At 34.6% G+C, this 72089-nt stretch overlaps 1 protein-coding gene, 1 long non-coding RNA gene and 2 pseudogenes across 9 annotated transcripts; all 4 read right to left on the reverse strand.

Moving 5' to 3' along the window:
* Positions 1 to 7342: 7342 nt before the first annotated feature.
* Positions 7343 to 8783, reverse strand: LOC141665272 (zinc transporter 5-like; annotated as a pseudogene).
* A 21848-nt stretch (positions 8784 to 30631) lies between these two features.
* Positions 30632 to 34028, reverse strand: LOC141667821 (uncharacterized). Of its 4 annotated transcripts, XR_012552794.1 has the most exons (5): positions 33830 to 34028; positions 32245 to 32396; positions 31818 to 31976; positions 30998 to 31490; positions 30632 to 30924 (listed from the first exon to the last, which is right to left on the reverse strand). It is a non-coding gene; the product is annotated as an uncharacterized LOC141667821 (long non-coding RNA). The 4 variants fall into 4 exon arrangements; XR_012552795.1 differs by having other exon boundaries at positions 30632 to 31490; positions 32233 to 32396; positions 33830 to 34023; XR_012552793.1 differs by having other exon boundaries at positions 30632 to 31131; positions 33830 to 34016.
* Positions 34029 to 37534: 3506 nt separating this feature from the next.
* On the reverse strand, positions 37535 to 52171 carry LOC141665273 (tubulin gamma-3 chain-like; annotated as a pseudogene).
* On the reverse strand, positions 50298 to 59247 carry LOC141664362 (CMP-sialic acid transporter 1-like). 5 transcript variants are annotated; one of them, XR_012551994.1, is made up of 11 exons: positions 59103 to 59247; positions 58355 to 58438; positions 58053 to 58267; positions 57871 to 57949; positions 56729 to 56898; positions 55639 to 55825; positions 54350 to 54427; positions 53648 to 53825; positions 52090 to 52527; positions 51196 to 51303; positions 50298 to 50432 (listed from the first exon to the last, which is right to left on the reverse strand). XR_012551994.1 is itself a non-coding variant. In XM_074470297.1 (9 exons), exons 1-8 carry the CDS (start codon positions 59151 to 59153, stop codon positions 53682 to 53684), a joined length of 1008 nt encoding a protein of 335 aa, XP_074326398.1. In that variant the 5' UTR covers positions 59154 to 59247; the 3' UTR covers positions 52070 to 52520; positions 53648 to 53681. The 5 variants fall into 5 exon arrangements, 4 of the variants coding, with proteins under 4 accessions (XP_074326398.1, XP_074326397.1, XP_074326399.1 ...); XM_074470297.1 differs by lacking the exons at positions 50298 to 50432; positions 51196 to 51303 and having other exon boundaries at positions 52070 to 52520; XM_074470296.1 differs by lacking the exons at positions 50298 to 50432; positions 51196 to 51303 and having other exon boundaries at positions 52070 to 52527.
* Between the last annotated feature and the right edge of the window lie 12842 nt (positions 59248 to 72089).

Raw genomic sequence — 72089 nt, forward strand, 5'->3', positions numbered from 1 at the left:
TAATTTCAAGTTACTGACATGGGAAAGTAAGTTTACATATCTATTTCATTATATATATCCATGTTTGTAAACTTGTTTTGAAGCTAACTGATTACCATGTGTTACAAGTTATATGCTACTGGTAAGTAAGTTAGAGATTTTGATGCAATATATGAGTTGTTTGAATGTTTACATGCTATATGTTTATTCTGATGCAAATACTCATGATATTGATATTTATATTAGCGCACACACACACACATCTCAATACTGTTTCCACTCTGATCTAAGACCTTGTAATCTTATTTGTGTTTTATCATAACTCTTATTTATAGGTTTAGATCCTGCTTAAGATCCTATGCAACTAGATTGATTACTCTGATTATATTCTGTGTGATTGTATCATGTTTTCTGAGTAATTCTGTATGATTTTTGAGCTTCAGACCCTAGGCAACTCTGATAATAGATTCCTTGGTTACTCTGATTCTCTTTTTATACTAGAATAATTCTATTTATCTTGTGCTAGAATAAATATGCAGCATAACTAGTGATAGTTGTGATATGTTTATGTCAGGAGTTGTTTTAATTGGTCCAGTCTTGTGTTGACTAATCAATTGGTGCATACTTGTTGGATATACTCTTGGCATAATTTATTGACTTTATGACTTATGTGTTGATCCTGTATGTAACTATGATGATCTTGATATGCTTATACTCTATCCTGGATTTTAAATCTTGATATATTTCTTATACTCCGATTACCTTATGCAAGTCTTATAAGTTTGGAACAATGTTCACTCTCTTTCCTCTATAGTATTAATCTGTATTAGACTAACTTGAACTGTTTTGAGCTAATAAGATTTGATTGAGTAGTACTGTCAAAAGAATCACAAAACATGATCATCTGAGATATCCTTCATGAATCCATACTGTGATCAGTAAAGGTAATAGATCTATGGTTCTGAAATCACTCCGTTCTTAATCATTAAATTCTCTGATATTGTACTTCGGATGTTTGTGATCTTCAACACCCTCAGTGGTTTTAGGAACTGACTAAGAGCCTATCAAACCTCATAGGTTCTAGCCCAAGTCATTAGAATCAAACACTTCTCAAATAGTATTCCATTACCTTACTCTGATATATTCCCCATATTTTGCTCTGATTCACTTAATTTTCTTGATATATCAACTCAATGATCAGATAAAATTACCATTGGGTATTGGAGTTCTATTGAGAATGAGGGAGATAGTGCCAAGAAGCACCACATAAGGAAGGAAAGGTCAACCCTACAGCTCTGTCTCTCACAAAGAAGTGGAGTATTTATAACTTGAGACATCTGTAAGCCCATCTGTATTCTCTCAAAAGGATATGGAGCTGAAAAGGGAATATAAACAGTTACTAGGTGCATTCTCCCAACAGAATGTTATCTATTGAAAATTCGTCTGTCAGCCAGGGCATCTGTATGAGAGTCACTACCCCTTGATTAAAATATTTCCAATGCACATGTGAGATTCACACACATAAGGAAGGTATTAACGCAACAATCATTGTCAAACCATATCAAGGTCAATGGCAATAGGTTGAAATTCTGGATCATGTTCTGCTCTTTATCTCTGATATTGAATGAGAACATATGATCCTGGAAGTTGCTCGATTTAACTCTCAGATCCTAGTCTATAATATGTGAAATGATCTTGGACTCTGATCTTTTTGGTTAAGATCTTGGAGACTCTGATAAGTCCTCACAGACTTTAGAAGAAATATTTGATCCCTAATGGCATATCATTGATCATTGGTTATCTTCCCAGAATTCAACTCTGGAAATGATTTTGACTTAGTCAAAATAGCAACTTATAAATGAGGACTCAGATATCAACTGACGAGTTTATGAGGTATACTTCTTCATGGAAGTTGAGGGATATCGGAAATTCTGCCACTTAAAAGATTCCTAGTTTCCCCTCTCAGAAGGAACATTTCTGAATCTCTTGACTGAGAGTTTCCATCCTTGAAGGTGGAAGGCAACTTTTCTATGAAAAGGATTTTCTCACAGATTCACTTGGATGTTTGGAACTTTGAGTGAGTGACACACTGTGAGACTGAGTGACAAACACTTGAGTGTAGAGTGGAGTGAAACGCAATATGAGATCACTAAACAGAAATTACACACTTGCACCGTGAGAAATGGTTACCAAATAGTCTCTTCACTTAGTTGGTTGATCCTAAGGTTTTACTCAGAATATATTTTGAAGGATTACTCAACTAAGGGGGAGAGATTATAAAGAGATTATGAACTAATAGTCTTTCTATAACTAAGAAGAGGGATTTATAACTCTATTGTACTAAGGAAGGGATTATTCATCTTAGGGGGAGAGATTGTTGGGTTTCGTTTCTGGATTCCAAAATGTTTTCTATGTGCTTTATGGGAAAATCTGAAGATTGTTGAAGACAGTATTTGGAAGACGTATCTATCTGCAACTTTACATAAGGGATAGAAGAATATGTTCTCTGCTGAAGCTGAATGTTTATAGAAGATGCGGTAGATATAAGATAGTATTATTTCCAAGTCCAGGATTGGACGTTGAAAGCTGATTAGAGATTTTTGGATATGGTTAGTTGAGTTATCCTCCAAACTATTGCTTATCCATTAGTATTTGACCGTCAGGTGTAATAGTCAAATAGGGGGAGATTATTGAGTAAGATTGAAGCTGTATGTATAACTCAACAATACTGGTTTGGATAACTCAACATAGAACAAGAACTTTGAAATAATCTATGTTACACTAGGATCAATACAGATTGTTTATTGGCTATATGCATAAAAGGTTTTGTTAGCTGCAGTGAAGAAGACGTCAACAGTGATCTGTATGAAGTTCATTAATATGTTCAGGCATTGGAGGAATAAGGTTGGAGTCGTTCGAAGCAGTTATCGGAATCAGTGTGAAGACCTCAAAGATTCCTAGTGAAGTTGGTTATATTTGATAGAAGACTTAATAGTGGTTTGTACGGGTATAATCCTGAGAGCGGAACTAATCGTCTGTGAACCATACCCTTGCACAAGACGTTAGTGATCCGTGAAAGGAAACGGAGTATTATTTTTAAGAAATACTATTAAGTGGTTTTTGCACTCGAGAGGATTGGAAATATTGTGAAGTGTAGAGACACGGAGATTAGAAGGCCTGGAGATACAGAGGAGTACAGCCCGATGAGTTACAGGATTTATTTTTAATTAATGACTGATTGTGTATTAAATGGATAAATGAAAATGAACTCATTTATTTATTTAATTATCATATCAACAATTGATTGTAAATAAATAAATTAATATTTGATTTTCAATTTAAATAAATAAATGAAATCTAAGTTATTCATTTATTTATTTATTGTTAAAAATCAAGTGTTCATTTATTATCTAAAATGCAGCCGGATCATGCATGCATGTGCCATTGAACAAAAAAAATAAAATAACCAAATTAACAAAGTATGCAAAGCAGAACATGGCAGCTTCATTTTTCTTCATACATGTGTGTGTAGTGTAGTTGTATAATCAAAAGAAAAACAAATGCACTCAAGTTTGTTTATTTGAAGAACAAAGGAAATGGCAGGTTTGGTGGTTTATTTGCTTCCTTGCAAAGCACATGCGCGGGACCCACTCAGGTTGCAAGGTTAACATACACAGAAAATAAATCAATTGGCAGCCCTGTTATTTCCACTCGCGCATGGCGCGCACGACTTGCGACTCCCCTTACTGTGATTGTCCGCGTGTAGCTTAATCTCCTGGCGCTTGCTTTGCATTTGTCCGAAAGAGAATCACATGCAACATGTATTACTTTGTTTGTTCATTGTGAAAGAGAGTACTACTGTGGTCTCCAGTGGTTAACGAACAGAAAATATGCTAAGTGCATCACCTGTGGTCGCAAGAAACGACAGTGAGCAAAGAGGAGTACATGTCAAGTCGCAACTAATTATTTGACTTGGAAAAATCACAAGGACGAGGCTGAGCCGCAAGTAACTAAGTCGCAAGTAACAATTATACAAGGAATGCAACAGGTCGCAATTAACTTTTTGATTCTAAAATTTTCTAAGGCAAAGACTGCACAACCTAACATCCAAGCCGCAAGTAAGTTATGATTTGAACAAAAATATACAAGACTCCTGTTGTGTACCTGGTCGCAAGTAAATTCAGGTAAAGGTTTAAAAAGATCGCAAGTAAATATTTATGCAAGATGTGCAATTTTAATTGCTTGGTCCTGGTGCTGCCACGTGTACATCTTCTCTCTTCATCCTACCACTCTATATTATTAACAACAGCAAATTGAAATTGCATCTCCTCCATTTTCAACAGTGCAAAGCTCTTGCAAAAGATTTTTAATATTTTCTTAAAAACTTTATTTGATAAGGGGAGGTCATGTCCAATTTGTTCCACACCATTTAAAGCCTTACAAACTTGTAACACTCATTATTTAAAGCTTCTTTGATTGTATTTAATATCATTTGGTAAGAGCTTCAAATTCTTAGAGTGATAGATAGAACCCTAGATTGACAGTTATTATTTTTGGTTCTCTCTATATTTGTTGCTTTGAATCATTTATATTCGGAGTTGTAAGCAACCCTTTACGGTGTAATTTCTTAATAACAAGAATTATTCTGTTAATCTCCTTGTGTTTGTTTATTTCATTTTCGAGTTTTACTTTCCGGTGCAATTAATTTTAGAAAATGAAAAACACACATTCACCCCCCTCTGTATGTACCTTTTGGACCTAACATAATTTAAAATAAATTTCTATAATTATTATTTAATATTGATATTTTGATCTCGACCCGTGCGAAGCACGAGTTATCGACTAGTATTTCGAAAACCCAAAAATGGGTTGGTAAACCTTTAATATTAAAAATTGTTAAATAATGGTATAATCTTAAATTTTAAAAATATTAAATAAAAAGAAATATAAAAAATATAACATTAAGTGATGTTTCCGGAAACTTAAACAGTATACCGAAAGGAGCTCAAAATAAGAAAAAATATATGAAAACGCATAAAACATTACTTGAAGTGGCGTTTCTCTTTTAAAAAGTAAAAAAAGTAAACAAAACGCTACATCGTGTAGCGTTTTGGGTGGATTTCCAAATGTCACACAATGTAACTAGAGATGCACAAAAAGCCCATCGGGCCGAGTTTTATCTGGGCTTTAAAAAGCCCGGTTATTTTGAAAACGGATCGGGTCGGGCTTTTTTAGAAATCGGGTCGGGCCAGGCTTTCTAAGAAATATAAGACCCGTTTTAGGCCCGCGGGCGGGGCCGGATCGGGCCGAACCGGACTTTATCCGGGCTTTTTATTTATATATTAAAAAATATTTTAATATTTTATAACTCAAATTATGAGTAGTTTAAATACCGGAGAAAATATTAACTTAATATATCAGATAGAGTAGTTTAGACACTGAAATAAATAATTATTTTTTAATATGATATATAAACAATCATATATACCTTAATTACTTCTAATATTATAATATAATATTTTAAAAAATATAAAAAGTATTGTATATTTTCAAATTATATATAAAAAATCGGTTTTTAATCGGGTTTTTCAAAATGCCCGGGATTTTATCCGGGCTTTTTTAGATCTGGGCTTTTATCCGGGCTTTTTTAAATCGGGTTTTTATCCAGGATTTTCGAGTTTCGGGCCGGGCTGAATTTTTGAGAAAAAAGGAGGTCCATTTAAGGCCCGCGGGCCAGGCCGAACCTGGTCGGGCTTTTCTCTAGATCGGGCTTTTCGGGCTTTTTTCCGTATCGGATTTCGGGCTTCGGAATTTTTGAACATCTCTAGATGTAATGTGATCAAGTGACAATTTGGGGCATAATTTGCAGAAGTGATATTTTGGAACATTTTACACTCCAAAATAACATTTTGGTACATTTCTCAACTATTAATGAGTAAAAATTTTGGTGCAACTTGTAATTTTAATTTTTGAAAAGGGTTTCTAAAATTTACTTTAAAAAAATTATCTAAAATTATTATCATTTTATAGATAAAAGTTGAATAACATTTACATAATAATAAAATTAAACTTATGTATTTATAAAAAGAATCTTAATTTTATATTGAAAGTTAACATTAGATGATTCAGGATCCTTTGAGTCATTTTAATTTATCCATAGAAGGTTAAAATCCAAGGTCTAGACATGCGAGCAACTAGTAGTATAGATAGTCAAACGACTAAAAAACTGGTAGTCAGTCATAAAGGTTAATTAGAGAATTAGTATAAGAAATCAAAATTTAGGACACAAACAACTCTGAAATGATAATTCAGGTGAGCGGGGCGGAACCTTCCAACGCCGTACCTGAATATTATTGCAGTGGATGAGGTGCAGCTGCAGTGGGGTATCTGCAAAACAACACCGGAGGAGGGTTTGAGTCTCGCGGCGCCTCCGGTGTGAGAGTAAGAACTTGCTAGGGAAGATGAAGATAGACGGGAAATGAAGGTGGCTGTGTGTGTATACTTGTGTGTAAGAGAGGGTGTGTGTAAAAATGTGTCTAACCCCTAAATCCTTTTTCTTTGGGGTATTTATAGCCCAAAGGTAGGATTTAGGGGTTGGTACCTCTAGATCAGGGTCGTTCGTTGTTGAAGGCGGAGGATGTCTGGCTTGGACGGATCGCATACACGTGTTTAGATAAGACCACCTTTAGGATGCACCAAAGATATGCTGACACGTGTAATGCTTGTTTCAGGTGTTAGTTGTTGATAGTTGTCACCGTCACGTGCCCACGTGCCATTCCTTGGCGGGTTGTGGGGTATACATGTGCTCAGGGGATCCCCTCGGTTCTGCTCTAACTGGGTTGGATCCTAGCGGTGAGCTAATCCCGGTCCTGGGTTGGTCCTGAGTCTGAATCTATACACTTGATTATTTTGGATAAGGGGGTTTTAACCTTTCAACTGAGCTTACCTCATCCTAGGTCTGGGTTGGGCTATGACCCGGTTGATTCTACCCTATCATGAAAATGTTGGAATAAAACGGCTCATTTGTGTTCGTTTCACTGCTCTCGCACGCCCAGCAAGATACACCTCTGCACCAACTTGCTCTGCCCGCTTTTGCTTTGCCTTTTCATTATATTAATAAATTTGATCGACTCCCGGCAAGATTTTAAAAATCACTTTATCATATCATGAGAATCAAAAGAATAACTAAATTAAGGCTCCAAACGTGCGTCAGTGATTAGACAGTAGATAATGCAGGCGCATAAAGCATGTACAAGTTCACCCCTTTACAACACAAATTTTGCAGAACCAAAACACCTCCAAATGCAGGAAACCCTTGAACTAATCAGGGACAAACGCATCAAGACAATATGATTGTAAACTATACAATTATCACTATCTATCCGACAATAATAAGGAGACATAACATATTCAAGACTATGACGAAAGTATTCTGAGACCAGAACAATCAAATTAGATTATACTGATACTTACTCAAACTATAAAGCTAAAGTACAAGAATTTAAACAAAAACAAAAACAGAAATTGAACCCCCAAGTCACAAAAATGTCTAAGCCCATATGGCTAGAAGAGTCATACAACCGGCTCCAACAAGTAGGGAAACATTATCTCCTAACTGAAGGCTGCTTCTGTTGTTTTGCAATCTCGAACACTTGAATTCAGGAGCAAGAAGATCAACCAGTGCCATGTATATCAATATTCCTGCTGATGCTGCATTGAAAATCCCTTCCACGATCAAAGCAGTTGAACTGTTCTCGTCATATACATTCGTTACCGCCATGCCAATTCCAATTCCTACCGGCATTGTCAACGAGAATAACAGTGACCTTATTGCAACTGTCCACGACTTGAATTTGCCCTGCACATTACATCTATTATAGTTTATCAACAATTTCCTCACTCCTGCTTGACATGACTAACATTAATATATGAGTATTGATAATGAAAATAAAAAGATGAAGAGTAACCTGAGCAATGCATACGCCGAGACTTATGCCCTCAAAAAACTGATGAAAAGCCAAAGCAAAAACAAGAGGCCATATCGTTGTCGGATTCTGAGAAGCACCTAGTGATATTCCAATTATAATAGAGTGTATTACTATCCTAAGTTCCAGTACCTGCACACATTACCCCATCCACTATAATTTAATTAATGTAACATATATCATATACTTAGGCAATAGTAGAAAATATACGTACTTTTGCAACAACCCTATGATGAATAAGCTGTTGGGATAGATCCATAGACTCGTGCACGTGTCTGTGGCTATGAACATGCACATTATTATCCAGGCCTGTTTCTATATCACCATTCTCTCCACATTCTCTCCATCATTAGTTGCTGCTGCTGCTGCAGTGCTCTGTGATTTACTAGATTTACCAAAGAAAATAGTAGCATAACATTCGATCATTAAAGTTCCGATGGCTGAGATCATCGCGATGAATCTTGCAAACGGGAATTTCCCCCATGGATTTTGGTTCAAACAAGGAGACGTTAAACTTTACGTAGCATCAGGAAGAACGTGTACAAATCCAGTTGCTAAAATAACACCAGCAGCAAACGCCTTGATAATAAAGAAGGCATTCTTCTCCGCACTCAAAGCAGGGTAAATTTTTCCAAGTAATGGAAGACAAACTCCAATTCCTCCTACAACAAGAATTAAGACTATTGCTAGTATTTTGTACTTGAGAGCTTTACTTGCATCACGAACTTCGGTTTCGGACTCGCAAGTAGAGTCACCTAGTGTAATTTGAGGAAATATTACGAGCAAGAAAAGAAACAACAATACTAGTTTATGCGGCATGATGAGAATGTAAAGTATACAATATCACGAGAGATCATGATCACTGAGTTGAATATATATATATATAGGGGCTACTCCAATATAAACCAATTTAGAATGGAAACTAGAAACCAAATAATTTTAAAAAAAAAATTAACTCGAAATATAATACATATGATATGCAAATCGATCGTTGTGAGATGTAGAAAAATACAGTGAAATCGGATTTTAAAAAAAACTTATGATTTGACGGGAAAAATCAAATTAAAAACGGAGGAGAAAAGCTGAAATTGGGTGTGGGAGGGTGCAGGCTAGTTGGGTGGGGTAATTTAGGGGGACCATTAGATTAGGTAGATCTAATGGCTTAGATTAGTTCTAAGTTTCTATTTTAATTTTAGTTTTTATTTGATAATTCTCATATATATATATATATATATATAGTCCCAATCAATAGAGAACTTTTTATATAGAGAACTAGAGAGAACCATCATCTCAGTCGTCCATTATTTTATAAGTCAAGCTGCAGTGGCCTTTTTGTAATTATAAACAACTTTAAACCTAATTTGAAAATATTAAAACCATACCCCGACAACCGGACAACGGATATACATGACCAAATTTTACATACACAGACACACAATGACAGAGAGATTGTGAGTAATAGAGAAGGAATAAAAGATTCAACGCATAAAATCAGTAAGAAATCGGCGATTTGAGTTTGATAATCGAAAATTTCATCGAAAAGGGGTTCATAATTGATCTGTTTACTCTTTAATTCGTATATTTTAGGTCTTTGAGATGAAATAGATGTTTCTATGTTTAATTCTTTTTTCAGGTTGATTCCAAGTAGATATACATCTCAAATCGAACAAGTAAGTTTTTTTTGTTATACACTATATTTTAAGTTTCTAGAGTAGAATTTGAATTGTGTTTGTGCTTGTTTTATAGCTTCTGCGGTAAAAATATTAAAAAATGACATATATTCACAGTCCTGTCAATTTTTGTTCTATTTTTGTACACAGAGACATTGATTCTACAGTGAAATAAAAATTAGGTTTTTTTATTTTAATTCTATGGTACACGCATAAAATGTGTATTTATATCATTTGATTCTGTTGTAAAAGAATTTTTTAATTTTATAAATATTCTACAGTAGATTGAGATGTATATTTAACATATATGAACTAGACCTGACTTTTAATAACGTGTATTTGTTGTTTGTAAATATAGATTCTATAGGAGAATCAATTATAGTTTAAATTTTCAATTGAGAGAAGCTAGTTTATGTTTATGTATAAAATTAATAAACCCAATTTTGTGTTTAATAGTAGAAGCATTATTTCTCTTACCATTTATGACATTTTTTGTTATGTGTTATATAGTAGAAGCATAATTAATTAGGTTTTTTATTTTTTAGTTTTTTGGTGTATTGTAATGGTTCTACAGTAGATTATATATTCTTAATTTTTTAGCATTATTAGAAAAAAAATTGTAGTGTAACAGTTCCGTATTAGAATGTTTTAGAATTTCGTGTGTTCTTTGGTTTGTCGTGGAAGCATATATTGGATCTAATTATAGTATTTATGATATTTTGTTGTTATGGATTCTGTAGTAGAAAATATGGTTTTTTCACGAACAATTCTAATATCTAGCATATGATATTTTGCTTTTTCTTAAAAGAAGGTGTGAATTAGCTTGCAAGCGAGATCCATGTGCCATCACACGAGGGTGAACCTACTATGCTCCTTCACACCCAAACAATTATGGTTTCTGTTCCACTTTAACAGTCCTCATGCGCGCATTTGATATTGTCACAACACAGACACAGGTGTGCATATCTTAGTTTTGTGTTAACAGCAGGGAAGTTTGATCCTGACAAAATCCTCACTAACATGTTATTGTAATTATAAATGTTATTTTGTGCGGGGGAGTAATTTTTGGAGTTGTAAATAGCTAGTGTGCATATAGTTTATATCACATTTTATATGTGCTTATCCTAAATTTATATTATCTCACCTACCAGGTTGAACAACCTCTATGCCTCGAGTGTATGTTATCCGATAAGCTTGATAAAGAGCTTGAAGATGTGAACCAAAATACGAGGCATTCGTGCAAAGGTTATATATTTAATAATTTTAATATCACAACAATGCAAATAAAAAACATAGAAAAAAGTACAAGTTGTTAAAATATTTGAATAAATATAAAGTGATTGTCAAAGTTTATTGAGTAAGTCTCTCAAATCTTATCGAGGAAGACTTGTAAATCTTATTAAGGAAGACTTATAAAGCTTATTGAGGAAGTTTTGTAATACTTAATAAAGAAGATTTGAATAGCTTACTTAGTAAGCCTTGTAAACCAACTACTATAAATAGCTCATTTAGCTAATGAAATGAAACATAACTTTTCTCTCCATCTTTTATTCTCCTGTACTTCCTCTACATTAAACATAACTAATATTTTCAATTCAAGGTTTATAACACGTTATCAGCACGAGTCTCTGCCAACTAAAGCTTTATTCTCGAAAGAGCTACGACTTATTCTGACCCACGAGTCCCTATCAACTAAAACTATTTCATAAAAGAGGTACGTTTTCTTTTCCTCATTTTATTCTAAATATCACTACATATTTATGTTACTGATTGAAATCTATAAAGATGGCTATGCCGTCAAATAATACTATAAAGATGGCTCTGCCGTCAAGTAATACTACTATAAAGATGGCGCTGCCGTCAAGTAATAATCAAAAGTTTTCTGGCCGGCTATGCCGTCGTAACTTTTGTATAAAGTTATTATTTCAACTTTCCTGTTTAAATATTATGTGACATATTATATCTTATTTAAAATCTATTCAGAATGGCGAATCTTGCAAAATTAGAGTTTGTTGTAATAACCCCAATTTTGGAAATTTTTGAAACCCTTATGAATAGTGTTTTTGCTGAACGAGAAAACTTTTCATGCCACGCTATGTAGGGGTTCTGTTATTGATCTTATGGGATATTATTAGTACTCTATGAAGTATATAAGTGTATGTAAAGATCGTCAGAATCCAATTCCGAACACTTTGGTTTTTCCCGGAAAATCCACAATATACGGAGAGAATTGAGTATAAGGTAACAGGATAAAAAGGATTTAAATTAAAGGATTATAAAAGAGGATCATAGAAGGAATATAATATATTGAGAAAGGTTAAGGGAACCTAAGTAATAAGATCCCGGGTATGATCCTTCAAACGATAAAACGAGAACGAAAGTTAAGCGAACCGTATAGCAGATCAGCGGTCATTAGGCAAACGATTAGGAAGTTAATCAAAGGGATTAATGGGAATGATGTCATCCAACCAATAGAAAGAAGACAAGGAAGGAAGGATGACATCATGTGGATGAGATAAGCATGACATGGGAAGGAGGAGGTGTGGTGGCTTTGTAACCACACAAATCCAAGGGCAAGAAGGTAATTCACTAAATCAAAAACAAAACCAAATCAACCAACCAAAAATCAAGACAAGGCAAAACACAAAATTCTTCTTCTTCTTCATGAAGCTCTCGGGTTCTCTTCTTAAAAAATGGAAGTTCAAGCTCCTCCACTTATTATTTAGCAAGGTAATTATCCTAGCTTCTCCTAGTTAAGTTACATACTTCCTATAAGTTTAAGCTTTTAAATCCAAGCCAATCTTTTTCTATAAATCATCAAAGAAGATGGTGAATAGTGTTTTCAAGAACTAAAATTTGTGTTCTTGAAGTTTTGTTTAGATTAAGCTTGGATAAGGGCTTTAAAGATGATTCCAAGCCATCCCCTTGATTCTCCACTCTCCAAGGAAGGTATAATCTCTTAACCAAGCTTTGTTATTGAAAGTTAAGAGCATAAAATGAGTATTAGAGTTCATGAGAGGCTTGATGATTGTGTATGTAGAGATTAATGGGTTTTGGGTTGTTTTTGAAGTTGTAAATCTTGGTTGTTGATTAATGAACTTAAGTGTAGTTTAAATTCATGATAAAGAATAGTATAAATGGTTAATGTGGATTTGTTGGGATTGTTATGATGTGATAAGGATGGATGTTTGTTGTATGATGGATTGAGGTTGGATTTGGGGTTGATTTGGAATGGGTTTGAATGGTTTAAAAATTGGAAATCGCGTAAACATAGCCGTCGTAACGTCCGATTTTCTTTGGACTGTTTTTGTGCATAGCATTAGGACCCGAGAACCCCCTGCTAGATTGTGACCACTGCCATGTTTAGATAGCTCATGTTACGAGCTTCGTTTTGATATGTAGTTCGTTCGATTCCGATTTACGGTTTAGGAGAAACGACCGTTTCAAGTAACGGCGTTTCGCGAACGAAACTTTTTCCCTCGCCTTACTTTGAAATGTAGGTTAAAGACCAAAAAGGGTTAATTAATGCATGAAACATTTATGGTAAGTGTTTTAGGCAGTTGGTAAGTCACTCGCGAAGGAATCGCTTTAAAACTCGTAAAGGTTAAATTATTAAAAATGGTGGAGCCGAGGGTACCCGAGTGACTTAAGCAAATCAGTGAGCGCAAAACAAGCGTTAGAGTCTAAGTTAGTTAAAGTATAGATTTACAAGTGATTTTGGTTTAATTCCAACTTACTTGTTGTTTATAGGTTATCAGACTCGTCCCGAGCCTTTCTCACCCCCAAGTCGCTCAGGCAAGTATTCTATCCGATACACTGTTGTTGTGATGTAAATGTATGTTTATGCATTATCTTGTGATATTGCATGATTGTTATTTAGCAAATGTTGCGATATATTGTAGCATGTGATATGGTATATATGCATGCCTGTTTTATATTCTTGAGATATATATCTGTTGGTTTATCTGATAATACCTATGCTAAAGGATAGTTGTATCTTGCATATACCCTTAGTATAGGGACTCAAAGGTGAAAATATTTTCTAAAAACCGGGAGTCGAGGATCCCGAGTAATCTTGTATATATATGGATATGGATATATATATATATATTTATATATATATATTTGGTTATAGTTTTCCAAACTATTAATCGAATAAGGTTTATTCGATAACTTGAAACTTTATTTTATTATTGAATATTATTTCGAATAGTATTCGAGGGCTTATGACTCTTTTATATTATTTATTGAATATTATTTGAATATTCATTCGAGGGCTTATGACTCAGTTTATATTATTTAATGAATATTATTTGAATATTCATTTGAGGATCTATGACTCCGATTATTTGCTGAGGTATATTCTTTATTTTATTAAAGAATAAGGTGTCAATAATCAAACTTATTTTCGATTATTCAAATAAAGATAATACTTTCATATAAGTATATCTTTGGTTATTTAATACTCGTTTCAAGTATAAATTTAATACTTCTACTTCAATTATTTTTATAAAGATTATTCTTTATGGGAATATTATTTAATTAATAATATTCAGATATTTTCTAATATTCTGGGGACTGATTTACTTCATTAAATCAGTCTTACTCCAAACACTCTTTAAAGTGTTTTCGAGTCTTCAAAATGATTTTTAAAAGTCAGAGCGGATCCCAAAACTCATTTTTATATTTAAGATCTTCCTTTTTAAAGGGGATTTAAATACTCGCTCAAAAACCTGGGGAGTCCGGCTCGGTGGTGTGTTTTATATTCGCAACAAGGTTGCTGTCTTGGTAAAAGAGTTTTTTTGATTACTTACCCAATATTCGGGAAGTAAAATTCTTGGAACAAGTTAATCCATTAACAGGCATCGCCTGGGAAATATCGGTGAGTTTTCCTTTCCAACTAGATACGACTTCTTGGTGGAGCCGTATCAACAAGTTTCTACTTGGGGAAAGGGGGAAACGAGCTTTACGTTTCAGAGTCATGGATTTCATCTGAACTAGGAGTGGCGTAAGTGGTCGAGTAGCGCCGGCCCAGCCTTATTATATTGGCCCAAATGGCCTGGAAGTTCCGCTAAGGCGGTCCATTCCTTAGGAGTTCAGTGTTCGGTTGACAAGTAAATCCGACAGGTTCTCCTCTACATGTAGAAAATGGTGGGGTTGTACTACTACGACTGATCATCGTAAGTGGTCTTCCTGGCGCGGTAAACTCCCGTAATGAGTTCATCATCCATTTGGATAATTCTGCAACACTACCCGTAGCATTTCGATTGAAAGGCTACTAATGGGTGGTTGCCGAAGCATTGACAGGGTCAAACATTTTTATTGGTGTATCCATTGAATGAAGTATCTCGTAACTTCATCTCTTTTCAAAATATTTCAAAGATCAAATATTTTCAAGTTTTATTTGTGGTCTCATCTATGGGATGACCTCGTGAATTTTATTATACTTTGAACAGTGGTAGTTCAAGTAGCTTTATAAATGATATAAGTATAGTGAAGTATTTGGTAACTTCATCCCTTGTTTTAAAACTTATATCCAGTAAGTAATTACCTTACTCACGATAAAGATTCTAGTAAGTATCCATTTAGATACTTATATTATTGTTATCACTATGTATTATCTTGCGAGCTGTAAGGCTCACTCTTGCTTTATTTCTTCATCACACAACAACAGTTAGGAAGGATGGCCAGACTCCAGCAGACCCAGCGCAAGCGCGTGGGAAGCGTCCCTCGTCTTCCCGATGATGTCGTAGCTGCTATAGCTGCAGAGGTAGATCTATTGTAGATCAGACCATCTACTTTTGAGAATCAATTATGTATAATTATAACTTGTGGCAGATAATGGCAATTAACTGTAAATTTATCAAGTAATCGTTTTGGGTTGTAATAACTTTTAAATTGTGGATTCAAAGACTTGTACTTATTTGAATTTCATCTCTGAGACTATAACGGGTTGTGGTGTGTGTTAGTGTGGGGTCACAGCATAAGGTTGTTTATTATTAATTAAGTGAAGTGTTATTGTGGAAAGAAAGATCGTGACGACCCGGATCCCCGACCCCGGATCTGGGGGTGTTACAGAAATGGTATCAGAGCTAAGCGTTATAAACCTCAGAGATGATAGGACGTTAAGATAATAAGTTCACTAAGATAATAAGAACTCTTGCCAAGTTCATAGTCGGGCTACCTAACGTAGTACTGACAGTTAAAACCCTTATGGGAACCCTTATAAATATCGTGATAGGAGCGTAGTTCGTTATCGTATATGGTAGCGGGACTCCGAACCCTGAAGTTGAGGAACATCAACGCGATGATGTTTTATTAGTTATTGGAGATCAGATTGTGGATCCGATAGAGTGTCCTAATGCAGGACCGGATGATGTTGATATTGAGGATGTAGCGGTTGAGGATGTTGTCCTAGAAGGGATAGTTGCTGGGGAGGATCCCATGGAGGATCCTGACAGGATTGGATAAAGGACCACTGATGAATTGATGACCATGGTTTGGTCGACTACCAGAGGTAGGATTGGCCGGTCACTACCGGAGGTTCGTTCAAGTTGTAAAGATAGTAGCCCCTTTAACGCGGCTTACTCGTAAGACTGAGAAGTTCGAATGGACAGAGAAATGCGAGAACAGCTTTCAAGAACTGAAGCAGAGGTTGGTGATGGCCCCTATGCTGGCATTGCCGGATGGAAAAAGGAGATTCTGTGAAGTATAGTGACGCTTCGCACAAGGGCTTAGGGTGCGTGCTTATGCAGCACGGTAAGGTAATCGCGTACTTGTCAAGACAATTAAGGTAATATGAAATTCGATATCCCCGCTCATGAGCTTAGGCTCGTGGCAATAGTTTTACCCTAAGGATTGGAGGCACTACTTGTATGGAGAGAAGTGCGAGAATTACCTAAGCCATAAGTGCTCTAGTACATTTTCACGTAGAAAGAGCTCAACATGTGCCAGAGGAGGCAGTTAGAGCTAATCAAGAATGATGATTGGGAGATTCTTTATCATTCGGGGAAAGCCAATGTGGTGGCTGATGCCCTTAGTAAAAAGGAGAGACTCAAGATGATAATGTCTTTGGGAGAGTTTATAAGAGATTTTGGAAATAGTAGTGAAGGTAACCGGAGCCGGTACCGAAAAGCTGTTTGAGATAGCAATACAGCCGAAGTATTGGAAAAGAACATATTGTGCCAGTAAAAGTGATGAATGAAGGCAGAGAGCCAACAAATAGGTATGAGATTAATACCGAGAGTGATGATAAGGGAATAATGAGGTATTCCTATAGAATTTGGGTTCCAAAGGTTTAAGAGCTTAAAGATGAAATCTTAGATGAAAGCTAGTTTGAGGAATAAGATTTAGAGCAAACCCTGAACGTGATAGTCAGGGAGGTCGCCATCAAGATAGAAGGAACCCATGACATAATGGAGTGGAAAATGAGGATTTTAAATTAAAAGATGACCCCAATTATGGGGAGTAGGATGAAACATTTCATACTAAGGAAACAAAAAGTCGAGTAAGGAAAGGAGACCCGAGACGGTACTCCTATACGGAAATTCATGGACCTGTCTAAACAGAACTTATATTTTATTCCCAACCACCACCTTGAGGAAACAATGTGGTGTGAAATTCTTTCAGGACCTCTAAGTCGCTAAGCTCTCAGAGTTCCAAGGAACAAGGTGACCCAGTCAAGGCAAGAGCCTGGCTAAAGGAAATATATGAATCATTTGAGATTCTAAATGATTGACAAATCACAAAAGACTGTTTTTGTCACTGACCCTCCTAAGAGAGAGACCACCCGCTGGTGAAAGACCAAGAAAGGCACGGAGCCAGAGGTTAGAATAAACTGATTTAAGTTCAGTCAATTGTTTTCGGGAAAGTAATTCCCAAAGATAAGGAGATAGTGTAAAAGCTTTGGAGCTAGAACAAAAGTGGATGAGTATGATGAATTATGAATCTAAGTTGTAAAAGTTATCAAGATTCGTTCTGAGGACACGAATCCAAAATGACGGGATGTTTGAAATCAATGCTTATATTGTGATTGGTTTGTGAAATAATGATAAGAGAAAGGAAAAAAAAAAAAAAAAAAGGGGAAACTGAAGTGGAAAGGAATATAAAGGCAATAGAGTTTGAGGAATGATAAGGGAGTTGGGTATGAGGAAACCCTAAAGACTCATAGCAATAGAAATAGAAAAGTATGTAATCGTTAGGATGATGATGATCCACCATGAGCTAAAATTGATGGTTGAAGGCATAAGAGATACATATATTGTACCCCCTTTAAGTTGGGAGGATTCAAGGAAACCTTTAGATAGTTCGAAGGATAAATAATAAGACGCGGATAGACTAAGGAGACAAGAAAGTAAGAAAGTAGGAAAATTGGATGAAGGAAGTGACCTTCAATAATGTGAAATGTAAGACCGGTGGCTTGATACCCAGAAAGGGAGATGCCAGATATGAAAGATATCCCAACATTGAGGTGACTGTTGAGATAAACAACAAAAGTAAATAAGGAATTATTAAGAAGAAGTTCACGTTGAACACGACCAATATCTTCCAGAACATCCTTGTTATCGTTACCAAATTAGGCAAGACAAGCGGATAACCGTTGTTATCTTTTGGAGGCCATATGAATTGACCTCAATTTGAATAAGGATGCTATTATGAAGTTAGGTATAGACTATCGAGGTGGGAATGATGAATATGATAATCTATCAAGGAAATATGACTTGATTTATTCGTGGAAGGATGCAGGTACCTTTTAAAGGTGGAATTAAGAATAGAACATTGGTAACTTAAAATGAATCCTAGGGGACTGCATAAAGGTTGGCATGTCACCCTTAATAGGGACAGTATGAGTTTTGACAATATGATTGGGAAAGGGGTAAGGTAACAACAACCTTTAAGAATCAGTGGAGAAATTTTGCAGAAGCATATAGATAATGGTTCTAGTATTAGTAAATGGTATTTTGATATGCCCTGTATATAGGGAATACAGGAGGAACGATTGAAGGATAACCTTAGAGGTTTTATAAGGAAAAAGGTAATATTCAAAATTCTCAAGAATAGAAATGTGGATAAAGGAAATATGACGTAATTATAATGATGCCAAGTGGGGCACGTGTAAACCACGAGAAAGTATGGATCGAACCAGTAATGGTCGAAATTGTTCAGGGCAATTAGGACTTAAGAAAAAAAAAAAAAAATGTTCTAAGTATGATTGAGAGTCAGCCTTGTCAGTGATTAGCCTCTAAAGATTGAGGCAATAACTTACGGAAAATGGTGATTTTTTTTACTCATCAGATTTTAAGGAAAGCATTTTCACATAAGCTGTGATTGAAATAAGGTAGAAAATTTATTTGGAGATGGTTAAAGTGACATTGACTGTAAGAAAATTTTACTATCAGGAAAGGCCAAAGAGGTGGCCGACACTTTAAAGGTAAGAGGATAATTATAGGCACTTGTGCCAAAGGAATACAGTGATGATGGTTAAAACTGTGAAGGTTGTATTATGGTTTGGAAGATTGACATTCCTTCTGATGACTGTGCAATACCCAACCGTAATAGTAGTTAGTAAAGGTTTAATTCGTGTAATCGCCATGAACGGGCTATCTATCTTAGGAGGTCCTATCTTGGGATAAGCCAGGACCATGTTTCCAAAAGGACTAGACGAACCTTTGAGTTAAGTCTTCTATTGAAGGCATATGATTAAGAATGGTATTAACCTGCTATCGGTGCTTTGATTGAAATTCTTCTGCAATTTTATATGCTTCATGTCATGTATGTATGTCAGGATCAGGAGTGTACTCCATGAATCATGAATGGTGATTATGTTACCTCCTTAGAATGATTTGATACGACATGGATAGACTCCGTATGGTTAGCTATTAAGACTTCATGGAAAATGAATGACTACAGTAGGTCAGTGGTGGACCATAGTAAGGCAGCAATGATTCTGCGAGTAATGAGCTGATTACAACCGTGAGAGTTGTATTGAAACGGGTGTTGAGATTGAGTACCACTAATCGGGTCGTGGTAGTGTATAAGTTATCATTGATAGACTAATTAAGTAGAGTATCTACCTAGTGAATTATTATTCTTTCTTATCAATAGAGAGTCGTATTATTATACGAGGAAGGTTGCGGTGCAAGCATAGAATTCTAGTAAAGATGATGTCTAGAATGAGATCCCAGGTTCGATTTTCGATGTCGAGGGAGTTTCAAAGGTAATTGTGTATAAGCTCGAGGAGGGGCATGGGTCCATAGAATGATGGACGGGATAGCGAAAATATTTAGGCACGTGAAATACGATGCTATAATACTTGATGTTGATATAAATACATATATGTTTTGTTCTCCTATGACAAACCTCTATAGTTCAGAGGTAGATTCCAAGCCAGATATTTTGTGGCAGTATATTTTTTTCATATATACAATTCTCTTCAGTTCGTTCTTTTCTCTTCTTTTCATTTCATGTAAGCTGAGAAGAACAACCCTTCCAGGAAAGGGAGGTATTGCCGAATGACTATCTATCTTTGTGATAGAAGCCTAGTAGGATACCACATGTTGTTTAATTGCTTGTCAAGTACTAAAGGCTGGCCACCTTCTGTACTAACTACGCGATATAACAAGTGTTCATGATCATGGTGATCTCTCAACAAATTCCTTTACTTCTATTTGATTGATCAAATTTTGGAAAATAGAAATAACTGAAAAAGGAGTAATAAAGTGGTGGTAGTATGCGGAATGGAAACACATTCGTGATACTAAGGTTGACGTGGTTATTAAAAGGTTATAGAACGCTAACGAGCAAAAGTATAACTAGTATAATATTAGGAACGGAAGATAGTAGCGACTACGAACTGGGAAAAAGGATGGGTAGTGAGAAGCAAAAGCTCTAATGCTAAAAGCTATAATGAGAGTCTGTGCAATAGACTTGAAAGAAATTGGAATGATCACTTAATTCGGATTGAGTTATCTTACGACAATAGCTCATATGTCAGTATTGAGGTATCGCCTTATGAGATCCTTGAGGGAAGACAATGTCGATCTCCCTTATGTTAGGATGAAGTTGTAAAGCGCAAGATGCTCGGACCCGCAGTAGTCCAAAAGACCAAGGATATGATAGATCTAATCAGAGGACGGCTGGTAGTAGCCCAAGATGGACATGATAAGTATGTTGATTTGACACGAAAGGATAAAGAGTATGAAATAGGGGACCTAGTAATGTTATAGGTATCCCTTGGAGAGGATTGATGAGGTTCGGAAAGAAATGAAAGCTAAGTCCACGAATTGCTGGACCCTTGGATATATTAAGACGTATTGGGAGGATAGCATAGAAGCTAGCCCTAACCCCGAACATGTAGCAGGTCGTAACGTGTTTCACGTATCAATGTTAAGGAAGTGTAATTTAGATGCCAGATAAATAGAGGCATATGAGCGCATAGATATGCAACCCGACGTAACCTGTATGGAGCAACCAGGAAGGGTTATAGAGTGAAAAAGAACAAGTGCTTAGAAGAAGGATTATTAAACTAGGCAGAGTTTGGTGGTAGGACCACAATGTGGGAAAATTTACTTAAGAGTTAGAAGGTGCAATGCTAGGAAGGTATCCCTATTCATTTTCTATCTGATTCCGGGACGGAATCCTTTTAAGGAGGGGAGACTGTAATAACCCCAATTTTGGAAATTTTTGAAACCCTTATGAATAGTGTTTTTGCTGAACGAGAAAACTTTTCATGCCACGCTATGTAGGGGTTCTGTTATTGATCTTATGGGATATTATTAGTACTCTATGAAGTATATAAGTGTATGTAAAGATCGTCAGAATCCAATTCCGAACACTTTGGTTTTTCCCGGAAAATCCACAATATACGGAGAGAATTGAGTATAAGGTAACAGGATAAAAAGGATTTAAATTAAAGGATTATAAAAGAGGATCATAGAAGGAATATAATATATTGAGAAAGGTTAAGGGAACCTAAGTAATAAGATCCCGGGTATGATCCTTCAAACGATAAAACGAGAACGAAAGTTAAGCGAACCGTATAGCAGATCAGCGGTCATTAGGCAAACGATTAGGAAGTTAATCAAAGGGATTAATGGGAATGATGTCATCCAACCAATAGAAAGAAGACAAGGAAGGAAGGATGACATCATGTGGATGAGATAAGCATGACATGGGAAGGAGGAGGTGTGGTGGCTTTGTAACCACACAAATCCAAGGGCAAGAAGGTAATTCACTAAATCAAAAACAAAACCAAATCAACCAACCAAAAATCAAGACAAGGCAAAACACAAAATTCTTCTTCTTCTTCATGAAGCTCTCGGGTTCTCTTCTTAAAAAATGGAAGTTCAAGCTCCTCCACTTATTATTTAGCAAGGTAATTATCCTAGCTTCTCCTAGTTAAGTTACATACTTCCTATAAGTTTAAGCTTTTAAATCCAAGCCAATCTTTTTCTATAAATCATCAAAGAAGATGGTGAATAGTGTTTTCAAGAACTAAAATTTGTGTTCTTGAAGTTTTGTTTAGATTAAGCTTGGATAAGGGCTTTAAAGATGATTCCAAGCCATCCCCTTGATTCTCCACTCTCCAAGGAAGGTATAATCTCTTAACCAAGCTTTGTTATTGAAAGTTAAGAGCATAAAATGAGTATTAGAGTTCATGAGAGGCTTGATGATTGTGTATGTAGAGATTAATGGGTTTTGGGTTGTTTTTGAAGTTGTAAATCTTGGTTGTTGATTAATGAACTTAAGTGTAGTTTAAATTCATGATAAAGAATAGTATAAATGGTTAATGTGGATTTGTTGGGATTGTTATGATGTGATAAGGATGGATGTTTGTTGTATGATGGATTGAGGTTGGATTTGGGGTTGATTTGGAATGGGTTTGAATGGTTTAAAAATTGGAAATCGCGTAAACATAGCCGTCGTAACGTCCGATTTTCTTTGGACTGTTTTTGTGCATAGCATTAGGACCCGAGAACCCCCTGCTAGATTGTGACCACTGCCATGTTTAGATAGCTCATGTTACGAGCTTCGTTTTGATATGTAGTTCGTTCGATTCCGATTTACGGTTTAGGAGAAACGACCGTTTCAAGTAACGGCGTTTCGCGAACGAAACTTTTTCCCTCGCCTTACTTTGAAATGTAGGTTAAAGACCAAAAAGGGTTAATTAATGCATGAAACATTTATGGTAAGTGTTTTAGGCAGTTGGTAAGTCACTCGCGAAGGAATCGCTTTAAAACTCGTAAAGGTTAAATTATTAAAAATGGTGGAGCCGAGGGTACCCGAGTGACTTAAGCAAATCAGTGAGCGCAAAACAAGCGTTAGAGTCTAAGTTAGTTAAAGTATAGATTTACAAGTGATTTTGGTTTAATTCCAACTTACTTGTTGTTTATAGGTTATCAGACTCGTCCCGAGCCTTTCTCACCCCCAAGTCGCTCAGGCAAGTATTCTATCCGATACACTGTTGTTGTGATGTAAATGTATGTTTATGCATTATCTTGTGATATTGCATGATTGTTATTTAGCAAATGTTGCGATATATTGTAGCATGTGATATGGTATATATGCATGCCTGTTTTATATTCTTGAGATATATATCTGTTGGTTTATCTGATAATACCTATGCTAAAGGATAGTTGTATCTTGCATATACCCTTAGTATAGGGACTCAAAGGTGAAAATATTTTCTAAAAACCGGGAGTCGAGGATCCCGAGTAATCTTGTATATATATGGATATGGATATATATATATATATATTTATATATATATATTTGGTTATAGTTTTCCAAACTATTAATCGAATAAGGTTTATTCGATAACTTGAAACTTTATTTTATTATTGAATATTATTTCGAATAGTATTCGAGGGCTTATGACTCTTTTATATTATTTATTGAATATTATTTGAATATTCATTCGAGGGCTTATGACTCAGTTTATATTATTTAATGAATATTATTTGAATATTCATTTGAGGATCTATGACTCCGATTATTTGCTGAGGTATATTCTTTATTTTATTAAAGAATAAGGTGTCAATAATCAAACTTATTTTCGATTATTCAAATAAAGATAATACTTTCATATAAGTATATCTTTGGTTATTTAATACTCGTTTCAAGTATAAATTTAATACTTCTACTTCAATTATTTTTATAAAGATTATTCTTTATGGGAATATTATTTAATTAATAATATTCAGATATTTTCTAATATTCTGGGGACTGATTTACTTCATTAAATCAGTCTTACTCCAAACACTCTTTAAAGTGTTTTCGAGTCTTCAAAATGATTTTTAAAAGTCAGAGCGGATCCCAAAACTCATTTTTATATTTAAGATCTTCCTTTTTAAAGGGGATTTAAATACTCGCTCAAAAACCTGGGGAGTCCGGCTCGGTGGTGTGTTTTATATTCGCAACAAGGTTGCTGTCTTGGTAAAAGAGTTTTTTTGATTACTTACCCAATATTCGGGAAGTAAAATTCTTGGAACAAGTTAATCCATTAACAGGCATCGCCTGGGAAATATCGGTGAGTTTTCCTTTCCAACTAGATACGACTTCTTGGTGGAGCCGTATCAACAAGTTTCTACTTGGGGAAAGGGGGAAACGAGCTTTACGTTTCAGAGTCATGGATTTCATCTGAACTAGGAGTGGCGTAAGTGGTCGAGTAGCGCCGGCCCAGCCTTATTATATTGGCCCAAATGGCCTGGAAGTTCCGCTAAGGCGGTCCATTCCTTAGGAGTTCAGTGTTCGGTTGACAAGTAAATCCGACAGGTTCTCCTCTACATGTAGAAAATGGTGGGGTTGTACTACTACGACTGATCATCGTAAGTGGTCTTCCTGGCGCGGTAAACTCCCGTAATGAGTTCATCATCCATTTGGATAATTCTGCAACACTACCCGTAGCATTTCGATTGAAAGGCTACTAATGGGTGGTTGCCGAAGCATTGACAGGGTCAAACATTTTTATTGGTGTATCCATTGAATGAAGTATCTCGTAACTTCATCTCTTTTCAAAATATTTCAAAGATCAAATATTTTCAAGTTTTATTTGTGGTCTCATCTATGGGATGACCTCGTGAATTTTATTATACTTTGAACAGTGGTAGTTCAAGTAGCTTTATAAATGATATAAGTATAGTGAAGTATTTGGTAACTTCATCCCTTGTTTTAAAACTTATATCCAGTAAGTAATTACCTTACTCACGATAAAGATTCTAGTAAGTATCCATTTAGATACTTATATTATTGTTATCACTATGTATTATCTTGCGAGCTGTAAGGCTCACTCTTGCTTTATTTCTTCATCACACAACAACAGTTAGGAAGGATGGCCAGACTCCAGCAGACCCAGCGCAAGCGCGTGGGAAGCGTCCCTCGTCTTCCCGATGATGTCGTAGCTGCTATAGCTGCAGAGGTAGATCTATTGTAGATCAGACCATCTACTTTTGAGAATCAATTATGTATAATTATAACTTGTGGCAGATAATGGCAATTAACTGTAAATTTATCAAGTAATCGTTTTGGGTTGTAATAACTTTTAAATTGTGGATTCAAAGACTTGTACTTATTTGAATTTCATCTCTGAGACTATAACGGGTTGTGGTGTGTGTTAGTGTGGGGTCACAGCATAAGGTTGTTTATTATTAATTAAGTGAAGTGTTATTGTGGAAAGAAAGACCGTGACGACCCGGATCCCCGACCCCGGATCTGGGGGTGTTACATTTGTTGCCTTGGATGTTTCGGGGAATAATTATTTGTCATGGGTACTTGATGCGGAATTACACCTTAGTGCTAATGGCCTAAAAGATACTATTGACCCGGAAAAAATCTCAATTGTTGAACAAAATGAAAAAGCGATTATCTTTCTTAGGCATCACATCCACGAAGATCTAAAATCTGAATACCTCACTATCAAAAATCCACTCACCCTTTGGAATAATCTCAAGGATAGATTTGATCACCAGAAACTTGTTCACTTGCCATTTGCCTGATATGACTGGATTAATTTGAGGTTACAAGATTTCAAATCTGTAGTTGAATATAATTCTGCTCTTTTCAAGATAAGCTCAAAATTAATTTTATGTGGTGAAAATATTACTGATGCTGAAATGATTGAAAAGACCCTTTCAACCTTTCACTCCAACACTATGATCCTGGCTCAACAATATAGGGAGCGTAATTTTCAGAAATATGGCGAGCTGATATCTCTCCTTCTTGTGGCTGAAAAGAATAATGAGTTGCTACTGAAATCAGATATGTCCCACAGGCTCTGCCCAGTTATCTGAAGTACATAACACGTCATTCCTGAAGAATGAACGTGGGAAAGGGCATAGAGGAGGACGAGGTTATGGACGAAACCGTGGACGTGGAAATTTCCGTGGTCGGTTTCACAATCAATATCATTCTGGCCACCTGAAGTGGCAACGTGATGGTTATAACTCTGGCCACCAGAAATGGCAACGTGAAGTGCCAAATAAAAGAAAGGCACCCCAAGAAGGAGAGAACCGAGGCATCTGTCATAGGTGCGGATCTGAGGGGCACTGGCAACGTACTTGTCGCACACCCAAACATCTTGTTGATCTCTACGAGTCATCCAAAAAGAATAATGGAAAGAGAGTGGAAACCAACTTCGCTAATTATAATCTAGTTAATTAACCAGTCAATAAGGCCTCAAATGAAATAGACATTGATGCTAATCTTTATTATGGTTTAGACGACTAGACTTCATATGTTTTGTCTTGCTTTACTTATTTTCTTTATGTTTTACTTATTTCCATTATGTACTCATTTTATGTACTTGTTTCATGTTGTTGTTCTATGTACTCGGTGTGTTTTTAATAAAGATGTTTTTCGTTTATATATGTATAGAGATGGAAGATATATGCATTGTTGATTGCGCAACCACACACACTATTTTACAGAGTCAGAAATACTTCTCACAATTAACTAAAACCAACTCACATGTCTGGACGGTATCGGGTACATCAAATATAATAGAAGGTTTTGGGAAAGCTAGTTTTCTTCTACCAAACAAGACACACATACTCATACAAGAGGCTCTATACTCTAGCAAGTCAACTAGAAACCTACTGAGTTTTAAAGATATTCGTCTTAACGGGTTTCACGTTGAAACTACTAATGAGAATGAAAAAGAATACCTTCTCATCACCTCAAACACCGTTGACAATAAAAGGGTCCTAGAAAAATTCCACTCGGTTTCTTCAGGATTATATGTTACGAGTATACGAGTTCTTGAATCTCATAGTGTCAACATCCCCAAAGTCATAAACCCAAAACTACTTTCCCTTTGGCACGAAAGACTAGGTCATCCAGGAGTATCTATGATGCGTCGTATCGTTGAAAATTCTGTGGGACATCCTCTTAAAACTCAAAAGATAATATCTCAAGATGAACTTCATTGTTCAGCATGTTCCTTAGGAAAACTGATTGTCCAACCATCCCCAGTTAAGCTTCAAACCGAGTCCCCAAAATTCTTAGAAAGAATTCAAGGTGACATTTGTGGTCATATTCATCCATCGTTTAGCCCATTTAGGTACTTTATGGTTTTAATTGATGCGTCAACTAGATGGTCTCATGTATGTCTACTTACAACCCGAAATACAGCCTTTGCCAAATTACTTGCCCAAATAATTAAACTCCGAGCTCAATTTCCTGACCATCCCATTAAATCAATCCGACTAGATAATGCTGCTGAATTCACATCTGCAACTTTTAATGATTATTGTATGTCAGTAGGAATCTCAATCGAACACTCGGTGACTCACGTACATACACAAAATGGTTTAGCAGAATCCTTAATTAAAAGACTTCAACTTATTTCCCGTCCCTTACTCCTAAGGGCAAAGTTACCTATATTTGTTTGGGGTCATGCAATACTTCATGCTGCAAATATAATTAGAATAAGGCCTTCTGCTTACCACAAACAATCCCCTCAAGAATTAGTTCTTGGTCAAGTACCTAATATATCTCATTTAAAAGTATTTGGTTGTGCTGTGTATGTTCCTATATCACCACCACAAAGAAATAAAATGGGACCTCAAAGAAGAATTGGTATATATGTTGGTTTTGATTCTCCGTCTATTATACGGTATCTGGAACCATTAATTGGTGATGTTTTTACTGCTCGCTATGCTGATTGTCATTTTGATGAATCCATGTTCCCTAAATTAAGGGAAGATAATGATTTGCATAAATTAAATTCCGAAATATCATGGAATGCGTCAGGATTAAATTCTATTGATTCACATACTAATCAATGTGAATCTGAAGTTCAAAGAATTATTCATATGCAAAATATTGCTAATCAAATGTCGGATGCCTTTAGTGACTCTAGACATATTATAAGGTCACATATACCTGCTATTAATGCTCCGGCACGAGTTGAAATCCCTACTAAGAAATCAATTCCTGAAGAATTGATTGGTGATTCAAAGCCATGCCAGAAGCGTGGTAGACCTATTGGTGCAAAAGATATTGTACCACAAAAACGGAAATTGATTGGAATTGCCCCAGAAGTGGCAAAAATTTCTGAAAATACCCCAGAAGTGGTATTGCCTCGTGAAGAGGTTCAAGCCCCTGAAGTGGCTGTAACAAAACTCTCAGACGTGGGATTCCCTCTAGAAGAGAATGTTGCCCCAGAAGTGGCACATGCCCCAGAAGTGGCAAATGCTTCCATAGAAGCAAAGGTACCTGAAAATTATGAGATCTCAATGAATTATGTCCATAACGCGAAATTACTGGATCGTGGAAGTATTGAGGTTGATGATGTATATGCTTTTTCTGTGGCATCTGATATTATTATGAACTCCGATCCTGAACCACAAAGTGTGGAAGAGTGTCGACGCCGAGATGATTGGCCAAAATGGAAAATTGCGATTCAGGAAGAATTGCAATCCTTGCGCAAGAGAAATGTATTTGGACTTGCAGTCCAAACACCAGCTGGTGTAGTCCCTGTTGGGAATAGATAGGTGTTTGTACGAAAACGAAATGAGAGAAATGAAATTGTGAGATACAAGGCCCGGCTAGTAGCCCAGGGATTCTCTCAAAGACCTGGTTTTGATTACCAGGAAACATACTCTCCTGTGATGGATGGAGTTACTTTTCGTTTTCTAATGTGTATGGCTTGTATGGAAAAACTGGAAACACGTTTGATGGACGTTGTGACAGCATACCTATATGGATCACTTGATAGTGATATTTATATGAAAATTCCTGAAGGGTTAAATATTGAGGACACTAAGCCTCGACATTTATATTCTGTTAAATTACAACGATCATTGTATGGTTTGAAACAATCTGGTCGTATGTGGTACAACAGGCTTAGTGAATACTTATTGAATGATGGATATGTTAATAATCAAGTGTGTCCTTGTATTTTTATTAAACGATCATCAACTGGTTTTGTTATTATTGTTGTATATGTGGATGATTTGAATATTATCGGTACTACTGAAGATATTACTAATGCTGCTAACTATTTGAAAAATGAGTTTGAAATGAAAGATCTTGGAAGGACAAGATTTTGTTTAGGTATACAGGTGGAGCACTTATCTTCAGGAATATTTGTTCATCAATCAAACTACACTGAAAAGGTTCTTGATCGGTTCTACATGGACAAAGCTCATCCACTAACCACACCAATGGTTGTTTGATCAATCGAGGTTGAAAAGGATCCTTTCCGTCCTAGAAAACAAGATGAAGAGACTCTTGGACCTGAAGTTCCATATCTCAGTGCAATTGGCGCTCTCATGTATCTTGCAAACAACATACGGCCTGATATTGCATTTGTAGTGAACCTGTTGACAAGATTTAGTTCTGACCCTACTAAAAGGCATTGGGATGGAATAAAACATATATTCAGATATCTTCGAGGGACAATCGATCTTGGACTATTCTTCCCAAACAATTCAAGATCACGGCTAGTTGGATACGCAGATGCTAGATACATGTCAGATCCTCATTTTGGGCGATCACAAACAGGTTACCTATTTACATATTGTGATACTGCTATCTCTTGGAAGTCTACAAAACAGACTATGGCTGCAACTTCATCAAACTACGCAGAATTACTAGCAATTCATGAAGCAAGCAGAAAATGTATTTGGCTAAGGTCGGTCATTCAACATATTCGAGAATCATGTGGATTATCAAGTATTTCAGACAGTCCTGCTGTTCTATTCGAGGATAACTCGGCCTGCATCAAACAACTTAAGGAAGGATATATTAAAGGGGACCGAACAAAACACATATTGCCAAAATTCTTCTACACTCATGAACTTCAAGAGAATAGTGATATTAATGTTCAACAAATTCGCTCATGCGATAATCTGGCGGATATACTTACAAAGTCACTACCTACATAAACATTTGAGAAATTGAGAAATAATATGGGTATGTGGAGGTTAAAAAGTTTGCTACATCAAAATGTCAGAATGTGAAACATTTTATGCAGGGGGGGCTGTACTCTTTTTCCTTCGTCAAGGTTTTTATCCCACTGGGTTTTTTCTTGCAAGGTTTTAACGAGGCAGTCAATCTTTGCAATAACTCGCATTTGACAATCAAGGGGGAGTGTTAAAATATTTGAATAAATATAAAGTGATTGTCAAAGTGTATCAAGTAAGTCTCTCATATCTTATCGAGGAAGACATGTAAAACTTATCAAGGAAGACTTGTAAAGCTTATTGAGGAAGTTTTGTAATACTTAATAAAGAAGATTTGAATAGCTTACTTAGTAAGCCTTGTAAACCAACTACTATAAATAGCTCATTTAGCTAATGAAATGAAACATAACTTTTATCTACATCTTCTATTCTCCTGTACTTCCTCTACATTAAACATAACTAATATTTTCAATTCAAGGTTTATAACACAAGTATTAAGAGTGTACCGTAGAATCAATTTTTTTTGCTGAAAATTAAAAAAAAAACTAAATACTAATTTGGTTGTCCTGTGTAATCAAAAGAAAGAGAAGCAAAGTAACAAATCAACAAACAAAAGTTTGTTCACACTTATAACTAAGAGTATAAGTACATTGTGCACGGTCAGAAACTGAAATATGATGACTAGTTGACATAATTTATACTGTAACATAGGCGCAAAACAACCTAGTCATTTGATCAAACTCCCCGCTGGCATAAATTCTCTTACATTTTCTCGTACTCGTCTTCGTCCTTAATTTTCACTTTTATCTCGTCGTATTCCTCCTTTAGATGCTTGCTCTCTTCACATCCCCATCTCAATCCTCCTTGCTATAGACGTTGGCGGTGGTCCTAGCATCATTCACACTATTCATAATTTCATCTACAGATAGAGACAAGGATCGCCTTCTTGGTCTATGATTACCTATTGCCTATATGAAGTACTTGGTCTGCTGCAAAGGTACTCCACTATTCATAAAGTCATGCAATGCTGGTGAATGTGATCTATAATAACCAGATGCTTGAGGTTTTATAAGCATCTTGATCAGTTGCTCTGACCTGGAATTAGAAGGTTTGAAAAGTCTAAATTCATGTTCATACAGCAAACCTTCTAAATGATCTTTTGACATGAACACCTCAACACAAAATATTAAATACTTCATGTTCACATGGAATGGGCATGAAAGATGGAAAGTCCAAAAGATCATATAAAGGTGAAGAATACTAATTCAAATACTTGACGAGGCTCGATGATTGAAAAAAGATCATAGCAAAAGAAAGTCAGACTGCTGTTTAAGCATTTTGCCAAGCTTAGCCCCCTTTTGCCACGCTGGTGTACTTCTGTTAAAAGGCAATCATATAATTGCAGTGTACATCTGAGACACCTTCTTATAACTACATAGGAGGAATATCTTCACCTATTTCATGAAATAACAATACACCAATCAACATGGATAATCAACTAACTACACAAATAGCCAATCAAAGTTCTCTACACTCTTTTCTTTCAAACCTTTCTTTTGTTTGTTTGTTGCTTAAATGAGAAATTTTTATATTTTTTTAGTCTATATTTAATGGAGGAACAAGAAGTCCACCGTAACCATACAAATATAAGGGGGAAGGTGCACTATTTCGGTCCCTTTCCAATTCAGACGGACCGTCGCAAAGATATATCATAAAATCCTACACTAGAAGCTTTAAGAGAATAAAGATATAAAAATCAAGGCTGCCATTAACCGACATACATTATAGCTACAAACTAGTACCATCCCCTGATTAACGAGAAATCAACACCAAAACAGCTATGTAATTCGTGAGAACTATAAGCCTTTGTACTCTGGCCGGGTAATGTATTCAAATTTCCATTGTCTTCACAAACAGTCCATAAAATATGACTGGTGTGCCTGTCAATACAGATATTAAGAAGTTACAAGGTAAAATAAGCACTTTAACTTATACTACATGTAAGTACATGATGCCTGCATTCTATGAATTGTGATAATTTGGTAATAAAAAACCTATTCGTCTAAATAAAATATAAATTGAACAAACAATAGAAAATTAAACAGCTATATATGTTTTAACTGTAAAAAGAGCAGTAGCTTGATCCTGCAGACTGACAAGTGACCCCTATACTAGCAAGTCACTGCATAATGTAACCTGAGTATTTACCATACTGCGAGCCAAGCCTCCTCAAACAGTTGATAAACCAGGATAAACAGGTAGTTGACGACGCCCCCCAAAATCATCAAAATAGTTCACTAGGAAAATGTTTTGTTCAACCTCATCAACCAACTCTTGTTGTACCTTGAAAACATAGTTCACTTTAAAAAGACACTGTAATTAGATGCTGATAAAAAGTGGCGCGAGTTAAGAATGCTGATGCACAACAAACTAGGACTAGTTATTAATTAAATCATGTTAACACAGGAGACCAAATGACTGACAATTTACTTATTATTCAGTTAAATAGTCAATTTTAAATCAGGTTTTGGAAAAAAATTGCTTAGTTCTTACAACTTGCCCCTGTAATATGTGATTCTCTTTGGGTCCATAATTCATTTTTCTTTAAAACTTAACACTTGGTAAAAACTATAATTTACTAGTTCCTTTGAAAGCTTGTGACCTTGTGAGATATTTTCGTTTGCTAAACTCTGCATGTAAATTCAAATACCACTAAACCAACCTAACTATAAATACAGAAACAAGAGCAACCAAATACAAGCAAAAAATCCTAATCACCATTTGTAATCTAGTTAGAACTTGGAACAAAGTGATTAATCTAGTTCCCCACAGTGATTGCTCAATCAATAGTGGAATACAACCTTCTCTAACCAACAATTCTGTTCTTCATATTCCTATCAGACAATCAAAGCAATATCATCGTAACAAACTCTTTTACATTCATTGACCCCCTCCCCGATAACCTTAACCAAGACTGCAATCTTACATTCCTTCACTCATTCACTATTTTTTGTTTCCCTGCTCTCTACTCCAGCTAATCTACACAACACTACCATAGCCCTTTCCTGTAAACTTGGTTCTAATATAGAATTAAAATAAGTTAAAACTAATAATTGGATCTACTGTCTTGATTGTATTAAGTTCAATTTTGATTCTATTCTAGAACACAAAAAATACATAGGCTTATAAATAAAACATCAAAAATATATTACAGGACTTTTGTTTAAATTTCCATTGTAGAATCAAAAGGTGTACCTAAAAGTCTACAGTGAAATCAAAATTTCTGCAAGTAATTGCTAATTTGGTTCTATGGTAAAATAATATTAGATAAAATACTGAGTATAATATTGAGATTCTATAGTAGATTAAAAAAACTATAAGATAGTAAAATTTAGTGATTCAAATAATGTTTTGATAAACATATGACTTTAATTCTACTATGAAATCAAAAAATCTCCTTAAAGTTGGTTCTTTATGATTCTCGAATCAAAATGTTAACAACAAATTGACTCCAACATCAGATGATTTTGAAAATTGATGTACATATAACAAATCAAATGGATTGATTCTCATATTAAAAAAAACACTAAAAATGCTATAAAAAATATGAAGTTTATGTCTAAAGTAAAAACGTACCAATGCTGAACAAAATCTCAAGAATATTGGTGTTAATACATAAATTAACAATTTAATTCACTGAAGCGAACTTTGAATAAAGATAAAGAGAGAAACTTTATTAAGATATGAACTATAGAATCACAAACTTGAGCTGGATTCGAAGAAGATGACATACTTTTCGTTAAAATTGCTGAGATTGGGAGAGATACAATGAGAGAGATCGTCGAGAAGAGATAATTTTCGTTTGAATCACATAGAGAAGAGATACAGCGACATAGAATTTGCCACAGTGAGCTCGTCGTTGAGATATAGACGGTGAATTAAGTGCCTGTACACAACTTCTATACATACAACTCGCTTCTAGTTATATAAATTCTAAGTGCCAGACATATATTGACCGTCCGATATATTTTCAATCCCGTGGCTCAGATTAAGCAAGATGGTTCTCTACGGACCTCCATCTAGGTATGAGCATTCGGTCGGTTCAGTCAGAAATCGGGCTGAACTGAATTAACCGAAAACCGAATTTAAATTTTTTTTTTAACCAAACCGAACCGATTTAATATTTGGGCCGAACCGTAAACCGAACCGAATTAATTCGATTAATTCGGTCCGATTTTTCAAACCGAAATAATTTTGCAGATCAGGTTTTGTACATTGCAAGGAGCCAAACAACTTACAAATAAAAAGAAAATTAAAGCAAAAAATATTTAGAGAAGTTCAAATAAAAAAATCCAAATTACAAGCAGCAATACAAATTAAAACATTAACATCCTTGAGTTTACAAATTAAATATAATTTAGCTTTTTGCGATTAAAATCTAGAAAAATGAATAACTGATTCCTGATTAGTCATTAGCTGCTGCCTGCACTGCATCTGCAAGTCTGCAACCGTGGTGCTCCACTGCTCTGCTCCTAATTTCTCTGAAATCAACCAGACAAAAATATAGAGATATTTATTGAACTCTTTAGTTCCTTAAAAAATATATCTTATATTTCTAGTTCATACTATTTTAAGAATCAGAATCTACCAATTCATAGTTTTCAAACTGCAATAAGTGCTCGAGATAGAAATTTCACTAATATTGGGATTATATTAAATGCAGATGTGGATTGCAAAGGCAGAGTATGATGAATTTGGGTCATCAATTGTTCACAGGAAATGCTTCTAAGTCCTTGAAGCTAACAGAAGTGGTGGTTGCAGATGTGGAAAAGCTTCTGATAAAATCTTTAAAGCACTAGCTTATTTTCTGTTATTTTTCAGTTTTATATATTTCTGATCCACTTCGTCTTCTCCTCTACTTGTGTTTAACTTGGTTTTTTGATAGAGTTATGGAGGAAAATATTGTAGCCTTTTGAATGAGCAAGCATATTAACCAAATGGCAGACACATTACAGACCTAACCATAAGGTCTGAAATCTATTCCTACACTTTACACTTTAAGGAACTAAAGAGTTCAGTAAATGTGTTCAGTAAAATGTTACCATGTTTCTCATGAAACTTTTAATGATTAACATATCTAACTTATTCCAACACAATGAGAGCAAAAATGATTGAAGCAACAACAGTTATCATATAACCACAACAACACATTGGATACTCAAAGCATAATACATGGGGTCCAATTTCTAGGAACAGTTTAGTGACACCATCAGAAAGCATATGAACTAAAACAAGAAAGCAAACACTATGAGCAAACCACAGTATTCCTTACTGTATTTGCACCTGGCTTTTTTAGTACCATTTGTATCCGTAAATTTGTCGAAATGATCCCACACCATCGACCTTACTTTCATGGGCTGTCTTTTCCTTTTCGCAGATGTTGTTTGACTGTTCGGATCATTTGAATCTTTCATCTCAGTCTCAAAAGTTTGGGGGTGCGAGTCCGACATTATTCAGTCTTCCGAGCACAAATTCAACTGCAGCATATACAAATTACAAATAATTAAAACTCAGCAAGCATCAGCAATTCAGAAACAAGAAACAAAGTAGTGAATATTATTGAATACGACATTATTCAGTCTTCTCAGGTATATAAACAGAGTACAAAATAGCATAACATTTTTCAGAATCACAAATAATCAGGTGTATACTTAGTTTAACTTAATACCTTCTTTAACTTATTACCATTTACGCGTGTGTATATATCATATATATACACATAAATATTGAATATTGAATGAACAGAAATAAGATACGGTTGATAGTTGATACCTGGATACTTGGAGTTGGATTCTTAGAATGGAAATTGGAATCTTGGATTCTTTGGAATTGGAATTTAGAAGAAATTCGATTAGGATTTTGATTATTCAAGCGGCGACATAAGCAGCATCACAGACTTTTCACTTCGGTTTAGCCGTTTAGGGCTGAAGTCTGAAGACATTTACTGAAATATATTATATATAAAATATATTTAAAAAATATAGGTATATTTAGTTCGGTTAATTCAGTCAAAACGAATTAAAATTCTGATAAATCGAACCGAACCAATTTTAATTCGGTTAAAACCGAAAAACCGAAATAACCGGAATTTTTAAAAAATTTAAAACCAAACCGAACCGAAATGTACCGGTTCGGTTCGGTTTTTTGGTTTCGGTTCGGTTTTGCTCACCCCTACCTCCATCTAAGATGGTCCTCTCTAGAAGAATAGCCTATATATATATTATATACAGTCTCTCAGAGATGCGGAAGGACACGATAATCATAGGGAATAAAGGAGTTCCCACTAGAATCCTACTCAACTCCAACTTATGATCCGGGAGACTCACTGGGAAACAAATAATGTTACACTTTATCAATATTTTCCTAATGTTTACTAGCACTAGATTTTTAGAATTACACCAAATACCCTTTCTTCCTTTATTTTTTAGCTTTCAAATCATGTCTGTTTTTGTCATAAATTTTTTTGCTGGACTATCCATATTTACTCATGGGTGGATCCAAATACAAGTTTACACTGTAATTGTATGTAAACTACTTGGATCATCCATAACTTCAGGTTAACCCGATTTTATAAAACAAACAACATCACGTAATTTTAGTAACTTGTATTAACCTCTAAGCCACAATCACGTAAATTTGAAAATTTGAATTTGAGCAACTGCCCAAATCTAAATCGATCTCACCAATAATATTTCAAATCTTCATTTTTTTACTCAATTATGGAAACCATATTACCAACTGATTAATTGAAGATTTTTTTCAAACCGCCTTTCTGCATTAGTTCCGGTTTAACTGGAGATTCAGGCAATTCTCCATCTCAAACCGGTGCTATAATTAGATGAATCAAATATATTCAAGTTGCCACTACAAGAAAAATGCCCATAGACATCGGTTTTTGGCCGATGTCTATGTTGTTTGGCAACCGATGTTGATGTCGGTGATGTCTATTCTAGACATCGGCCATAACCCGATGTCTTTACTTAATTAGACATCATTTCTGGGAAAAAAAGTGATGTCCATGCATTATTTTTTACAAAAAAATGTTAGAAATAAATAATTTAATAAATAAATTACACCTATTACAACAAATTAAACATATAATGGGCTATGATTTTTTCCACATAGACATCGAATATTTTCATATAGGTGATGTAAAATCTGATATTAAACATCGATTTATTTAGTAAAAGGTGATGTCTATGTTGGCACTTAGACATCAGTTGTATCCCAAACAAAGTGATGTCTATGTTCCTTTTAGAGTTGAACATGTTAGTCTTTGACATCGGTTTTTTAGGAAAAAACAATGTATATCAACTTTTTTGACATCAGTTTTTCTTCACTAAAACTGATGTACAATTGCATTTGAGACATCAATATTTATATATTAAAAGTGATGTACAATTATTTTTTTGACATCAGTATTTATTCATTGAAAGTATTTAAATAATGAACTAACTAAACACTTATATTCAGCAACATAAATATCAAGTATTTAATTTTATTACAGAATCGTTCAAAACCAAACTATTGTTATATGTTTGCTAAGTGATCCCTGCTAACATAAATATCGAGAATAATTTCTTCAACCTCCCTCTGTACTGAGTTGATGCCTATCTTATCAAAAGGTGGAAAGGGAGATTCAACCTGCACGATAACAAAAGGGTAAGAGGAAACAGAAATTTATAAACTTTACAGCACTACAATCTAATTTTCCTAAAAGCAGTAAGTTTAAAAGACGTGAGTTGGGTGACAGTTAAGAGTTACTTTCCAAACAAAAAGTACCACTGAAATTTTATGCAGCTTGAGATTTCAGTATTATGATTATTGAATATCAAGTAAACCCTTCTAATGTACTGTTCTGTAGTGAGCTCTAATATAGTTCTGAAGTACATTACTTTATGATCTTTTATAATCATGTATAGTACACTACATTAAGAAAAAATCACAAACTTACAAGTTCAAAAAATGGAACATGATTTGAATCCTCACAATATTCACTCTTTTCGTATCAACTAATAAACATTCCTATAAACTTGTCTATTGACATGCTATCATTGTTATACCCAATTTACACTCACGAAGAAGATACAACCACCTACTTGTGAATAAAAAATCTAAAAATTACATGTTTTTAAAATCTATTAATGTTCTTTATATGTATAAAGATAGAAAATAACCGACTTTTATCAAAAAATATTGCAACAGTTAGTCATGAATGATAAACAAGGGGTAAGATCAATTTTTTTTCCAATACTGTGAATATATGATCCATTCAGAAGAGACTCATTACCTCAGTGTCATCTATCCTGAACCAACTGCCTTGCATATCTTCAGCATATTCTTTATGCTTCAAATGTAGAATTTCAATCACCTCATGCAGATTATTAGCCTCCTCTTTCATCATATTGTCAATCTTAGACAACTGCACAACAATATCTGCATACTCCAGATTGTAACAGAGCACATTGTCAATGTTAAATGGTTATAAAGAACAACAATATCTAAGATTGTAATAGAGCAGATAGCCGGAAAGCAATAAGAGGAGTTCCATAATCTAGCGAATAATAATAATAAGCGATGTTTATATATAGTATTACTTAATAATAGGCAAGTTTCCCGACCTTCTCCGGATGGCTTCCCATGCAAAACCTGCCTTATGCTTTCAACTTTGTCTCTTTCCACAACTCAATTCTAATATTCTACAAAGAAACATCTCCTCTGCAGGACATGATGGAACTGAACCTAAATTACAGATAAGATACAATTAATCAATGCATTTATGGGATCACCAGTATTATGCAAAGTAAACTAATATCGTTAAAAACCTCTCACACGTTATGCACGATCCAACATCTGTATTGTACTTTTTCCAGCCCCAACACGTGCGCCAAGAAAAATAAAATCATCAACCAACTACATCAGAAGAGCAAGGAAAATAGTTAAAATAATAATAACATAAATTATATAGTGACAGCAGAATAATGAGACATGCAAAAGATGAAGCAACCTGATTCCATTGTTGGTTCACTGTGATTAATATCTCATCATATGTGGACTGTTTGTCCTTAAGTTCTCTTATTCTGCCTTCAAGATTGTGCAACTCATGCTTCTGTACGTCTAACTGCTGAACAAGTTTCTGATTCTGATACTGGAGAACTGTTGCGTCAAAGATTCACAGTATTGGAAAAAAATTGACCTTACATTAAGTAGGTAATGTAATGCCCGGAGAAAGATGCATTAAGCATATCTATAGGTAATGTAATATCATCTGCTACAGTCATAAACGAAATCAAATCCAACATCTCTGGGAAAGTAATACACTTGTTTATCTTTCCATAATTTCCTCCCTGAGAAAGCAAAATCATGATTCTGAATAGACTATTAAAGAATAGAGAAACTCAATAAATTTAAACAGAAAGAAGCAATAGCTCTGCAACTAGACCAGTTAGTAGGGAATTTAAATAGAATGTTAGCCTTAATGGCTTCAAAATATATTTAGGCTACCATGTTGATTAAACAATGGATAAAGATAATAACTAAAATATTGAACTGCTCTTACCAAAAAAAAAATTGCCAATGGGTATCACTAAGGACACCTTAAATAGTAAGCTGCTTATATTACACGCTAAACCTACCAAACTGCTTTTTTTGGTGGACAAAAATCTGGATCTTTATGGCTAAACCTCAAACTCAACGTGTAGAACAAGGGATTTAAGGATCAGTACATGAGTATTTTAACGCTTGTTGCTTAGACAACAATTACCTGAAATCTCTTTAGGACTATCGTCAAGATATTTGGAGCTTCCTGTATTCAAATCTTATAAACAAACCCAAGTTTTTTACTGGAAGAGACAATATTAGTTGTCATTTACACACCATCTTCAATCGCTTAGCAGAGTGCACAAACCCCGGTATGACTTGCAACTCATCCAATTGCTTCACCAACAACATATAAATTGTTTAAAGTCAATACATATATGTAGTATATTACTAGAACTTTAAAAGGCAGAAAGCCAAAACTAATATACTAAGAGTAGCAGTAACTAACAAGTTATTATTTGGTTAGAAAAATCAAGCATACACTATATATCAGTTGCCGGAACAATCTTATGACTGGTCTAAATCTCAACACTCTTAACCATGAGGAGAGTTTTGGGACAATATTTATATTATTTATATAATGACAGTTAACAAGTTCGCAATTTAAAAAGATTATTACAGAAAATGCATAAATTACCATCATCATGAAATGCCTCTGAACTACATCAACCAGTTGCTCTTTGGTTGGGTTGGAGACTTCATCCGCCTAAAATACAAACCGCGTTATTACATATAAGTATACAATCAAAGGATATTCGACCAAGTTCAATAATCAAGTTCTTTATAAAAGCACAAGTTGGATAAAGTAAACACCTTAAGCAGCTGTAGAGTTTTTGGAATGATTCCAAACCCTTTCCATGAATAACGATTTTTGGTCTTCTTGGTAAGAAGCTGCATATCAATATCAAAATCAGAAAATTCCCCTAAACCAAATAATATAAATGGAAGAAAAGGCGAGGAACTATATATCTTACACCAATGCTTTCAAGAACATTAATAATACCATAGACCTTCGCTTCTCAACACCTAAAATTAAACCAATTACAAAAAAAATCAACACAATATTCATTACAATTCACATATAAACAAGAATTACACAATTCAACACACAAGACCTCTCCAATTAAAGTAAAAAATCAAAACAATTATTCTAAATTAATTTAATAAAAATTAAATCGAGAAATAAAATAAAGAAAGGGGGTATCAGGAAGAATACCTAGACGGGCAATAGCATCATCAAGAAACTATAATAAAATTTAAAAAAAAATAGATGCATATAGAATTAAATTAAGGATGTTGTGTATACAAAGGGAGGTGGGAGAGAGATTACTTTGAGCATAAGAGACCAAGAGATTTCTGTTTGCGGTAGTAATTGGATTCTCTGGATCCAGAAGGAAGTGAAGATGAATCTTTTGAATTCGATGAAACCAGCGCCATTTCACCACCTATATATCTATTCAAATTCATGAGAGAGAGAAGGGGAGAGAGAGGGATGGGAGAGAGAGATGGGAGAGGGTGAGAATTTTGGGATTGGGGGGAATGTAGAAGGGGGGAGAATTTTGGGATTGGGGGGAATGTAGAACTAAAATCTGAATGAAAATTTCACTAACGGGGGAAAGAAAAGGTGGGCGCGAATTTTATTTTTTTTGGTGAATTTTAGACATCGGTTTAATTATAACCGATGTCTACAAAGAACAAAGACATCACAAAAACACGGGGTGATGTCAATACTTTTTTTAACATCAGTGGCAAAGTTAACCGATGTCTAATGTGTGATGTCTATTGACATTCGTCGCTGCTATAATTTTTAATTATTTTGTATTGTAAGGTCGGAAGCAACTTTCGACCAGGATCGTGTTCCTCTTCTTCCGCTCAAACAGGTATGTCCTTAACTAGTTGTATAATTCTTATGCAGCGTAGTAGTTTTTCTAAGATTTAAAAAATTGAACAAGTAAGGAGAATCAGAATAGCATATTGACAGGGGACAATAGCAGGATTTAAACATAAACATGAACAGAGACCACTGTAGACGCCCTTTATATGTCAACGAGATCGCCCTTTGCTTGCCAACTAGAAGGAAGATCTCAACATTTCATACTTATCGCATTTAGCTTTGCTGATTACAAGAACCTATTTTTTTGCTCTATTACATGTTTTTGGATCTTCTGCAATTCAAAATAAATTATTTTTTTATTTTCCCATCCGTCCATTAATAAGTACACAAAGAAAAATCTCTCAAATTTAATTCAGTTTGTTGATTTATAGAATTACATATGTGGCTACCAATTATATTTGGGAATTTTATAATATAATTGTCTGGCATGTTATCTGTTTTGCCTAATCAATCATGATTTTTGAAAGATGCATGGCATTTTTGCATAGGCGACATGCTTCCAATTATAATTGTGATTCTAATTTGGTATAATTTAATGTTTAGTGGATGTCAATTAACAAAGAAAAAAGTATAATATTCCAAGGTACAAACGTGATGAATTACTAGCTGCTGGAAAGTTTGATGTCTCTGTCACCAGCTTCAAATTGGAAATTAAAGAGAAGAATACCCTGCGCCGCTTTAGTTGATGCTATATAATAATTGATGAAGCACACTGGATTAAAAATGAGAACTCACTTCATTCAAAAACCATGAGGCTCTTTAGCACTAATTATCGCTAATTATCGCCTTCTCATCACCAGAACTCCAATTCAGGTACTTTCATTAGTTTACATTATTCTTTTATGTCGTGATATTGGACTGGTTTTTATATTTTTGTCATGGATGTGACTTTTGAATGTCTGCCTTAGTACTAAAGGGTGATAATTTGTAGTTGGATTAAAGTTACCGCCCAAATTTTGGAGTTGCAAGAAATTTGACATCATATCATATATGTTATAATGTGAATCTTCTAGACATCTCATTTTAGAAGTTTGATATCATTTTATAAGAATTAATTGTATGCAACTACTATCATTTGCTGTAGATAAATTATGATATGCTATTCTGGTTTTTTTACTGTATCTTTTATGGTGCAGAATAATCTCCACGAACTCTGATCCCTATTGAACTTTCTCCTACATGATATTTTCAGCTCTGCGGCAACTTTTGATGAATGGTTTGCAATATCTGGTGATTTGATAAAGTGTTTGACGGTGAGGTCATGGATACAAATGAATCGAAACCTGTCATGGAAGTTGAAACTACCATGGAGTCAGATGTTCAGGAAATAACTTCAAACCCAAGTGTTTAAGGTGGACTAACAACAAACAAGGTTGGATATGATCTTTTTCGTATTAGTTGTGGGATTGATGGTGAGTTGTGGCAGCTTCTTGCCCATCATGACTATGCCTTGGCTAGGAATTTAGAGCAAGTTACAACTTGCAACAAAGAAAAAGTTTGTTAACGAAAAGAAACTATGCAATTACTTTTAATCTGTTACTCATGTGAAACACCGTGGCAATATATAAGTCTAAGCTGAAGGTGAGAGGACTTGGATCAGCAAGTCCCATTAGACTTATTTCCAAGGTATTTTAATCAAAAAGTTTAGCTCATGAATTACTGTTTTTACGAAGACACAAGTGGTTGATATCTATTACAAAGCCAAGTCTTTCATCATTATATTTAACGAACAACGGGGAAATTGATATTGTTAGCATAAATAACTGATGCTAGAATAAGTGCCCTGGTTGAGAAATTTTAAAATTCCTAATTTATCACTTAAAATGAATAAGTGATTTATAAGTGATAAGTAGATAACTTATGATGCACGGGATGATTATAATATTTGTAATTTTATTATTTTATTATAGTATATAAATAAATTATAAAAGATAATAATTATATATTATTGAGATTAATTAATTTAAAATATTTACGTAATATTTTTTATGTATTATATTATTGAAAAATTAAAAATTTAGATAGATAAAATGTTAAAAAGTCCTACTGCAATCTAAAGCACGTTTCGTTGCACGGATGAAAAGCCTATAGAAAAGTGGGAGTCTTGAATAACAATGGTTTATAACAATGGTTTATGTGGATGATTTGGTATTGTTTTTTTTAATTTTTTCTTGATTTATTATTTATTTTGTTATATTATTATTTAAATTATTAAAAATTAATTTTAGAAGTGTTTTATTCCCTGGTAAGAAAGAAGTTGCGTGCGATTAGAAATTATGTTAGATAATAATTCATAGTGTTTATAGTTATATTAGATACATGATTTAATTTTTTAAGCAAATCGTATTTATTTAAATTTTATTTTGGAAGGTGTTAACAAATTTTTTAGGATTATGTTAACCAACCGAACAAACGAAACCATGTTTTGCTTATAACAGTATAGTATAGATAAGTGTTTGGATAATATTATTTAAAAATCAGAATTTTTTTTATCTAAATAAACTAAAATAAATAATTTTTAAATATAATTATCTTAATTCATGAATTTTAAATTTAAATAATACTTACAAATATATATTTTAAAATTAAAGTTAATAAAAAATTAAAAATTAAAATAAGTTGAGAAAAATTACGTCATTGATCACATTCAGCTTATCAGCCTATAAGTTATAAATTTAACTTACAAGCATTATACCCGTATTACACTTATACCCGTATTACACATACTCTGTGATTATATTTGATTGTATTTGTTAAAATTAATTTTTAATAATTAATTTTACATAATATAACCAATTTATTAATTAAAATATTTAGATTAATTTTAATAAATATTCATATTCTAATATTATACACTTATACATATCATATTTGAATAATATTTAAGTAATCGTGCAATACATATACACACATATCTTATATTTGTATATTTATTTACATGTTTAGGATATTTGTCTCTTAGAGTTTTCAATAAAAACGTTAGTCTTGGATAAATAAATAAATAAATTTATTTATAAGAAATTTTTAAAGGTTACATTCATTGATAAGAGCTCTCGGAAGTAATGAGCATGTTATACTCGACGTTTCGTCGTACCATTAATCCATTGAGCAATAGTTAAATTCATTTAAAGGATAATAAAAAGTTACCGAAAAATGATTAAAAAATACCATTAATGGTTGGTACGTGGATAAATAAAAAATAGATGATAATGATAATAAATTGATGTAAATAATTAAGAAGTGATAAAGTAGATATAGAAAATGAAGAAGAGAGAATGAGTGGACGATAATTAAAAATGAAGAAGAGAGAGAATGAGTTTAGGGTAATATAATAACTGGAGAAGAGATAATAAGTGGAGTAATGGAGTGGAAAAATAAATGTGGAAATGACATGACCTTTACTATAATGAAAATTAACTTTGTTAAGGATTAACTAAGGGTATAGTTAGTAATTTGGATGGATGGATTACTTCAAGAATTAGATATATATTGATTAGATATATATTGATAAGCTGGATCATCAAATACTACTTACGGGTTTAATAAGCCTCTTAAACATAAGATATACTAACATCGATATTTTTTTTGGAAAAATGACTCATTAAGAAAATAAGGAGTTAAAAGAAATTTCAATAGCATAGTGTATTCTACTACATTCCAAATATTGTATGATTATATATACTACAATTACGAAATGAAATATTTTTGGCATATAAGTTTTAACAAACAAATGTTGCATTAATTTCTCTCTATTTTTTACAACAACATGCATTTTTATTTTTTTAAAATATTTTTAAACTTACGAAAAAACATTATTAACATATTTTTGTATATTGGAAGAGATTCCCGTGTGCGGAGCACGAGCAAAATTACTAGTTTCTTTTAATTTTGGAACTGATTATATATATTACAGAAATTTTTTCCTACACCCTCCGGAAGATTATAAATATTTCGAGGAATTTTTTATACTTAAATATTAGTGGCAAATAAACAATTATAAATATTTTACTTAAAAATTATTGGCAGTTTTGTTAATTCAGATTTGACCCGTCATATTTACAATTATCTGACATGTAACTGTTTTCCTGTCCCTAAACACAGCCAATCAGAACAACTATGAGTCTCCAAGTTACACCAATCACAACTATCAGACTACAAAAACTTGTGGCGGTAGAATTACATAAACATGTGATGCGGGTGCGACTACAACTATGTGTTATGCACATTTGAAGGTGGAGGCATTCACATAGTTTATATTGCTAAACTTGGATCCACGGATCCTTTCGCATTCCCTTCTCCAGGTAGGATGTGGTGCAACAAAATAAATAGGAAATCCCAAACAACTACTTACATATGTAGAGTTATAGAGGGGATCAGACAAGCAGATTATGTACCTCCATCCCCCATTTGATGTAATCAGGAGACTCACAAGCCTTGTACTCATCAACTAAGCTCTCAATGATGTCTCTGGATTCATCAAATTCTGAAAGATCATTGTCCTAGCCAAGTTTCACAACATGAGATATTACTGACGGGGAGGCCATTAACTGACAATTTATAACTCACGGGGAGGCAATACACTCAAGTGATAATTCCAGTTGCATACAAGAAAAGGAGGGGGGGGGGGGTTTATAATGCCTAGAGCAAATATTTTCTCTGCAAGAGTATTGCAGTGTTCGTTAACTATCAGAACACCGATGCAGACTAAAAGAAAATTAACAACAGTAATGAAGTAACTTACATCAAACAATGGGAAACTCCTGTATTTGTCAAGGAAGGCCTGCCTCTTTCTGAGTAGTGAATACTGATTCAAGCACTTGCTAAATAGATGACGGATACCAGTATAACTTGCTAGCATAAGGCCACTTACCTAAAAGATAAGAAAACAAGATTTTTGGATCATTTGTTTTTAACTTTAAACATTATTTGCAGTAGTACAGAAACAGTGGTGGAATCAGCGGCAACAGGCTGTATTTAGTCTATCATGCGGTAAGCATAGCAGTAGTAACAATCAAATGAAATAGTCAAAGAAGTTAGCTATATGCAAATAAGTTCTTACCCTATGGGCAGTTTGAACAGAAGGAGACTTTCTAGATAGAGCAACCTGCCAAAAGGAATGAAAAAACAACGCAAAGCTATTCACATTCTATATACTTCTATTTTAAGAAAAAGGTGAAAATTGTGGAAAGAGTATACGAAGAATGCCTGAATGCTTGCAGGTCCCCATTCAATAAAATTAACAAGCTTTCTCTCACGAATTCTTTGAAGACTATCATAAACCTGATTTTGGAACACAACAAGTGTTACAGGATTAAAATGCAGCTTTGTGAAACTTCTTAGCAAACATTCAGTGAGAGAACAAGTATAAGTCAACAATAGTGAGATCTCAAGGATACCCATACTTTCTAAGCAATCTTCAGACTTTATAGTTAAAGGGGAAACTTATAGCTGAGAAGCAACCATGCAGTAATCTTCAATTTAAATATATCATCATGTTACAACCTCATTTAACATTGTAAAATAAGATAGCCAACTTAAAAAAGTTGGCAAAACTATATGCCAGTAGACTGTTTCACATAAATCCTCTTCCATAGGCATACCTACATATAATGATTTAGAAAGCATCAAGTGCTAAACCCTCTTCCAAATTAAGAAGTTACAAAATAATAGAGATAGAGCTAATTCTTGTGGTACTGTAGCATAGATATAAAGATGGTTGCTGCTGGCACTTATGGGCCATTAACAACAATATGGCGATGTGGTGTAAGGTTTGCGCATGGCGCCCGCGACGTTTACATAAAAATATTAGTTGTATTTTATACATTACAATATAAATTAGTATATACTTAAAAGCACTGAATTGTACAACATTAAATGAAAATATCATTATTTATGAAGTCAAATATTAAACTACATAAGTACAACTCATATATCATAAGCAATTTAAGTCTTAAACTATTTGTAACAAACTAGGGCTTCTCTTATGTGTCACCTGCTTCATTTATGTAATACCCAGACAAACCAGGTCGGAATATATCAAGTCAATTTAAGATGGGCATCAGACGACTGTGTCAAATATGGCAACTTGTTCCGTAACAGCCAGACCAAGGATTAAACAAGCCTAAACCAACTGTGGCCCTACAATCCCGAGCTACTCCGTATATGCTTATTATACACACTTCAATGGGGGACTAGTTACAATATCTTACAATACACTAACATTGTTCAAATTCCACACACACGCCTAGAAGAACACCGCTTCTTCACAAGTTTCATAATAGGATTAGGATCTCTATGTTCATGAACTATTCCAGCAATAGAAATCTAGGCCTACATGTTTTGGTTTTTCATTTTTTTACTGATTTATGCAAGTCTATTGTAAACAAGAAGATGAGATATTAAAAAATAAAGTTTCTTAATAAGAGGGAGAACAAGGTTAAAAATATTCGACGAAGAATATATTGGAGCAAATTTAGATAAGAAGGAAAACAATTAGCTTAAGGCTCGATCCTAAAAATCTCTGATGTTTCTTCTAAAAATCTAATGCATATTGCTCCGTAAACACATCAACTAAAAATAGTCTAAGACAAGACACTTAAACAGCCGTGAATCCTGTGTCAGGACTAAGAAAAACTATATTGAGAATTCTTGCATAACTGCAGCTTAAGAAACATGTAAACACTAAATAAACATTACTATAATCACCTGAGTTGGATCGACTTCTCCCTGTATAATGTTTAATATAGATATGTACTTTGCCTGACTAGCTTCTTTTGTTCGGGCATTAGAGGAAACCATTATGTTCTTTGTCTGCAAAAGGGAACACTGTCATACTCTTAAGCTAGAAGCACTAAAAGCAATCAATTAATAATGTACATCTTGCCTGAAGAAGTTTTCTCATCACATCCAGAACAGTGGTTTTACGAATCATATTCGCCTGCAAAAAGCAGATTCCTTTAGTTAGGAATGTAGGCTGCAGCTTCGATATAAATGAATAAAAAATTGTTTATTCCGAGGACACACTTCTACTTTATCTAAAAGTAAATAGAACGAGCACGGTTGGATAGCTCAAGTGGTTAAAAGTTTATCCTTAGCAATGAATAGAAGGCTCACCCCCCCCCCCAAACAGATAATTTCTCCCTACCTCTTGTACTTTATAAATATCATGCACAATACCAAAGAAAGAAGCCGGTCAGGTCAATTTCATATTTTGTCTAACTTTGATTGAGTCAACCAACATCAACTTATGTTAGCCCCGTATAATATCTAGACAAAAGAACTTAATTTCCAAGTGTATCCAAGGTTATTTTCTGTGGAATCTGTCCCATCTCCCACCAGGTACTGTTAGACCAGGGTTCTTCCCTTCAAATTGAATCAATATTCCTCCATATTAATGAACTAAAATTTTACAGAGATTCTCACCAAATCCTAAATCTTAATGTTTGTGCTGTAATTTCATAAAAAACATCTCTTGCCAATTTTGATTTTGTTACCGAGACATCAAGACAAAATCTATAGATTTTGAACTGCACCGGACTAGATTTCTATGTCCTCTTTACGAAAACTTCACAGTTCACACTGACGGTTTGTGTTTAAGACTGAAAAATTGCATTTGCAAAACAAAATTGAAATTTTACCTGATGTTTTACTGTTAGAGGTGTATATCCTGTCATTAAAAAATGGCATCTTGGTGTTGGGATCAAAGAAGCAAGAAGACCAACTAAGTCTTTGTTCATGTATCCTGGATAACGCAAAGTGGTGGTGCTTGCTGACATTACAGTAGAGACTAAAGAGTTGGTCTGGGAAACGGAAGAATTTGCAATATGAAGGCGTTCCACGGCAATCCTATTAAGTGCAGTATTATCAAGAACAACTACACAATCAGCATTTAGTGTGAGCCGCTTGAGTGTCAAAAGGGAGTTGTATGGCTGGACAACCACATCACTTATCTCATTCTGGTTAGGAAACACGCTATATGTCTACCAGTTTCTTACTGTAGCGATCATTCAGAGTCTCCAACAGATACGAACCCATTCCTGGAATAGCAGGAACTATTAACAACCAGATATTGTGACGGTAAAATATCACGTATTAAAATTGCAATAAAACATATTAACGTATATGAAATAGGCTATCACAGATACGCGCTTGTATTGCTCATTCAGAAAACATTTTAATGAATTACTATAACAGACAACAGCTTAGCTTTTATTACTTTAAAAAAATTTATGTAATGTAAAAGGCAAGGAAGAACCAACCTGCTCACATATCTTACTTTGCAACTTTGTGAAGGAACCTAAGATCCATGCATAGGAAATTTAAATTTATTTGAATACGTAGATAAGTGTAAGTTGTCAAAACCTGAGCCTGCTCCCCCAGCAATTGAATGGCACAAAACAAAACTTTCAAGACTATCACTTCCATCTGCCTCTCTGTCAATCGTGTCCATTAAATCCTCTTCAACACTTTTACCCTGCACAAAGTTTAAACGCTGCATATAAATCTAAATAGTATAACGTGTACGCATCTCCATCAATACTAAGACATCTAATGTGAGGGATCAACTTCCAACTGAAAAGACCTCCAAGGTTGCATCACTTAAGTTTATAAAACTTTTGCTTATGAAAAAGTAAGTGTCAACCTGATTATAACCGCTAGCCCAATTATTGCCAGCACCACCTCCCTCTTTTGACATAAATAGATTCTCGTGATTAAATAGATTTCGGTAATCACCGGTTTGAATTCCATTGATCACCCTGCGCTCCAAATCCATAAGCAAAGCTCTTGGTATGTAGTGTTGATCATCAGCTTGATAAAAGAATACATCCTTTCTATCGCCTCCCTGAAACGTTTTCAATTTAGATCAAAAAAGTTAAAACCACACATTTACAACTTGTGAAGTAGAGTAAATGTTCAACAAATGAATTTCAATAAAAAATCCACTCACATAACTACATAAGTATCAAAATATATCCGTGTAAACAATAGCGCTTAAACCAAATGTCAACAGATCCCCTAGCATAGTACAAATAGTACCCCACTTAAAGGTTGACACACAACGGACTTGATTTGACTAGACTAGTTACCTAAAATTTAAAAAATGATGCTAATCTCAAAATCTATCAAGACAAAATAAAAGCAACTCCTCTACGCTTGCTCATATTATCTGATCTAATACTGTAGATTTAAATTTATTTAAACTAAACATACAACAAAACACAGTCCTTTCATTCTGATAATATAAGCTGGTTTTCATTTTAGCAAGTCCTAGAACAAGTAACCTCCTATCATCACGATTCATCACATTATCCTTAGTTCCCTATCAATAATCTGTAATAAACAAATACATTTCTCAAAAATTATATGACCGTTACTAACTAAAACTAAACGAAGAGCTTCGAAACTAAAAGCCACATTTAGACCCTAAACAAAGCAAATATTTGAACAGAATACAATTCATAAAAGATCATACCTAAACAATTACACAAATTAAATAGTATATATCGCCACATTTTCATGGAAGCTATTGGAATAAAATGAAATGAAAGTGAATTTGCTTATATACACATCTTCATATTGGATAGAAATCAAACAAGAATGAAAACCTGAGTAGCTAAATCTTCGAGAATGCCGTCTTTGTACTTTTCTCTTCCTAGGGGTTTCACCTTGCCCTTTCCCTTCAATGGCGCGGACTAGTGAAGTGTGCGAGTTCACTTTTGTTTTTCAAAAACAAAATGAGGTCAATCAAATCATTATTTCACGCACCGTTTTCAAACCACATCGGTCCAAGTCATCAGTAAAAAACATAAAAATCTATTTAAAACCGAACCACTATAATTTAGATGATTAAAATCCAAATCGATAATTAAAAACAGACAGAAAGTTAAAACTGTGTTGGTTGTTTGCTTTCTATTCCGACTTTAAAGAGAACATTGTTAAATCAGAAACCAGTTGATTTCATACATAACATTAGACGGCTAGATTTTTGGGACAGATTGGTAAATTGATCATCTGCTGTAACATTTCTCATTTCTTTTTTTTTCAATCAGTTTTTTAACCAAAACCAAACCAAGATTTTGAAATTGAAACCAAACGGTCGGTTCAGTTGTGGTTTCGGTTCTTAAAATTTAAAATCAGAGATTTTAGATTTCAGTTTCGGTTTTACTTAACCAAGCACAGCTGAAACGAACCATGCTTCCCAGTAATAACCACTCAAACTGTGTTGCAAAATTTGTGTGCGCACGAAGGCAAATTGATTAATCAATTTTTGTTAGGGGAAAAAAATGGCTCTCACTCTCAGAAGATTATAATAGATGAATGAAATTGGATAATGATGGAACAGATATATATTATTTCATTTCATGCAACCGTTGTATTCCTGCCTATATGACTTCTGAGTTCTGAGTATCATAATCCTCGTCCTTTTCTTTTTTATATATTTAAAATTGCATATTTATTCAAATTTAAACAAGCTTAAGAAAAAAAAGGTAAAAACATACAAACTGCTTCCAACAGCCAACATTAGTTTCATACATTGCATGCCATCACATAGCTAACCTGCAGATACAGAAGCAGCACCATCTCCGGATTAAACCGAATTGTTTTTTACAAGAGACATAGGATAATTGATTAACAAGACCAAAGAAAAGCTCCTATGGCAAACTTCCTCTTCTGATTAACATCACCTGAGACCGGCAAACCATACTGAGCCAGCAAACAACTAACTTTCCACTCCGGCATACTCTCGTACTCAGCTCTGCTGTACCTTGGGTAGTGCACTGGCATCTGAAAGTGTCCGCATTAGTCCTCCTTTGCTTGCTCATCATTCTCCAAACAATTGCCAGCACCAACACTTGGTGAATAATGATCCATGAATATCATTCCATCTCTACTAATCTCAAACATCTCTAGTTACCTTCTCTTGCTCTAACTGTTAACTGATTGTCAGTGATTTAGTAATGACCAGAGTAATCTATCAATGTATATTATATATAGTCATAAAAGTAGAGACACAGGGGATGTGTATGTACTAGAAGTGGCATAGTCCTAAAAGTGGCATTGTCAAGGCAGGTGTAGAATTAAAGTCTGAGAAAATGGCATATTAATGTAGACAAGTTTTGGTATTTTTGAACTAAAGGCTTAAAAGTTAAACCACTTATAGTACAAATGATACAGGCAAAGCAGATAATCCTTGAGGATATCACACATATGATAGCTTTCTCACAAGTCATAACTAATAATTATAATAGCATCTGTATCAAGATGAATTTGACTTGATATACATATATGAATATAAACATACAAGTCCTCATACTATGCGATGTACTGATGATTTTTCTTTCATTTTTTATGATTGAAATTACAAAGTGAAAAGAGGCGAAAGAAGGCATATAAAACATATATATGTTCCTGCATCCAGATTCTTAATATCATAAATAAAAGTCAACTTCTTTAAATATATCACATTGGTAAATGTCAACATCACTGAGCAAGGTTATCCCGAATTATACACATTTAGTTCAAGCCTAATCAAGCAGAGTAGCAGACCAAGTTGTAAGCCTAGAAGTGAAATTCAACAGAAGGTTTTCAGTTGATAGTTATAATTTAGCAGTACAGAATATGCATATTCAATGCAGCAACTAGACAAGTGTCCCCAGTTATTTTAGTCCACATATAAGCTTCTAATAATATAAATCAGGTCCTTAAATATGTGCATGAATCATAAATTATAGTAGCCTATCATTATTAAGTGAGACTACTTCTACGTTCTACCTATGCATATAAACTTGTGATTGCTGGCCACATGTAGTGGCACAATATCAATGCTATCACTGTCGCTAGGTGTTGGCAAAACTAACAGAGAAGGGTCGCACCGTTGTGAGTACAGGATGTGTGGTCATGATCTCTCGTTAATATTTTTCACAATTCTAATGATTTTTTAAGCACGGTGGTTTTTAGATGCAAGGGCACAAGCAATTATAGCATTCTATATCATATTACATCATGAAAACACCTTTGTACATTTTTGCTTCAAGTAACAGCGGGATAAGGACATACCAAAAAATTTGAATTGTTCGATGGAAATTATATATCATATATCTGTTTTTCGATCAACAGAAACCTCGACTAATTCTTCTGTAGCTGTTTTTACTGGCACCGGCATATCAACAAGCATGTTTGCAGGTGCAAAATACATGTGTAGAGACATGATGCAGACAATTATACCTAAAAAGAGCTGCATCAGCAACAAAATAACAGACATGCTGATTAACAAGAATTAGTGATCACCAAAACACAAAGTCTAACATACATATACACACAACATGCATATAGATTGCAGGTGCCAGGAGGGAGCTAACTTGATACGTCTCTCTTCGTTTGAAAATAATATTATATAGCATCATTTAAACATATTATTTCAAGATAAGATAGAAATTTTGAACTAATGCTTCAGCATGTCTTAATGACACAAACAATTAACAACCGCAAAGAAGTACAACTGTACAACAGTATGGGTTACATAAATTTGCAATTAGAATTGTATATATGATATCTTTATTAGATGACTTGCAGGATAAATGATTAAAAGTTCTGTATAGTTTAGTCACCAAACACCCACACTTGCCCCAAAAAGAATGTAGACATATATATTTGTGTGTGTGTATGAAAAAATAAATGAACATATATTCTCTTTCGAAAGTTAGAAACAGAAATTGATCATAAAAGCAAAAATAAAGAGCACAGCAGTTCAAAGCTTGCCTGTAACGTGGGTTTAAAACTGAAGAGGATTATAGAGAGAATCATTGTCAGCAGCATGGCCATAGATGTTGAATACACCTGGTGGAGATTAAAGGAAATAGACAAAAACAAATTTAGGTTTGCACTAAATTTCAAGCAGGCCTTATGCCAATTAGTCGATCTAAATGACAAGAACGCTGATAATTATCACAACAAAGATGGGGAGTGGGGATAATTTAAATGGTAAATGAAATCGAAGCAATGGAGTTCTTTTAAATCCTTACTGCTTAATCTGCCAAAATATGACTCCCCGGAAGAGGAAGGGACATTAAGACTTAACTTAAGCCTTCCCCTAAAAAAGCTTTTTTTATGCTCCAAAAAATATGCATGCAAGTGCAAGTATAATATAGCTAAAGTCAAGCTTCTTTGTTCACATAAATTGCAAGTAAGTACCAATGTCCCTCGACTTATAAGCATAGCTATCTCAGTACCTCTGATGATGACCAAGAGAACCTAACCTTAACATGAAAGATAATCGTAGTGATTTTTGTAAATTGAAGAGATTTATCCTTTAGCTAAAAAGGGTACTCATCTTTTATTCCTTTGATAAACTCGTCACTAATTTATAGGTAAAAAATTGTTCAAGTTATCAGCTCAGCTTAAAAACCGTAAAACTCAAGAGATGCTAAAAAAATACATACATACACATATGTGTGTGTGTGTGTGCATGTGTGTGTGTGTATAAATATAAAGAAACCACCTCATGAGGTGTTAATATGCAGAAGAAAAATAAGGTTTTTTTCGGCATTTACTTTTAACTTTGCCTTTATATGGCTAAAACTTAAAAGAAGTCTGCTATTAGAAAAGCTCTTATCAATCATGTAAACTCTATTCTTTATTTTAACAGTGGCCACATACACTAACACTGGAGGTGGATACTTGGGTCAGGCCATAAGCGAATTGTTGCACACAGGTGTTGGGATTTGGCTTACTCATGTTACTCCAAGTGATCAGTCTTCACTCTTCAGCCAGCACAGGTAAATCTTCGGCCCTAGTTTGCGTAGGCCGTAGTTCTTACACATTCTCAGTAATTTAGTATTGTTTGAGTGCAGGACGTGTAGGCTGTTTTGTGGAAGTCATTGGCCACTAATACTATTAACTTCTAGTTTTGGGAATGGACCAAGGTAATTTCATGCACAATGACATAAATAGTCACCTAGGTCTATCCTTAAGTGCATCTTTTGCACATGTGCATACATTGTACAACATAATTAAAATAGTAAATGAAAATAAATAAAGTAAGAAGGCACCTTCACAATATTGTCGGCATACTTCATTAACCATGAAACTAACAGACCAGTGGAACCAAGATTTAACACCACCAACCATGTTATGATATTGTATCCATTGAAAAGGCGTTGCCACCATGGTCCTTCCTCAAATCCTCCTCTAAAATCATCCAAGATAAGCCGTGCCATGTTGAAAATTGCGCCAAATCTGAATATTAAAATGATATAACTGATCCTTATAGGAAAAGAGAATCCCCATAATTTGTCACATACTTACTCTACATCTTTGTCTTTCCAAGAAGCAAAATCAATGCATCTTGTGTGTTTGTGTGTTCATGCCCGTGTGCAAATTGTCCCCCCAATCAAAAATATGAAATAACATATTAAAAAACTTAACACTCCCCTCTCAATTCCCCAGTTGCACTGGAGGTTTTCGAATGAAGTTTGACTCTGCCTCCTATCCTTGAAACAATTGTTGTTCATCTTGATAGCGATAAAGAGCTCTATGCCAGAATATTAACTCCAATGAAGATGATGATGAAGGAGAGGATGTTGCTGAAGACAATACTGATAAAGGATGAAGGGTCTTTGATGAAATGTCACATAAGAATTTGTTGCTCGTGGAGAACAAGAAACCAACAAAGAAGATGAAACCCGTGATTACGTGGAGGATGTGGCTGAAGACGAAGGATACGAAAGCTTTGACTGTTATTTGATATGATAGCATAATTGTAATTTTTATTCGTCAATAAAAAGCTACGGAACAATTGATATGAGTATTATTGACTTTTTCGTGAATGAATGGCATATTCCATAGCAAGAATTTTTTGGTTGTATAGAGCTAATATTGCATTGGTATATTACTTAGTCATTATCTTGTGTCAAACCATTTAAGAAATTCCTGTTCTCCTACTGTTTCTCTAAAGCCCGCATACAATATATATTGCTGTCCTATGTCAATTTACATTTACATGTTTATATATAAATTCGGTCAAACCCATTTGGAATTTGGATGCATCACTTAGAATTTTGATGAGGATGTCATAGCGATACAGAGTCACGAATTAGTAATAGATTAGACTGACTATGTAGCTCAAAGAAAGAAGCTTACGTGTATAACTGAACATTCTGCCAGTATAAGGTATCGTTATTTTTTTTCAACAAGAATTCTGTATATATGCCAGCCAATGCAGAAAGACAAGCAGACAACACTCCTAGCATGTAACCCGGGATTGGAGATGAAAAGAGTGAGTCGCATGAAGCCTCTCCACATCCTTTGACCTGCAAAAGGTGGTTAACTTAGAGAAATATGGGAGAAATGATGTGAATGAATCTGTCTGAAGTGCATCAAGTAAAGATATATGACCGAATTTAAGGTAACAGTAAAAAAGAATGTTATGTAACATCTAAGATCTAGAAGTCTAACCAATACGTATGTAACAAATGACCAACAGTACAAATCTAAATCACGATTGGCATTAATTCAGTTGATATTCGATTTTAAGAAAAATGTTACTCCCATTGAGTTCTATACGAATGATTTGGGCACGGAGGTTGGGAAAAAATGTAATTTAGCGGGAATAAGTAAGAAAAGTGTGTAAGGTTGCAGGACCAATCAATATTTAATGTATAAAGTGGGTGTAGTGGAAGAAAGTAGTGGATGTAGTTAATTATTTATTTTATAAAACTTTACTATTTTTGGTAACTTTTGAAATGTATATATTTGAGAGGGACATCTAAAAAAGGAAAGTGTATAGAAATGAATTAGACAGAGCCACAGAGGGAGTAGTTGCTGTAGTGTAACTTCACACGCAACTGAGTACAATTTGGACTTTGGATCTCCAAGTATTAATTGATCTACTATTCATCACCGTCAATAAACAAAATGGAAGCCACTAGTTTTGTGGATACATTTAGATGAGCCATTAATTAGCCATTATTCAGGTCCACATTAATGGTCAGTGGCCTCAGATAATAGGTAACTAACACTTATACCATGCTACAGGGACTATAGATCCTTGTCAAGCATACTTGCCTTCTATTACATCATATTTCATCATTTGCTTTTGGCATGTGCAAGATGTAGTAGAGTTTTCTAACTGTTTTTACTTGCTCTTGAGGAAGAAGATTTAGAAGGAATACATCTATTTAGTAGGACAAGAGAGACATAAAACTAATGTGAACAATATATAAGACTTTGAAACAGATACAGAAAGCAGACTCTGAACATGTAAATAGTGACCCCATTAGCACCTGGCTTGTGGTTGTTCCAATAGCCAACAAGAAAATTGCCATCCACTGCAGATTAGATAGCTTCCTCCTCAGAAACAGCCTGAAACATTAAGTAGATGAATACTCTGATGTATAAGGAAAGGAAACAATAGGGAAAACAGAAACATATAATGCCTAAACAAATATGGAGCTAAAAGTATCACCTAAACAATACTGCCGTCGTAACAATTTTCAGGTTGCCCATAATCTGATAAGTGGATGTATCAACATATGTTAAGGTAGCAAACTGAACATTATTGTGGATAAGGTATATAATAGAAGGTATAGGGTATAGTCGAATGCTCTTCCATTCAGTTGTCATCAATGGAGGAGGCGACCGCAAACACTCTCTGCGTAAAAGAATACTCGACACAAGAAGCTGCAACGGCAACCGTGTTAATAACCTTGAAGGTGATCACTGCAATGTACTACCAGTACTGACAAGATATCGTTAAGTGTTACGTACCTTGAAAACTTCAGCAAGAAATGGGACAGTTGCATAGTCATATTTATAACTCCCATTGCTTTGTGATAAAGTAGTCAGAATTCCCTGCCATATTTACCAAAACGAATGTAAAGTAGCAACGCCTCGAATCCAAATTTAAATACAATCGTGATCTAGAAAGGTCCCTAATCTCATATATTGAGAAATAATTGCTCCAACACAATTGATCATCTGAATGACCCTACGCAAGAGTCAAGACTACATCCGAACTCAGCTCCACTCTACTAAACTACTAAACACGAACTTATTACAATACAATTTATATATCGTATTGTTGAATTGTTCACACATTCAATAAAAGGACAAATTGACAGAATAAGTTCATAAACTCGTATCCATGATTCAGAAGGCAAATTTAACTATAAGGTCCACAATAAACATATCACATATACACATTTTAACTAATCTAGCTCCCAAACACCAACGAGATTCAAAACCATCAGTACTGATAATGCTCTCCTCTCAGTCAGATTATAACTAATCCAGCTCCCAAACTTCGATTAAGTTATCGAAACGAAGTTCAATTACACTGTAAAAACTAACAACAATAATTTCTAATTGTAATCTAAGGTATGCTTAACAATAAACTGTTGAGTTGACTAAAAAAAATATTGAATTACAGGAGAAAATTTAGGTATAAAAAATAGTAAACACATTGTAAATATTGATATAGTAAAAGTAGCAGATTGTGTAGGGTTCAGAGACAGACCTGAGAACTGGTGAGGACCGTGAGAAGCGAAGCGACGACGTACCACTGCATCTCCGATCTCTGTTTTCCCCGTGTGAATCTGCACACTCAAGGAATGTGTGATCTCTGGTTCTCTTTCTTTTTCTGGAACAAGTTTTTTAGTAAATGTTTCTTCCAAAAACCCGTTTTGTATAAAATATTTTTTCTTGTAAAATAAGTTTGAAAATTACCGTATTTTTCAATATAAATTTAAAAATATTTCTATTTTGTATAAAAAAAGTTTATTAATATTTTTTATATCTGACAATAAATTTGGGACGAATTATTTTTTAACCTTTTCTAAAATATAATAAACTAAATTAAATTTAAGGATGACAAGAAAAAGATGTATCATATTATACATCATCTTTATTTTTGACAAAATAATTATAATTTTTTAAAATATTTTTGTAATACTAAGGTTTTTTATTTTTACAATTTTTGAATATTTTTTTACAAAAATAGGACTTTACTTCGTATGAGCGCAATGTAATTGCAACAAAAAATAACATCAACTATTCTTAATTAAATAAATATTATAATGTATTATTTGTTTTTTCTTTGCAAACCGCTTTTTTATAAATAACTTTTGATTACTTTCTAGGTTCTAATTTCAGCCGGGTTGAGGTTCCGAGTAGGAGATTTATCATGTGGTATTTTCGCTTTTGGAACAAAGATTACTTTATCTTTGAATATTTAATTATACAAGCATTGAATGTAAATTAAGGCTCCTCAGAAATTTGAAAATAAACAAGTTCTTTTAGAAGAACCATCAATTCTATCCCCTAAAAATTTTTAAGGTAAACAAGTCATTTAGTAAGAATTTGCACATTTTTCTCGTTTGAGTGAAAATTATCCGCTCTTTTGTGATAATTTCAATGTTGCGCTATCTTTTGTATAAAGGGGCAATAATATTTTTAAGAAAAGAGATTCATCAACGTTTAAACAGTTCATCCATTTGACCAAACTAGTAATAGCTCATCTAATTTATGCCTGAATTGCTTGGTTTGGTTCTTGTTCTAAAAAGGTCAAACTAGCATAGCACAGCTTAGCATCGGTTAGAGAATTATGAAATCATGGAAATTTGTTGCTCTTAATAGAAAAAATTCACATTATAAACATATCATGCTTCATGAGGAATAGTTGAGATTCCAAACCTTTTAAATTTTTTCATGCATACCTCGAGAATGCTCAATTGATCATGAAGCTCGGTTTGGAATGAGGCAATTTGAGAGGAAAAACTTGCATTCAAAATTAAAATTTATTATAGAGACCACCAAAGATTTGAATAAGACTTGTTTGGGTAATATAAATTGAAGAATAACAAAGGTGAAAAAAGAGCAAAGCATTACAGATACAGATACTGAGAATGCTGATGACATTGTCGGGCACAATAATAAGTTAAAATTGGAAGATATGTATAATAGTATAATCAAGTATGCTACGTCAGCCATCTCGAATGAATTGGCAACTTAAAAGGGAAGAAAAATATTAAAAAAAATTATAAAGGGGTAATCAAAAAATAAACATTAATTAAATTATGGGTATTCAGGATCATGACAAATGGTATAGGGGCCGGTGATATTAAGAATCTCATTCTCAATCATTTTAAAGTTTTTTTAGAGATAAAAGACTGAAAACTATTTTTAACCTCAAAATGGGGTTCCTTAGATCTCTAGAGTCGGTTCATGACAAAGAATAATTAGAGATAAAAAATGCTTTACATAGTATAAACTCATCAAAATCTCGTAGGCAGGATTGACTCAATATGGAGTTTTATTAATTCTTTGGCCAATAATAAAGCATAATGTCCTTGCAATATTTCAATAATTTCATCTCAACAACGCCATTTTTAAAAGATGCAGCTTATCTTTCATTGCCCAAAATTTTGAATGCAGAGCAGACAGAAAAACATCTAATTTTCGTCCAATAAGTCTCATGAACGCATCGGTAAAACTTTTAACAAAAATCTTGAATTTGACATTGAAAAAATTTATTGATTAATTGGTGTGTAATTCTCAATCAACCTTCATTAAGTGAAGGCAAAACACCGATAGCGTTCTTTAAGCTACAGAGGTGCATTCCTCAAATATCACAATGCTAAAGGTGCAATAATGAAATTGAATTTCGAAATTTTTTTTGACACTAGACTGAGAATATTTATTCCACACACTTGAGAAATAAATTCGACATAAAATGAATATAGTGGTTAAAGGGGCATCTTAGAATCTTTAAGGATACCGGTTCTAATAAATGACACCCTCACTGAAGAATTCTCCTCTAATGACAGGGCATTGTCAATGTGACCATCTTTCTCCCCTTTTCTTCAATCTCATTGGATAAGTATTATCTAGGTTCCCAGAGACTACACGAACATATAGTATTCTTAATGGAATCACTATTCCAAATTGTAATATGGAAAATTTATCATTTACAATATGCAGGTGATGTCATCCTTTTCCTAGACAGTAATATGAACTCTATTTGAGGAGCGAGAAGAGTTCTGTAATGTTTTCAAAATCTCACAATCCTGAAAATAAATTTTGAAAAGACCTACCAATACGACGTTAAGGAAGATTCAAGCAATGTTCTCAGTTGGACTAGTATTTTGGGCTGCCAGATTGGCACTTAACCTTTTAAAATATATTGGTACAGCAGTGGTTGGCGAGCATCCCCTAACTCTATTTTTAATTGGAATCCTCTACTTAATAAGGTAAACAATAAGTCGGAGAATGTTATTGTTAATACCCTAGATACAACACTTGTGACGGACTCAACCATGGGGTCAGGAGTTGACTTCATCAATAACAATAATAGCAACATAATATAATCCAACTCAACATTATTATACATAAACAACCCCTTTTTTTTCAAGATCTTTTCCAGGTTTAAATATGACTTATGTAACAATTCTCACAAAACCAACTTACTAAAGACAATACTGACAATACTATCTTTGTACAGCAACTCAACAGACCCACTGTAACACCCCCAAATCCGGGGTCGGGGATCCGGGTCGTCACGGTCTTTCTTTCCACAATACCACTTAACTTAATTAATAATAATTAACCTCATGCTGTGACCCCACACTAACACACACCACAACACGTTATAGTCTCAGAGATGAAATTGAAATAAGTACAAGTCCTTGAATCCACAATTTAATAGTTATTACAACCCAGAATGATTACTTGATAAGTTTACAGTTAATTGCCATTATCTGCCACAAGTTATAAATATACATAATTGATTCCCAAAAGTAGAATGCCTGATCTACAAATAGATCTATGTCTACAGCTATAGCAGCTACGATATCAACGGGAAGAAGCGGGACGCTTCCCACGCACTTGCGCTGGGTCTGCTTGAGTCTGGCCATCTTTCCTAACTGTTGTTGTGTGATGAAGAAATGAAGCAAGAGTGGGCATTACAGCTCGCAAGATAATATATAGTGTAAACAGTAATGCAAGTATCTAACCGGATAACTTACTAGAATTCTTTTATCAAGTGTAAGGTAATTACTTACTGGATATAAGCTTAAAGGAAGATGAAGTTACCAATTACTTCACTATAATTATACCATTTTAGAAATCTACTTGAACTACCACTATTCAAAGTATAATAAGTTTTCGAAACTTCATCCCACAGATGAGACCACAAGTTAAGACTTGAATAGATTCAATCTTTGAAATATTATTGAATGAAATAAAGTTACGAGATACTTTATTTAGTCCCGATATATATATCCACATATATATTTCTTGGAAACCTCTTTTATGTAAAGTATGAACAGAGTTTGTAATATCCAATGAATTTTGGAAAGAAAAGAATTTTGACATAAACCCGATATCTTGCTGATCAGGCAAGGATACCAATAAGTAACCTTTTCTACTAGTAGATGGATGAATCCCCCACCGGTCATCACCCTGACCTCATTAGGACCTTGTGCTGGACCGCCACCCGGCCTCTTACGCGTTGATGGGCTGTCACCCAGCCACTTACACTTTGATAGACCGTACCCCGGCCTGTCGCTTATGCCGACTCAATTAGATGGACTTACTTCCCGAACGTTGGGTAAGTATTCAATTCATTTATCAAAACAACAACCTTGTTGCGAATATAAAATACACCACAGAGCCGGATCCCTCAGGTTTTGAGCGAGTATTTAAATCCCCTTCGAAAGGAGGATCTTAAATATAAAATGAGTTTTGGGATCCGCCCTAACTTTTAAAATCATTTTGAAGACTTGAAAACATTTTTTAGAATGTTTGGAGTAATGCTGATTTAATAAAATCAATCAGTCCCAATATATTCGAAAATATCTGAATATTATTTAAATAATATTCCCATAAAGAATAATCTTTATGAAAATAATTGAAGTAGACGTTTTAAAACTCATACTTGAAATGAATATTAAATAACCAAAGATATACTTATACGAAAGTACGATCTTTATTTGAATAATCGAAAATAAGTTTGATTATCGAAACATTATTTTTTAATAAAATAAAGAATATTATTTAGTAAATAAGCGGAGTCATAAGTCCTCGAATGAATATTCAAGATAATATTCCTTAAATAAAATAAACCGAGTCATAAGTCCTCGAATGAATATTCAAAGTAATATTCATTAATAAAAATAAAGTTATCGAATAAACCTTATTCGATTAATAGTTTTGAAAACTACATCTATATATATATATATAAATATATAATATACTCGGGAACATCGACTCCCGGTTTTAGAAATGTTCGCCTTTGGGTCCCCTATACAAAGAGTATACGCAACTACTGCTTATCTCTAGCATAGGTATTATGCAATTATAAGCATTGGAATCAACAGATAGATATCAAGATTATGAAACAGACATGTATATAAACCATATCAGCATGCTCCAATATATCGCAAGATTTGCTAATAACCATCATGCATCTATCACAAGATAATGCATATACATGTATACATCACAACAACAGTATAACGGGTAGAAAACTTGCCTGAGCGACTGGGGGTGATAAAAGGCTTGGGACGAGTCTGGTAACCTATAAATAACATATAAGTTAGAATTAAACCAAAGTCGCTTAAGAATCTATACTTTAACCAGTTAGACCCTAACGTTCGCTTTTACGCTTAACGATTCACTTAAGTCGCTCGAGTACCCTCGGCTCCACCATTTTTAATAAATTAACCATTAAGAGTTATAAGGCGATTCTTTCGCAGTACCCTACCAACTACCTAACCCACTTTACATAATTGTTTTATACTCCAATTAGTCATTTAAGGGCCTTAATCAAGGTTTCAAAGTAAGGCGAGGGGTAATAGTTCGGTCGCGAAACACCGTTACTTAAAACGGTCGTTTCTCCTAAACCGTACATCGGATTCAAGCGAACCACATACCAAAACGAAGATCGTAACATGAACTATCTAATCATGGCAATGGTCAAAACCTAACAGTGAGTTCACGGGTCCTGATGTTAAGGACAAAAACAGTCTAAAGTAAATCGGGCATTACGACGGCTATGTTTACGCGATTACCAAATTTTATACTACTACAAATCAATCCACAATCAATCCACAATCATTACTACAACCAAACTTCATCCATACACTACTACAACAGCCCCAACATCTCAAGATTTCCAATTTATACTACTTCTCAATCATGAACTAAGAGCTTACTTAAGTTCATTAACTACTAATCAAGATTTACAACTCCAAAAACATCACAAAACCAACCAATCTTTAAATACAAAATAACCATGCCTCTCATGAACTATACTACTCATAAAAAGCTCTTAAAATTCAATAATTATGCTAGGTTAAGATATTATAACTTCCTTGTGAGTAGGAGTAACTAATGAGCTTGAAACAACCTTGGAAAATCCTTACTAAAGCTTTATCTAAACAAAAACACAAGATCAAAATTTCAAGTTCTTGAAAAACACTATTCACTCTCTTCTTCCATGAATTATAGGAAGAGATTGTGAAGGAATTTGAAGCTTAGACTTATAGGATATCTATATCTATGTACAAGGAACCTTAGATAATTACCTCACTAATTAACAAGGCTTGGAACTTGAATTTGAGTTTTTCTTTCTTTGAAAAGGAGATGAAGCCGAGAGCTTCTTCTTGAATAATGAAAGTCAATTTTGTGTTTTGTGTTATGAATTGTTTTGCTTGGTTGTTTTGTTTTTGTTTTGCTTAATTACCTTTTAACCATGGTAAAATTTGTGTGGTTTATAATCAACCAACACTTCCTTCCCTATTGGTCATGCTTATGTCATCCTCCTATGTCATCTTCCCACACTTGTCCTCTTCTTGTTGGTGTGATGACATCATCATCACTAACCTCTTTGATTAGCTCCTAATTACTTGGCTAATGACCGCTGATCTGTTATACGGTTCGCTTAACTTTCGTTCTCGTTTATCGTTTGAGGGATAATACCCGGGATCTTATTACTTGGGTTTCCTTAACCTTTCTCAATACATTATATTCCTTTTATGATCCTCTCTTATACTCCTTGAATTTAAATCCTTTTTATCTTGTTACCTTATACTCAATTCTTTCGGTATCTGGTGGATTTTTGGGAAAAAATCAAAGTGTTCGAATTTGAATTCTGACGATCTTTACATACACTTATATACCATATAGAGTACTAATAAGATCTCAGGATAACAATAAAAGAACCTCTACAAAGTGTGGCATGTAAAGTTTTCTTATTTAGCATAATCAGCAAAAATACTATTCATAAGGGTTACAAAAAGTTAAAATTTTTGGGGTTATTACAGTCTCCCCTCCTTAAAAGGATTCAGTCCCGGAATCAGATAGAAAATAATTGGGGGTACTTTTCTAGCATTGCGTTCTCTAGTTCCCAAGTTGATTCGTCCGCATTATGATTCTGCCATAGCACTCTGACTAGCTTGATCACCTTGTTCCGAAGCACATGCTCCTTCTTATCCATAATCTTTACTGGTTCTCCATGTAAGTCAGATCTGGTTGCATATCCACCTGCTCGTACTCCACTATGTGTCTGGCATCCCGATGATACCTCCTTAGCATTGACACATGGAACACATTATGAACTTGTTGTAGGTTCGGGGGTAAGGCTATCCCGTAAGCCAACTTCCCAATCCGTCTTAGTATCTCAAAAGGTCCAATGTATCTTGGGCTTAGTTTCCCTTTCTTTCCGAACCTCATTAATCCCTTCCAAGGGGATACTTTTAGCAGTACTAAGTCCCCTACTTCATACTCCTTGTCCTTTCGGGCTAGGTCTGCATATTTCTTCTGTCTGTCTTGGGCTGCTACCAGCCGTCCTCTGATGAGATCCACTATGTCTTTGGTCCTTTAGACCACTTCGGGTCCGAGCATCTTCCGCTCTCCTACTTCATCCCAGTATAAGGGAGATCGACACCTTCTTCCGTACAGGGCCTCATAAGGCGGCATTCCGATGCTGGCATGAAAGCTATTGTTATAAGAAAACTCGATCAACGGCAAGTGATCATCCCAACTTCCTTTAAAGTCTATTGCACAGACTCTCAACATATCCTCTAGTGTCTGGATGGTCCTTTCACTCTGCCCATCTGTTTGGGGATGGTAAGCGGTACTCATATTTAATTTGGTCCCCGCACATTCCTGAAAGCTTCTCCAAAATCTGGAGTTGAACCTGGGGTCTCGGTCTGAGACAATGGACGCTAGGACTCCATGTCGCGTCACTATTTCCTTAAGATAAATGTCCACCAGTCTATCGACCGTGTATCTCTCATTGATAGGAATGAAATGAGCTGACTTTGTCAGTCGGTCTATAATTACCCATATGGCATCATGATTGGCTTTCGTCCTTGGTAAGCCGACAACAAGATCCATGGCTATCTGTTCCCATTTCCATTCGGGAATCTCCAGGGGTCGTAAATACCCGCTGGGTCTCTGGTGCTCTGCCTTTACTCTTTGGCAAGTCAAACATTTTCTTACCCATTCTGCTACGTCCCTCTTCATGTTGGGCCACCAGTAATACTCCTTCAAATCCCTATACATCTTGGTGCTTCCCGGGTGAATGGAATACCTTGAACTATGGCTTTCATCCAAAATCTCGTCTTTAAGCTCTTGAACATTCGGAACCCAAATCCGGTAGGAGTACCTCATTATCCCTTTATCATCTCTCTCAGTATGGATCTCTTCTCCAGTCATTGACTCTCTACCTTCATTCATTACTTTCTCTTGGCACAATCTAATCTTTTCCAATAACTCTAGCTGCATCGAGATCTCAAATAGCTTTTCAGTTCCGGCTCCGGTTACCTTTACTTCTATTTCCATTCTCTCGAAATCCCTTATCAATTCCTCCGAAGTCATTATCATTTTGAGTCTTTCCTTCCTGCTAAGGGCGTCAACCACCACATTGGCTTTCCCTAGATGATAGAGAATCTCACAATCATAGTCCTTGATTAGTTCTAACCATCTCCTCTGGCGCATGTTGAGCTCTTTTTGCATAAATATGTACTTGAGGCTCTTATAGTCTGTGAAAATCTCGCACTTCTCTCCATACAAGTAGTGCCTCAAAATGTTTAAGGCAAAAACTATTGCCGCGAGCTCCAGGTCATGAGTAGGATATTGTAATAACCCCAATTTTTGGAAAATTTTTGAAACCCTTATGAATAGTGTTTTTGCTGAATGAGAAAACTTTTCATGCCACACTATGAAGGGGTTCTGTTATGGATATTCTGAGATTTTATTAGTACTCTATATGGTATATAAGTGTTTGTAAAGATCGTCAGAATCCAATTCCGAACACTTTGATTTTTCCCGGAAATCCACTAGATACGGAAAGAATTAAGTATAAGGTAACAGGATAAAAAGGATTTAAATTAAAGGATTTTAAGAGAGGATCATAAAAGGAATATAATTTATTGAGAAAGGTTAAGGGAACCCAAGTAATAAGATCCCGGGTATGATCCCTCAAACGATAAACGAGAATGAAAGTTAAGCGAACCGTATAACAGATCAGTGGTCATTAGGCAAACAATTAGGAAGTTAATCAAGGAGGTTAGGGATGATGAGGTCATCCAACCAATAAGAAGAGGGCAAGTAAGGGATGATGACATCACAAAGTGACATAAGCATGACATAGGAGGGAAGGAAGTGTGGTTGAATGATAACCACATAAAATCAAGGTTAATTAGGTAATTAACCTAAACCAAATCAAAATTCAACCAACCAAGCCAAACATTTCATTTTCACCAAACAAAACACAAAACATTTCATTTCTTCCAAGCTTGCTCTCGGTTTCTTGCTTTTCCAAAAGAAGAAAAAAATCAAAATCAAGTTCCAAGCATTGTTAAATCACAAGGTAATTACCTAAGGTTCCTTGTACATAGATATGGATATCCTATAAGTTTAAGCTTCTAATTCCTTCACAATCTCTTCCAATAAATCATGGAAGAAGATGGTGAATAGTGTTTTTCAAGAACTAAAATTTTTGTTCTTGAAGTTTTGTTTAGTTTAAGCTTGGATAAGGACTTTAAGGGTGATTCCAAGCCATTCTCTTGATTCTCCACTCTCCAAGGAAGGTATAAACTCCAAACCCTAGCTTTAGTTTTGAGTAATTAGGAATGAATATGATTGATATAGTATATGTGAAGCATGATGCTTGTTTGCTTAAAGTTGGGTTGAGTTTGTAGAGATTAGTTGGTTTTGTGGTGTTTTTGGAGTTGTAAATCTTAATAATTAGTTAAAGAACTTAAGTAAAGCTTTTAGTTCATGTGGGGAATAAGTATAAATTGTTAATGTTGAGTTGTTGGGGCTGTTATGATGTAGTATGGATGAAGTTTTGATTTGGTTGTGATTGTGGATTGATTGGTGGTTGAATTGGAATGGTATAAAATTGGGAAATCGCGTAAACATAGCCGTCGTAATGCCCGATTTACCGTAGACTGTTTTTGTTCTTAACATCAGAACCCTTGAACTCACTGTTAGGTTTTTACCATTGCCATGTTTAGATAGTTCCTGTTACGAGCTTCGTTTTGATATGTAGTTCGTTTGATTCCGATGTACGGTTTAGGAGAAACGGCCGTTTTAAGTAATGACATTTCGCGAACGAACCATTACCCCTCGCCTTACTTTGAAACCTTGGTAAAGGACCTTAAATGACTAATTGGGGTAAGAAACATTTATGTAAGGTGTAATAGGAAGTTGGTAAGACATTTGCGAAAGAATCGCCTTAAAACTCGTAATGGTAAATTTATTAAAAATGGTGGAGCCACGGGTACTCGAGCGACTTAAGTGAATCGTTAAGCGCGAAAGCGAACATTAGGACTCTAAATGGTTAAAGTCTAGTTTCTTAAGCGACCGGGGTCTAATTCCGACTTATGTTGTTATTCATAGGTTATCGGACCCACTCTAAGCTTAAGTCTATCCGGGAGCACTCAGGCAAGTTTTCTATCCGTTATACTGTTGTTGTGATGTATACACTTGTATATGCATTATCTTGTGATAGATGCATGATGGTTAAATTAGCAAATTCTTGTGATATATTGTAGCATGTGATATGGTACATATGCATGCCTGTTTCATATTCTTGCCATATATATCTGTTAGTTCAGTTGATAAATCCTATGCTAGAGAATAGCGGTAATTTGAATATACCCTTAGTATAGGGACCCAAAGGTGAAAACATTTTCTAAAACCGGGAGTCGAGGATCCCGAGTAGATTTTATATATATATATATTTATATATATATGGTTATAGTTTTCAAAACTATTAATCGAATAAGGTTTATTCGATAACTTTATATTATTTAATGAATATTATTTCGAATATTAATTCGAGGGCTTATGACTCAGCTTATTTATTTATTGAATATTATTTCGAATATTCATTCGAGGGCTTATGACTCAGCTTATTTATTTATTGAATATTATTTCGAATATTCATTCGAGGGCTTATGACTCAGCTTATTTTATTTATTGAATATTATTTGAATATTCATTTGAGGATATATGACTCCGATTATTTGCTGAGATATATTCTTTATTTTATTAAAGAATAAGGTGTCGATAATCAAACTCACTTTTGATTATTCAAATAAAGATAGTACTTTCGTATAGGTATATCTTTGGTTATTTAATATTCATTTCAAGTATAAGTTTTAAAACTTCTACTTCAATTATTTTTATAAAGATTATTCTTTATGGGAATATTATTTAAATAATAATATTCAGATATTTTCTAATATATTGGGACTGATTTATTTTGCTAAATCAGCATTACTCCAAACATTCTTAAAAATGTTTTCGAGTCTTCAAAATGATTTTTAAAGGTTAGGCGGATCCCAAAACTCATTTTTTTATATTTAAGATCCTCCTTTCGAAGGGGATTTAAATACTCGCTCAAAACCTGAGGGATCCGGCTCTGTGGTGTGTTTTATATTCGCAACAAGGTTGCTGTCTTGATAATAGAATTTTGATTACTTACCCAACACTCGGGAAGTAAAATTCTTGGAACAAGTTAATCCATTAACAGGCATCGCCTGGGAAATATCGGTGAGTTTTCCTTTCCAACTAGATACGACTTCTCGGTGGAGCCGTATCAACAAGTTTCTACTTGGGGAAAGGGGGGACGAGCTTTACGTTTCAGAGTCATGGATTTCATCTGAACTAGGAGTGGCGTAAGTGGTCGAGTGGCACCGGCCTAGCCTTATTATATTGGCCCATAATGGCCTGGAAGTTCCGCTAAGACGGTCCATTCCTTAGGAGTCCAGTGTTCGGTTGACAAGTAAATCCGACAGGTTCTCCTCTACATGTAGAAAATGGTGGGGTTGTACTACTACGACTGATCATCGTAAGTGGTCTTCCTGGCGCGGCAAACTCCCGTAATGAGTTCATCATCCAATTGGATATTTCTGCAACACTACCCAGAGCACTTCGATAGAAAGGCTACGGTTGGGCGATTGTTGAGTGTTGACAGGGTCAAGTTTTCAAAATGATGTTTGCATCAAATGAAGTATCTCATAACTTCATTTTATTTTGATGATATTTTAAAGATTGAATCTATTCAAGTATTATCGTGTAGTCTCATCTATGTGATGAACTTTTGAACTAATTATAACTTGAACGGTGGTAGTTTAAGTAGTATTTGGAAAAGATATAAGTATATTGGAGTATCTTGTAACTTCATCTTTTAAACTTATATCTAGTAAATGATTATCTTATGCATGTCAAAGATTTTTAGAAAAATGTTGAGACAAGGTTAGATATATGAGATCACCTTGCAACGATAGTTTTATACAGTTATAAACTGGAACTCTGTGTATATTATGCATGGAAGAGGACTTCCCAGATTTTTGAAAAGTATATATGTATATATACTGAATATTTTGCGACTTCATCGCATTAAGATATCAAACTTGGTTCATTTCTTCTTGACCAAGACTTTCATGAGTACTATGAGAATGCTCATATATTGTAAATCATTATACATATTATTTTGGTGGGCTTGTTGCTCACCCTTGCTTTCTTCTTTCATCACACAACAACAGATAGAAAAGATGAACAGGACCAAGCTCCCGATTCGCAAGCGATCAAGAAATGTTCCGCAGTTTCCTATAGGTGTTGATGTCGCTGTAGCTGAGGTAGGAACTACCAATAGGCTAGGCTTTCAACTTTTGATGTACCAGACTTATGTATCTTTATCAATTGTAATAATGGCAAAGAAATGTAAATTTATTCAGAAACCCTTTTAAGGTGTATTGGCTTATAATTGTGGAATAAAACGACTTGTGATTATTTTTGGATATTCATCTCTGAGACTATAACTTGTGGTGTGTGTGTTTATTGTGGGGTCACAGTGCAGAGTAGTTGATCGTTTACTAAGATTGGGTGTTATTAAGGGAAATGGAACTCGTGACAACCCGAATCCCCGACCCCGGATTTGGGGGTGTTACAGAAATGGTATCAGAGCTAAGCGTTATAAACCTCAGAG

Source organism: Apium graveolens, chromosome 6 (genome assembly GCF_009905375.1).
Source record: "Apium graveolens cultivar Ventura chromosome 6, ASM990537v1, whole genome shotgun sequence".
Taxonomy (NCBI): Eukaryota; Viridiplantae; Streptophyta; class Magnoliopsida; order Apiales; family Apiaceae; genus Apium; species Apium graveolens.

Excerpts from the sequence above, each read along its gene's own strand:
- LOC141664362 (XM_074470297.1), bottom strand. The coding sequence starts at position 59,153 with ATGCAGTGGTACGTCGTCGCTTCGCTTCTCACGGTCCTCACCAGTTCT. Across the intron at positions 58,439-59,102 it reads CGGTCCTCACCAGTTCTCAG|GGAATTCTGACTACTTTATC; the intron begins GTCTGTCTCTGA and ends TAAATATGGCAG. Across the intron at positions 57,950-58,052 it reads ACGACGGCAGTATTGTTTAG|GCTGTTTCTGAGGAGGAAGC; the intron begins GTGATACTTTTA and ends TTAATGTTTCAG.